Raw genomic sequence first — 72,089 nt, forward strand, 5'->3', positions numbered from 1 at the left:
ATACATCAATTATACCTGAATAATAAAAAACGTAAAGTGGAATTATTGAATTCAGCTGTGGCACTAAGGAGTTTGTAAATCTTTTTGGTTATGTTAGTTTTATCTCTGTCAGCCAATTGTTCTTTGAGACTCCTATGCCAACTTATGGTGACTATAAAAATAATACTTTCACATATGTCTTCAAGGGCTTGCCATCCTTTATGAAATGAGCTGAGATCGTGACAATCTTTTTTTTTTTTTTTTTAGATCGTGACAATCTAAAATGGAGTGATAATCTGGAGTGTAAGACCTAAGCATCCAGAAACAAAGGAGAAAGCATTCAGGATTAGAGTCATTAGAAGAGACTCTGGGATGGAGAAATCTCGTTCTTAAAAATATTGTGGCAACATATACATAATGAAATTTATCATCCCAACCATTTTTAAGTATACAGTTCAATAGCATTTAGAATATTCACAATATTGTGCAACCTTTCTCCAGAACTCTTTTCGTTCTGCAAAGTGAAGCTCTATACCATTAAGCAACAACTCCCCATCCTTCTCTCCCGCCACTCCCCTGCACCTGCCAACCACCATTCTAATTTCTGCCTCAATTAATTTGACTACTTTGGGTAACTCACATAAGTAGAATCCTTATCTTTTTTGCATTTGGCTTATTTCACTGAGCATAATGTCCTCAAGGGTCATGGGATGGGGGAGTCTTGGACAAAACCTGTAAGAACTTTTAGAACTGGGGGATACAAAAAAGGGGATTTCAAGTAGGGAAATACAGAAATTCAAAATACTTTGAAATATTTAGGCTTTATATGGTAAACCTAGCTATGAGAAAGAATAAGCGTATTTTTAAAAATTCTTATCACCTGTTGTGAAGGAATCATTACAATAACAAAGAAGAAAAACAGTGTACAAAACACAAATTTAAAAACTGGAAAAAAACTAACAAAGTTACTCTTAGAGGTAAAGAGTTTAAGGAATCTGTTTCAGTCAGTCATTGTGTATTAAAGAGGCAGAAGTGAAATAATTCTGTAAATAATTGGAATACTATAAATGATGCCTACATGTAATCTCCAGCTGTGAGCCCTGTAACTAACTAACTTATATGTTATTTTCATTACCTTCAAAAATATTGGTAACCAAGGAAAGTGTAAAACATTTTTAAAAAATAACTTAACTTGATTGCCACATTGGGAATAGATCAATTAGTCATTTCCAGTTTCCAGACAGTGCTATGAAAAGAAACAAACAAAAAAAATAAGTCAGAAGTCCTGCTTCTGATTAGCTGTAGATCATTGTGCAAAGCACTTTTTTTTTCCTTTGCTTCATCTGCTTATCCATGAACTGGGAAGAAAGATATGTAGGGTTTTTTTCAAGTCCAGAATTCTGTGACATTATCCACATAATTTTCATTCAGATAAAGGGAAACCAAATGTTAATATTTATTTGGCAAGTTATAATTGATGGTGTGTCCAAGGAAGGTCCTATACTAGTTGGTGAGAATGAGAATAGACATGTGAAGAAGGTATAAACTGGAGACCACCACCTATATTTGGAATGTTTAAAGGAAACTTTATAGGAGAAAACATTTGAACTGGATCTTGAAAAAAACACATAATATATGCAGATAATAAATAAATATATCCATGACTTTTTTCCCCAATGAGTAATTTATGATCCTCAAATACATTGCCCAACTCTCTTTCATGCTACTAGGTTCCTCTGATGATTTTAGACCTAGAGAAAGAAAGCAAGTTATTTCATCTGAAAAACCACCCCACTGGGCCAAAGCATATAAAATACAGTTTGATGTTATAAAGGAAGATAGGAGTGCAAGAAAACGGGAATCAAGCAGAAACTGAAAATTTTGAAAAAATCAACTGGAGTTAAAAGAAAGATAAAAAGAGGAAACATAGTAGTGATGGCTTTGAAGGTTAGTCATTGATAACTCAATCCTTGCTGTTCCTAATGGGTCCTTACAGGCACACCAAGGGCGGGTGGTAGAGATGGATGGTAAAGAATGCTTAAACTCTAATAAAGGCCAGTTTCATCTTATCAGAAAGGACAATAATTTCCATTTCAATAAGAACTAGAAAATGCATTTTTATTCCATAAATAAGCATCTAGGATATTATCCAGTTCTAACTAGGGAAATAAACCTAAAGAACGTCTTAAGAAATTCTGGAGAGTTCTTGGCTATATACAATATGGGCTTTCACCCAGAAAAATACGAAATCAATTCCAAACCCTGTGACTTAATAGCTGAGAGACCTTGACAAGTCAATCGTTTTTTCTGAGCCTCAGTGTCCTTAGAGGCAAAATGACACCAATATTAGTATTTGCAACAAAGAGAGGCTATGAAGATTAAATGAGATGAGGATGAAACACCCAGCCCAGGGTCTTATATAGAACAGATGGCCAGTAAATGCTATTTCCCTCCTCCCTCTGGAGTAGTGCCTAGCTTGCACCAACCTGGCTCTACCACTTAGGGTCCAATCAGGATATAGAGACCACACAGTGCTTTTAATAAGTTTAAGAGAAAGCATATTAACAATAACAGGAAATTGGAGGAATAAGGAAATAGATGGTAAGATGTAAAGAGAATTCTAAACAATATAGGAATGGCAGATAGAAGGAGTAGTCACTGATAGAGCACTCAAGTAAGAGTACCCAGCATCCCTCACCCCTGCGGCTAAGTTCAGGTACTGTTGAAGAGATTGAAGGTGTTGGTCACCACTGCTGTTCACCAACTGTACACTGCAGGAGGAGCAAGTCGTTGGAGAAGACCTTCTGGGCTCCAGAATCCTGTGGCTGGAGAAACCACAGTGCTGCAGGACCTGGGTGCTGGAGGAGCTAATAGAGTGGAACACACTGGAACCAGAGAAAAGATCCTCTTCCTCCTTTATTGATTGTCTCTCCAGAACTCTCTATTCACAAAACTTAACACTGTCACCTATGGCAAAGAAGAAATAATCAAAGAGCCCATCTCTGTTTCACAGATCATGCAGTGGAAAGCAGATTTGTACCTGAGAGGCAATACAATGATAAATGGCACACTGGTTAATCTAGTTTCCTCTTTGGAGTGCATCAGTGTGTACTCATTCCCTGTGAATTTATCCAGAGGACCCGGTAGGTATGAATGGCCAGAGACAGGCTGGCTAGCTTCTGGGAATGGCCATCTAAGGGATGCTGGGGAGGATATTTTAGGTTTTTTTTTAATTATTATTCTATATGTATCTTACTTCCCTCATGTTCCCATGAAAAAAATTGCTAATCTTATCAAATTCTGAGCCATCGATTCATCCACACTTGTGGGAACACTGTGCGGTAAATATCACAACACTACACTTTTTCACTTTTTGGTGCTCTTGGGAGAAACTCTTTATTATTATTATTATTATTTTTTTTTTTTTCACAAAACCACTTGAATATCCTTGTCATGTGTCAAGTCCTTCATACCTTGTGGCTGGCCAGTAGGTGGTGATATTCCAAGATTTGAAGTTAGGGTAGGTGCAAACAAAGAGCTACAGTCCTCCAACTCAGCTTTTCATCATTTTGTGTTAGGAGTAATTTGGTACTTACCCAAGTAATAATAAAATAATATTTGTTTCCCCCTGGCTTTGTTCTTGTGTCCATCTCCCTACAGAATTTTCAGAGATGAGTTGTGATTTGCAAAACAGGATTCAGGTATTCCTATGTTTTTGCAAGCACCTTCAAAAGTCCACCTTGAGGGCAGCCCAGGTGGCTCAGCGGTCTGGTGCCGCCTTCAGCCCAGGGCGTGATCCTGGAGACCCAGGATTGAGTCCCACATGGGGTTCCCTGCAGGGAGCCTGTGTCTCCCTCTGCCTATGTCTCTCTCTCTCTCTCTCTCTCTCTCTCTCTCTCTCTGTCTCTCATGAATGAATAAATAAAATCTTTAAAAAAAGTCCACCTTAATTTCTAACAACTGTCATCTTGTTTTTGCAGCCAAGTAACTAAAGTGATTGGCATTTAAAAAAATTCTTCTTTTATAACAATCGTAAAACAGAAATATTTAAATGGCAATTTATATTTTCAACAGAAATATATATATAGCAACTTTATAAACAACTGTTAACATATTAAATAATCCTCACAATTTCTGTGAGACTATTATTCTCACTCCCATTATACACCTAAGAAAACTGAAGTTGAGAGGTTAAACACATTTTCCAGAGTCACATAATTTTAAAAGGCAGAGTTGGGATCTAGGTACAGGTGTGTTCTGATTCTTAATCCTATGTTCTTTCAAATAAATAAATATAATTTTAAAATTCCTGGAACATAGTAGGTATTTCATAAATGTTGATTATATAGGTCCCTGCCCTCTACTTGTACCTGCTGCTTTCTTTGTGCAGGAAGTAGATCTGTTAAGGCAGCATATTTTCGCTTCCCATTGCTATGATAGTGCTAATTATTTAACATCTTGTTCCAAGGGCCAAGATGCCAACAGAGATCATACATGGGGTTCCTGCTGTAATGAGCACAGCTTCTGGTTGTGGAAAGGAATACATTTTGACCCTTTTCTACAGTATTACAAAGTTGATTTGCCATTTGTAACTTTTATTTATTGGGAAACAAGATAAATTCACCACAGTGGAGCTTAAACCCCCACATTTGTCTTTAAAGTTCTTCAGAAATGTTTTAACTCTCAAAATGGCATGTAGAACAGCAGGGTCAACTGTTAAGGATAAAGATAGTGGAAAAACAGAGAGCATCCAACGCTTTTAAAGGGAGATTTCCCTAATATACTTGCTGTTGGGGATTAAGAGCTTTTTTTTTGGATTAAGAGCTTTTGAACAATTAAGTTCACCCCCTAATGTTGCCAGACCACATTTAAACAGTCCTCTATTCATTCACAGGATATGGTCCACACAGATGCACTTTACTGGCAATGTAGGAAGCTTGCATTAGTGTTCTATAGAGAAATAAAAAATGAGGGAGCAAGATGCTTTTTTTTTTTAATCTTCTATGTTACTAGGTTTTCTCTATCAGAGGTTCCAGAACTTGCTGTACAACATCCCCAGAAGTGAATGTGCTCTTGGATTCTGGTGACAACACTTCTCTTTTGTTTCCCAACCATGAGGGAGGTATCTGCTTTCTGTATATATTAATCTCTGGGCAACATTCCCTCCTCCAAGACCCTTCCTCATTTTTGCTCTTTCAGCTTTACAATATTAGTGTAACGAATTCTTTCTGTTAAAAGTCTGAAAAGGATTTCTATTTTCCTGATTGAAACTCATTGATAGAGGAAACAAATCAATGTGTTGATTTTAAAATGTGTCAAGTGCTTTGAAGGAGATAAAAGGGTAAAATGGGGTTCTTTAGATATTGTTATCAAAGCCTTCTCAAAAGTGAAGTTATTTGAGCTACTGTCTGAAGTATGAGAAGGAGATAATAGCAAGGAGATCTGAAGGAAGTGTGTTTCAGCCAGAGGACTTCTTTGGATAATAATTATTGGTAGTTTGGATTAAAGGGATGGCAGTGGAGATGAAATGCATGGATTCGAGATGTGTTTTCTTAGACCAAATGCCAGTATGGAGGAATTCATCCCAAATTAAAGAACAAGATAAAGTCACGGCCAGAGATCTAAGCAAAACAGATATAAGTAACATGCCTGATAGATAACTTAAAGCAACAATCATGAGGATACTCAATTAAAATAAAAAAAAGAATTACTTATGAAAAATACATGTTGTAAGAGAGGAGCAATAAAAGATGATGCAGGTGTGATTAAGTTAAGGATCTTGAGATGGGGAGGATTATCCTGGGTTGTCTGGGTAGGACCTAAATCACATGTGTCCCTATCAGAAGGCTATCTGACACAGAAGAGAAGGAAACCATGTGACCAAAGCAAGGGGAAGCAGAATCAGTGGGAGAAGATGCTATATACACTGGCTTTGAAGATGGAGGACAGGATCACAAGCCAAAGAATAACAGAAATTACTAGAAGCTAGAAAAGGCAAGGAAACCGATTCTCCCCTAAAGCCTCTGGAGGAAGTATAGGCTTGATGACTCCTTGATTGTGGACCAGTGAAATCCGTGTTAGACTCTGGCTCTAGAACTGTAAGAAAATGAATTAGTGTTCTTTTACGCTGGCAAGTTTGTGGTAACTTGTCACAGCAGTCATAGAAAACCAATACAGATGACTTCCAGAATTTCATTATGAGCAATGGGGTAAGTGTGATATCATTTACTAAAGTGAGAAATAGTGGCAAATGAGCAAGCAGGGTTGAAGGGTAAGAAATAGCAAGAGATCATTTTTGAACTTGGTAGTCTTAAGATCTTGGAGTAACCCAAATTGAAATGATTGCTTGACTGTGGATATACCCTACTTGGAACTGGCTGAACTTCTTGGGTCTACGGGTTGCTGTTTTTCATCACATTTAGGTAATATTTACCCATTACCTCTTCAAATATTTATTCTGCTCCATTATCTGTGTCCTGTTTCTCTGGGACTCCCATTACAAATATGCTAGATTTCTTGATATCATTCCACAAGTTATTGAGGCTCTGCGTTTTGTCTGTATGTGTGTGTGTGTTTTTTTCATTTTCTTATCTGTGTGAGTTTGGAAGTTTTGATTTGTTTTTAATGTCACTGAGAGTTCCGAAAGCCCCTCTTATTTTAATTGCAGATATTTTTCAGTTCTGGGACAGCCATTTGGTTCATTTTCAGTTTCTATATATTTTCTGAAATTTCCTTTGTCTCCTGAAATTCCCAATGATTATATCCATTTTTCCTATTAACTCTTTATCATAAGTCACTCTAAATTTCTTGTTTGCTAATTCCAATATTGGGTATGTCTGCGTGTGCTTTTAATGACTGATTTTTCTTTTGAAAATAGATCATGATGTCCCGATTCTTCACATGTTTAGTAATTTTATTATACATTGAATAACATTTTGTAGAGACTTTGGATTCTATAACCTTTCTCAGTAAAACGTTAATTTTGTTCCCAAGCTAGTAAATTTCTCAGTGACCCACTGCATCCTGGCAGAGGTTTTGCTTTTAGTTTTCTTAGAGTTGCTATAATTTAATCTTTCTCTCAGGGGACATAGACATTCATCCTGAGAAATGTCCCTACTACTAGAAGATGTGACTCTTCTGGACAAACCCTAGATTTAAGTCCTTTAATGAGGCAGGAGTTGAGAGTCCAAACTGTGTTTTCCCAACACCAGGCAGCTACAAAATGCCTGCTCAGTATTTTACCCTTTCAACTGTTTTCTGCTGAGTTCATTAGTCTGTCTCTACACATGTGCAGCCGAACTCTGGGAAAGTTCACATGTAGATTTTGGGAGGCGTGATTAATTAAGTTAAGGCAGGTGGTTTCATCCTTTCATGCACTTACCTATCCTCACATATTTCTAGCAGCTCTGATCTCAGACTTCTGTTTTCTGCTTCATCTCTGCCTCCAATGCATGGAACAAACTGGGAAGTGCCAGTGAAATGTGCATCTCATCCAGAGTGCTTCCATTCTTGAAAGTAAAAAAAGCAGGTCCAATGTCTGCTCGCTTTTGGTTGACATATAGAGACATATTATTTGTTTGTCCAGGCTTTATAATTGTTTTTGGCAAGAGCCTTAGTTCAATGTAGACTATTCAGCCTTCACCACAATTCTGGCAATTGGATAAGTGAGTTTGGATTTCAGGAAATCATTCTGGAGCAGAAATATAAAAATTGATCTTTATCAATAAACAATCTATACAAAACAATCTATAAGTGCTTCCCATTATTGGTTTCACGTTAGAATCAACTAACAATTCTTAATGTATTTGCCCAGACTGCCCAAATCAACTAAATTGGACTCTCTGGGTGTTGGATCAAGCTCCCAAGCATTGTTAAAGCTCCACTGGTAACTAACACCTGCACTCAAAGCTGAGAACCACTGATCTCGAAAGATGTTGAAGGATAAGAGAAGTGGATTCAGATTTGAGTTCTAGGATTATTCAGCAAAGGAAATTGAGAAGGAACAACTATAGGAAGGTAGTACTATGACAACCAAGAGTGGAGAGTGTTTCTCTAAGCAGGAAAAGATGATTATCAAATGTTTATATGCTGCTCAGACTTCAAATAATTTGAGGACTGGAAAGCAAGAATATTTTTGCAACATGGTATTTGTTAGTGACTGCCACACCAAAATCAATGCAAGAATTTTCAATATTGTGATCAATAGATGAATAGAGCTGGTATATACATACTATGTTTCGGATGTGGATGAAAGAAGATTTTATTTCTGTAACTGCTCTCACTCAGCTCTTGTCATCTATTCTTACATAGTCATAGAAGAAAAAAGTTAAATTGCCCATTACAACTCTGTCCCAGTTTGAAAAGTGAAGTTAGCCTCTGAGATACTTAGTCATGACTATAAGCTGAATCAATTGTCTTTTTCTGTGTGTATATGGTAGGGGCTGGGGAGACCTAAGTTCCTTGGTAGCATGTATACTATTTGGAGTGTTAGGGTTAAGGAATGGTGGATGTCCTATGAGTCATCACTAGTTCATTATATGTATCTATTGCCCACCAATCACTGGCTAAGATCCTAGGCTTGTCAGATTTCTTGTTCTTACACATCCTGGTGAAATCTGCAATCATAGCTAGGGTCCCTGCACTTGAGGTTCACCACATTTATAGTCCCTGAACCCCAAACTCCAAGCCTCTATTGCTTTACCATTTCCTCATCATTAATTCCTCATTTTATACCTAATCCAAGCTTATATTTTAAAATAAGGACTTACTAAAAGTAAAATTTTAGTAATGATAAAAGGGGTTATAGCAAGTAACATGTAAGTAGTTAGCTCATAGAAAAACTATTAAGGCATATTTGCATTAGAAGTCCAAATTCAAGAGATCAAGTCTTAGATATCCAATAGAAGTTATGCCTCTTACCTAAATTCTGTCTTGATAATTCAGCATTTCCTATTATCTTCCTTGTCCCTTATCTTAGAAGCTGCCTGTTCCAAAGATAACGGACTCTGATATTATCTTAGCCTTTTAAGAAGATCATTCCTTCATACGATATATCAAAATATAGTAATTCCAATACCCACTAAAAAAGATGAACACAAAATATGTGGCTCATTTTTAATTTTCAGATAGCAAAATATAAAAATATATAAAATGTTAAATTAATACATGAGTGAAAACAAAGTGATAGACATGAAAAATTTAAATATGTAAATATGCTTAGCAGTATATTTTTGTTGGAAATCCAGGTAAAATGAGAGACACATAAATAATTTGAATAGTATAATTAGTAAGTCTGAAAACACAAACATTTATTCAGGAATTCAGAGACTTTATAAAAATTAGATGTCTTGCTTCGAAAGGAAGCACATATAGAAACTGGTACTCAAACTAATTGATTTGTCTCAGTATTCACTATGGCCGTCTTCTTTGTTTGTGAGGACTCTATTTGCTGGTAAGTCTTCACAAGGCTCATAGATGTGGGAGCTCCAAGTGCTAACTAGGGAGCTGAGACAAATGGAATACAAGCTTTAGTTCAGTAGATGGCTCAAAGTCTATACCTAAGATATATATTCTTCTCCCCTAGAAGAAGGGGAGAAGTGAATGGCTGTAATAAGAGGATAAAAAAAAATCAAGGATTACAGAAGAGCAAGTTCAAACAAATATAATGAATTAAAAGGATCTAGAAACTTACTACTAAAAATGTGCTCTGTAGACCAGCATCATCAACATTATCTAGCAGAATGTTAGAAATGCTCAGGCTCAGATTCCATCACAGGTCTATTGAATTAGAATCTGTATTTTAATAAGAACTCCTGATTTGAAAGCATTTCATTTTATTTTTTTACTTTTTTTATTTGAAAGCATTTTAAAGTTCAACAACTGCTCTAGGATATAGCTGGAAACAAAGCAAAGCTTTCCAAATGACATAGAGTCTAGGGTTATAATTCAATTCTTCATTATTGCAAAGCTAACTTGGATAGTATATGATGTCAAGGAGTGGGAAATAAAGCAGTAGAGGAATATTCCTCTTATCCATATTTTGAATATGAAAAGACTAATGCAATAATTTGGCCTCACTATGACAAGTAGTGATGGAAGGTCAGAGGCAGTGGATGGTACGTGTTTATTGGGGGATGCAAGTCATATAGTCATATACTAACTTGCATTGGCATTAATTCCAGTTATGAAATATTTGATCCGAAATACCTTTCCTCTGATGAGTCAATGCTTCTCTTTGGTTAAGCTGGAGGGAAATGAAACCCATTTTTAATTGAGTTGCGAAGGCCCAGAAATAGCAGTGATAGCTCAAAATAAACATTAAATGCTAATTCAAATATTTGTAGGTAACAGATTGAAATTGAAAGTGCACTTCGTTAATTAGCAGGATCTTAAATCCTCACTTTTATCACACCTAATAAATGAGACTTGATGAGTTGAAAGCCTGCTATGACAGCTCCTAAAATCATATTTTGAAACAATAGTCAATGTTAACATCAAGGAGGTTAAATTGAGGTTTGGGGTTGCTCCTTCCCACGTCGCTTTTCATAGTCTGACAACTTCCTTCCAATGAATTGGCCTTGGTAAAAACTTATTTGCTCATAATTATGGCTTCTTGATTTCCATTTGTTCTTTCATTAAACATTTATTAAACACCTTTTATGTACCAGATAATCTAGGTTCTGGGCATACAGAACCTAGTAAGTGCTGCTCCTGACCTGCGGGGAAGCATCTATTATGTATCATTAGGGGGAAAAATCTGTAATAGTAGCATAAACAAGGAATTATAGAGAAGAGAAGGGACTGATGGAAGGCTGGAGGAGCAGAAAATGTAAAATATACTGAAAAGATGTTTAATATGCATTACCTTTATCAATGAGAAAGTTAACCTGAAAATTTCATCTGATCATTTCAGGAACCATGTGAAACATATTAATCGGCTTTTGCAAATGAAGAATCTGAGCCTGAAGGAAGATTAAAGACTGACTCTGGATTTTACAGGCAAGTGATGGGACCCGAATGAGGAACCAGGTTTTCTAACACTAGAATTCCAGGTCTCCCACCTTCTGCCCACAACCCATGGCTATTCTAGGTAATAACATATCCAGGAATAACATTTTTAGGATCCTCATCCATGTAACAATGAATGTGGTCCTGCTGAGGGATATATCACCTGACTGATTGACTGCTTGGATGTATTTGGGTGATATAAGAATTTAGACAGGTCCTCTTACTCTCTTGCTGTTTTTAGCCTATCCCTCTGAAAGCTGCCACTTGTTAAAAAATGTCCACATTCCCGTCCTTAGTTAAAGATGGCTGTGTGTTGGGCTCCGCTGCTAGAATCTTAAAATATGTTCATTATTTCACTTAGTGACTATATATAGGGCATGAACCTACTAGGTACAAAACATTATACTGAAGCTGGCTGGAAGAACAACATTTTAAATAACTTAGTTGCCCAGGAGTATCCCAAATCAACTAAATCAGAATCCCTGGTAGTTGGACCCAAGCATTAGTAGTTGTTTGACCTATGCAGGTGATTTCAATGGGCACTTAGAAGTGTGCTAAGTCCTTTAACTGGATCATCTCCTTTTTATCTTCACAACAACCCAAGGAGGAGAGTGTTGTTGTTACCTATTATCTCCATTTTTTCACAGGAGAGAAATGAGGCTTTTTCGGAGGTCAGCGGTGAACCCCAAATTTCTGACTACAGATTTCACATTCTAACCACTAGATCTTACTGCCTCCCTACAATAAAGCTAAATAGTTTTTGAGGGCTATTTTCTAAAAGTTAAATTTGCAAGATAATTGGGGTAAATCTGTACAATATTCAAGTAGATGATTCTTTGTCCAGTAAAGAAAAGAGTGAATAGAGAAAGATGAAAAATTAGCTGTATTATCTCCTTTGAAATTGAGAAAAGTGTTTTGATGTAGACCTATTGATTAAAAAATACGCCTAAGCAGCCCTGAGGACAGTCTGGCCCATAGCTATTTTCTAAGTTGAAGGAGGGCCCCTGTAGCAGATCCTAAGGGAGATACATAGGAGAGGCACCAGGGACAACATCATGTAGAGGCAGGGAGAGAATGCATCACTTGAACATTTTCTTTGAAAAATATCAGAAAATTCAGGGAAAATTATGTAATTGTAGATACTACAACTGGTCAAGAGCACAGGTGCTGAAATCACATGACCATCAAATGATTAGCTTTGTGACCGTGAACAATTACTTGATGTCTCTGAACTTCAATTCTACCATCTTCAGATTGGGAATGATAATAGCATTAAATAATTTAGGATTGGGCAGCCTGGGTGGCTTAGTGGTTTAGCGCTGCCTTCGGCCTGGGATGTGATTTCTGGAGACCTGGGATCGAGTCCCATGTCAGGCTCCCTGCATGGAGCCTGCTTCTCCCTCTGCCTGTGTCTCTGCCTCTCTCTCTTTCTCTCTCTCTCTCTCTCTCTCTCTCTCTCTCTCTCTCTCTCTCTCTCGCTATGTGTGTGTCTCTAATGAATAAATAAAACCTTTACAATAAATAAATAACTTAAGATTAATTGTGTTAATATTTGTAAAACTCTTAAAACAGTGTTATATATGGTAAATGTGATTTAAGAGTGTACTGAATACAATAAATCTAACATAGAGGTACCATCTTGGCAGTATGCTTCAAGGGAAGCATTAATTCTGATTAATTCTGCCCAGGTGATTCAGGGAACAGTTCTTGATCAAAGTGGTATTTTAGGTGGTGTTGTACACTATTACTATATGGATTTTTCCTCATACTCTAATATTTGGTTAGTTGAGATGGATGTCTTCGGATGATTCCTATTGTCTATACTGGATCTTGTCTCTATGATAAAAAGTCCAGGGTTAAATAAATACATGATGGAAATTAACATAAGCCAACTAGAAGTCATTTGCCATAATTACTGGAGCAGAGAGTGTCTACCTTCCCCTGTCAACCATGCTTATGTCACTAACTCAGGCTCTCTCAGGATAGGAAAACTTGGCATTCTTACTCCTTCAACTTCCTGGAAGGAAAGGAAATAGCAAGAGATTCAGAATCTCATGGCTCTAGCACGGTGCCTAATGTATATCCTTGAACCTAACTTATTCTTGGGGAACCAATAACAATGGGGTATGGAGGGGAACCAGAACAGTCTTCAGAGGTCAACTTCCCTTTACTTATGATTCTTTTATTAATCTTATAACTTCCTTTTTTTAAGCTTAATTACAGTCATCTGGAGACATTGTTGAACCACTTAGGAAACAGATCCGTCGATTATCAGAAACCATTTCCTTATAACTTCATATGGCCCCTTTATTGATTTTTAACAAATAATATGCAGTCACCTCATTTGAATGTCTGGGCACCTCCCTTAGGCAATTAGAATGCAGTGATGAGGGTAAAACTGACATGGGTTCTGTTGTCAGGGAGCAACTGAGTAAATTAGACTTTATACCGTTCTGGGGTCAAATCGGTCAGGGAAGACTGGGGGAAAAAATAATGCTGTAGGAGACCAACACTGTCTCAGTCTAAAAAGAGATTTCACCACAGAATAAATAAATATGAATTAATGAAAACAAGATGAGCAAGATCATTTACCAAGTGAGAGAGGAAGTTCAAATTTTAATGCAAATATATAATTTAAGTGAACAAATATAACCTATCAGACATGCTTGACAAAATTGTTTAAACTCTTACATTTGGAAGATGTGTAGTCAGGCTTTCATCCTTCACAGAAAGTCTTATATTGTTGTACTAATTACTGATAAATATAGAAAAAGGCCTCTTAATCAACATTGACAAGAAACAAAGCATGCACAATTTCATCTTTCAAAAAGCCATTTTCCATCTGGCTAGCATCTTCATTTATATTCCTGTGGTTAGAAGATGTATATATTCTTGCTCCTTCCATTTTTTTTGTCTTGCTGAGAAGGAAATTTTCAACAGAGTATTTGCATTTTTCAAGTACATATGTCCATAAATACGATTTAACCCAATTTTTATAACTAAAGTATGTCAACATAATTAAAATTTCCTAATTTTGATTTCCACAGAACTTATAGTCTAACAGGGACCAATTAAACTTGCAGACCATCCCCTTAGGCCATCATGAAAATCTTTTTTAATATTGTCCCCAAAAGCCTTAAAATGGGTCAGTACAGGAATTAATTGAGTGACCCCAAGGGCATACTATACATTAGGATAAATTATCCAAGTCCCTATTTTTCCTTCTCCTATCTATTCACCAGACACACTTATACAAGAACGTACCAGCTAACAGCAGAGCCCAAATAACACAAGGCTAGCAATTGAAAATGCCCCACATTTTGAACTAAGCCTATACATTTTAACAATATTAACCATTCATGTTATTATATAAACCTTTTTTTACCACAGGGAAATTTAATAGCTGAAATGAAATCTCATCTCCCTTTTTACAGATAAAATAAAACCCTAGATTATGTCTAAAATCATTTTTTCTGCATTTTCTTCCTATTTGACTGAGTCTCAGTAAAAAAGAGCTCGTTTCTTGATAGAGAAATGGGGGCTACCTCTTCATCAGTAGTGACCTGATAAAGGGCTATATCCTTTCATTGGACATAGTAGAGCTTTTTAGCTGTTCATACTGCTGTATGAACTTTTTTTTTTTAAGATTATTTATGAGAGAGAGAGAGAGAGGTAGAGGTAGAGACATGGGCAGTGGGAGAAGCAGGCTCATGGAAGGATCCCGATGTGGGACTCGATTCTGGGCCTCTGGGATCATGCCCTGAGCCAAAGGCAGACCTTCAACCACTGAGTCACCCAGGCATCCCGCTGAATGAACTTTGAACTAGAAGACTCTTAGATGTTCTTGTATGGTTCCAGAGGAACCATAAGACATAAGATCACAGCACCAGCCCCACACTTTTTCCACCCTCAGGATCCATGTGACACTCACAGCCCTGAAATCTAAGCATATTCCATAAACAAAAGCATTTTCCAAGTAAAAATGATGTCCCTAAAATAGAAAAGATGTTACAAGATACATCTTGTTAACAAAATAGATAACTTCATAGACCTTGTAATAACTAGCAGAAGAACTGAGGAGGAAAAATGAGTTTAAGAGAAAATGTTTTCTTCATTTAGTTTTCTTCAGAATGTCCATCAATCTCCTGAGGCTAGTGCCTCGAATTTAACCCTCAGATGCAAGAAACCTCTCACTCAGAGGTAATTGTGACACACTCTGTTTCTTGTATTCTAAGGGGAACAGTAAAACAAAAGAGAAAAATTATAACAAAAAACATTGGCCTACACGCATAAATTAGGAGAAGTTCATTAAAATATTCTTATCTTCTTAAAATAATAAATATAAGGCAATAGTAGAGCATTGCCCTTTATTAATCCTACCTTTTCTCCTTTATGTCCTAGTTAGTCCACTGATGTTCATTAGAACAGAGTTCCAGGAATCCCAATTTTGAATTGAGTGTGGTGTCTGACTGGGACTAGAATTTCCACTCTCTGGTGAGCTGAGGATCTCAGACTTATGGCAAGGGCTAGCACAGCTTATGGCTCATAGTTCCTACTCTCCCAAATTCTTCTCTCTCTAGAGTTTTCCATCTCTGAAAGAACCACCCTATTCCTTAGCCATTTGCTAATGTTTCCATTCCTCTCTAACAAATAGCTGTAACACCAGCCCCCAGCTCCTGAATTCCTTATAGCTTGGATTCTCCCCACCAGGAAAGATTTCTTCAGGAGTTCACATTTGTCCCTGCTGGAGAATAAACTTAGTGAATTAGAGATGGAATGTTTTACTTTCCAAATCTGTGCCTTTGGGCCCAGTGCAAACATGTGCTTATATTCCTCTCTCAAACGCTTTTTTCCTTCAATTCCCTTATCGCAAGAAAGCTTTTCTAGTTGCAGCAAAAATACTGTTTGCATCTTTAATTTTTTTTTTATCTGTAGAATGAAATCGGACTATACTGACTCTTGAAATCTTTTTTTTTTTTACTTTAGTGTCTCCATACACCTTTGAAAAGGCCAGTTGAGATTTTAACACTTCGATGTTCTTAATTTGATCCATTTCTCCTTGACTGCATATAAAACTAATGTATTCGGTGTTTGAATGTCTTCCTTCCTTTCTTTTACTGTTTCCCACAGCTCATGTTTTCACTACTAGATCAAAACCTTTTATAAGTGGATTTCCTTACTCCTGAGTTTCTGCTAGTTTTCTTATAAAATGCAAACAGCACTTTTCTGTTGCCAGCCTTCTTACCTGCCGATTGTAGTTATCCCTTTGCTCATTAACAATTCTGATATTAGAGTCACTGTGTTGTTTCCTTCTTAGCAATTGGATTTTTGAAGAATACATTTAGTATTTCTCACCTCAGTGCAAGGCGATGGTCCAACTTTTATAGGCTGGTGATTCCCATTTTTCTTTATCTTTGTTGGTGAACTCCAGAAAAGAACTGTGCTGAAATTCATACTCTGGGATCTATGTCCTCCCAAATCCACACTATTATCAATATTTAGTCATAAACAGGTCCCACACTACTTGGCTGGGGACAGAGGCAAAAAGGGCAAAAAGATCCTGGTATAAATGTATCATTTTGAAAGTCTTGGCAATTTTGAAGTGACTTTTCCATGATCTTGGAAATGAATATGAACACCTGAGCCACAATAAGCAGAATTGTGGTAGAGTGTTCGCGAAAATCCATTTTTTTTTCTCCTCTTGGGCTCATAATTAGACTCATTTTCTAGCTTCCTCTTCAGCCACTGATGTCTGACCCTTGGAATAGGAGTGAAAGTGATGTGTGCCAAATCCAGGCCTGGCTAATAAGAGCCCCAGTGTGATCCTCCATGTGTGCTTGTCTCTCTTCACTATCTGCCAAAAACAGAGGATTCAGCTGAGGATGCCAAGGTCCTAGGGAACAGTGGGACCACAGCACAGGAGGACCTGGGTCCTTGAGAAACTCTGTGGAAGTCACTCATCCTTCTCCCCCATCGTATTGGATTTTGCATGAGTGAAAAAGTTCTAATTTATTACAAACTGATATTTTGGAATTATTTCAGCAGATAGCCCACCCTAAATAATATAATAAAATACAGACAGACATATGAACTTTTTTTTCCCTCTGTGTCAAGGAGGATTTATTCAAGATTGGGGGATATTTTCTGACTCACAAGTCCAGTAGCAGTGTCCTGAAATCAAAACCACTCTAAGGTAAAGCAAGATTCCACATTCCTTTTTTTTTTTTTTTTTTTTTTTAGAGAGAGAGAGGAAGAGGGTGGGGGAGGGTGAAGTGGAAGGAGCAGAGGGAGAGGAGAGAGAGAATCTTAAGCAGGCTCTATGTTCAGCAGAGAGCCTGACACAGAGCTTGATCTCACAACCCTGAGATCAGTACCTGAGTGGAAATCAAGAGTTAAACATTCAACTGACTGAACCACGCAGACACCTCTCCATAATTCCTTTTAGTATCTCTTTAAAAAACTACCTAGTGGTAGCTCGCAATTGTTTTTTCTTGGACTATTTGTCTTTACCCTTTTCCTAGTTTACTGCATATGATTTCTCTCGTTTGAAATTTTTTTCTATGTTGATGCTGCATGTGTAGTAATGATTCAAGCAACATTCGAGATTTAAAATTAAGTTCCATAAAATGTTGAGAGCTCAAAAGCTGAAAATACAAATAAAACTCCCCAACCCAAGCGAACATCTCAAGAAGCTAATAGTTAAACTCAATGTTCAAGTTTACTTTTGTCTCTTGATAATGTTCAAAGCAGCCACTGTCAAATTGGTAGGGAGATTGTGGTGTTGCCAAAAAGGCACTGAATTGGAAAATTATTACCTAATATTGCAATAGGAAAGGGATCTTTTTCATGGATAGGTCTTGTTCAAAAGACCCGCTTTGAACCAGGCCAAAGATGACCTAGCTCCCAAGGCTTAGAGTCATAAAAACACAATAAAACTTTGTTTTTATTTTGGTACTTTGCATCTCAACATTTTACCCTTTATTTAATGGATATTCTTACCTGTTCATCAAAACACATCAAATGTAAATTGAGTCTTTCAGGATGCCACGGAGAAATAGTAGACATACAAGTTTTTACTGCCTGCCTATTAGCAAAAGTTTGAAGAAAGCAATATATGAATGGATAACAAGACTATGAGAAAGAAGATTTTATTGCCTGGGACTTTGTCCTTAAGCTCCAATATGGAGCCTAAGTCATAGTGGGGGGTAGATGGTACAGTACTCTGAAGACAGGGACTGAAATAGTCTCTTTTTCAGTAAGCTTTACACTCTTTTCAACATGTATCTCAATGAGGCCGAAGGGGTGGATTCAGGAGGGACCTATTCTCTTCTGCGCTGTGACTTAACACAGCCTCCACATGCATAAAGAACTAAAGTGGAACCTGCCATGGCTCAGCTCAGAGGCTAAATTCTTTCCCTCCTTAGCTCCAAAGGGCCACCCTCTAATACTGTAATCTAGTTAAAGAGAACTTAATAGCCCCTTAGAACTACTTCTTCTTAGGAATACAATGAAGGAAAAACTAATAGCTTCCAAATTAATTTGTTTTGAATCTAATAGACAGGATTCCTGTAACTGTTGGAATCTTTTAATCAAGTATATTATCTGGCTTTTGAGAAGATAGGCAATTGTTAAGAGGCAAAAATGACTTAAATGTTTTGATTTAATTTCCCCAAATGAAAAACCATTCTAAGTAATATTTTAATACTTTTTAAAACGTTTTTATGTAAATTCAAGTTAATTAACATACAGTATAGTATTAGTGTCAAGTATAGAATTCAGTGGTTCATCACTTACATACAACACCCAGTGCTCATCACAAGTGCCCTACCTAACGTCCATCACCCATGTAGCCCATCCCCCACTCCCCCACCCACCTTCCTTGTAGCAAACTCCGTTTGTTCTCTGTAGTTAAGAGACTGTTTTATGATTTGCCTCTCTTTTCCCCATGTTCATTTGTTTTGTTTTTTAAATTCCACATATGAGGAAATCATATGGTATTTGTTTTCTCTGATTTATTTTGCTTAGCATAATAGTCTCTAGCTCTATCCACATTGTTGCAAATGGCAAACTTTCATTCTTTTTGAAGGTTAAGTGATATTCCATTCTATGTATATACCACATGTGCTTTATCCATTCATCTGTCAATGGACATTTGGGCTCTTTCCATAATTTGACTATTGTAAATAATGCGGCTATAAACATTGGGGTCCATGTATCCCTTTGAATTCTTTTTTTTTATTTTATTTTTTATTTCGTGGGTAAATACCTAGTAGTGCAATTGCTGGGTCTTAAGTTAGTTCTATTTTTGACTTTTTGAGGAAACTGCATACTGTTTTCCACAGTGGCTGCACCAGTTTGCATTCCCAGGGCTCCCCTTTCTCTGCATCTTGCCATCAAGAGATGTTGCCAGCATCAAGGAAGAGATGCTTCCTGTGTTAATTTTAGCTCTTCTTCCAGTTGTGAGGTGGTATCTCATCATTGTTTTGATTTGTATTTCCCAGATGATGAGTGATGTTGAACATCTTTCCATGTGTCTGTTAGCCACCTAGATATCTTCTTTGGAAAATTGTCTATTCATGTCTTCTGCTGATTTCTTAGCTGGGTTATTTTTTGGGGGAGGGAGGTATTAAGTTTGATAAGTTCTTTATATAATTTGGATGCTAACCCCTTCTCAGATATTTCCCCGCAAATATCTTCTCCCATTCTGTAGATTGCCTTTTAGTTTTGTTGATTGCACTGTGCAGATGTTTTTTTTTATCTTGATGAAATCCCAATAGTTCATGTTTGCCTTTGTTTCCCCTGCTTCTGGAGATGAATCTAGTAAGAAATTGAACAATTGATATTAAAGAGGTTGCTGCTCATGTTCTCCTTTAGGAATCTGATGGTTTCCTGTTTCATATTTAGGACTGCCATCCATTTTGAATTTATTTTTGCATATGGTGTAAGAAAGTAGTCCAGTTTCTTTTTCTTTTTTTTTTTCATGTTGCTATCCAGTTTTACCAACACCATTTGTTAAAGAGACTTCTTTTTTCCATTTGATATTCTTTCCTGCTTCGTCAAAGATTAATTGGCCATATAGTTGTGGGACCATTTCTGGGTTTTCTGTTCTATTGTTCTATGTGTCTGTTTTTATGCCAGTACCATATTGCTTTGATTACTATAGCTTTGTACTACATCTTGAAATCTGGTATTATAATACCCTCAGCTTTTTGTTCTTTCTCAAGATTTCTTTGGCTATCCAGGGTCTTTAATGGTTCCATAAAAATTTTAGAATTATTTGTTCTAGTTGTGTGAAAAATGTCGTTGGTATTCTGATAGGGCTTGGATTAAATGTGTAGATTGCTTTAGATGGTATAGACATTTTAACAATGTGTTCTTCTAACCCATTTGTTTGTGTCATCTTCAAGTTCTTTCATTAATATTTTATAGTTTTCAGATTCTAGGCCTTTCACCTTCTTACTTATGTTTAATCCTAGGTATTTTATTCTTTTTGGTGCAATTGTAAATGAGATTATTTTCTTAATTTCTCTTTCTGCTGCATCATTGTTGGTGTATACACTGTAATGAATTTCTGTATATAAGTTTTGTATACTACAGCTTTACTGAATTCATTTATCAGTTGTAGAAGTTTTTTTGGTGGAGTCTTTATGGTATCATGTCATCTACAAATGATGAAAGTTTTACTTTTTACCATATTGGATGCCTTTTATTTCTTTTTCGTTATCTGATTGCTGTGACTAGGACTTCCAGTACTATGCTGAATAAAAGTGGTAAGAATGGACATCCTTTTCTTGGTATTGATCTTAGAGGAAAGCTCTCAGTTTTTCATCTTTAAGTATGCTAGCTGCGGGGTTTACATATATGGTCTCTATTATATTGAGGTATGTCCCCTCCAAATCTACTTTGTTGAGAGTTTTATCATGAATAAATGTTGCACTGTGTCAAATGAATTTTCTGCATCTATTGAGACAATCCTATGCTTTTTATTCTTTCCCTTGATACTAACTGTGATGTATCAGTTTGATTGATTTGTGAATATTGAACTGTGCTTGCATCCCTTAAATAAATCCCATTTGACCATGGTGGATAATTTTTTAATGTATTGTTGAATTCAGTTTGCTAATATTTTGTTGAGGATTTTTACATTTATGTTCCTCTGAGATAATGACATATAGGTTTTTGTTTTTGTTTTGTGTGTGTGTCTTTATTTGGTTTCAGTATCAGCATAATGCTGGCTTCATGGAATGAATTTGGAAGCTTTCCTTCCTTTTCTATGTTTTGGAATAGTTGAAAAATAGATATTGACCTGTCTTTTTTAATAGAATTCACCTGTGAAGCCGTCTGATCCTGGACTTTTGTTGGGAGTTTTTGATTACTGATTCAATTTCATTGCTTGTAATCAGTCTGTCCAAATTTTCTATTTCTTCCTGATTCAGTTTTGGAAGGGGAGATGTTTCTAGGAATTTATCAATTTCTTCTAGGTGTTCCAATTTGTCAGCATATAATTTTTCATAATGTCTCATAATTTTTTGCATGTCTTTAGTGTCAGTTGTTACTTCTCTCCCTTCATTTCTCATTTTATTTATAGGAGTCATCTCTCTTTTTTCTTCATGAGTCTGGGTGAAGTTTTATCAATTTTGTTGATCTTTTGAAAGAACCAGCTTCAGGTTTCACTGATCCTTTAGATTTTTTTGTCTCGATTGTATTTATTTCTGCTCTCATCTTTATTGCTTCCTTCATTTTACTGGCCTTTGGTTTCATTTGGTCTTTGTTTCCCAGGTCTGTTAAATGTAAGGTTAGGTTGAGATTTTTCTTGTTTCTTGAGGTAGGCCTGTATTACTCTAAACTTCCCTCTTAAAACAGCTTTTGCTGCATCCCAAAGATTTTAGACCATGTGTTTTCATTTTTATTTGCCTCCATATATTTTTTATTTCCCCTTTGATTTCTTAGTTTATCCATTTATTGTTGCATATTACTTAGCCCCCGTATATTCATGTTCTTTCCAGATTTTTTCTTGTGATTTATTTCTACTTTCATACAGTTATCGTCGGAAAAGACATAATGATAGGATTTCAGTCTTTTTGAATTCATTGAGACTTGTTGTGTGGTCTAATATGTGATATGTTCTGGAGAATGTTCCAGTGCTCTTGAAAATAATGTATATTCCACTGTTTTGGGATGGAATGTTCTGCATATATCTATTAGGTCTATCTGATCCTATGTGTCACTCAAAGCCATTGTTTCCTTGTTGATTTTCTACCTGGCTAATCTATCCATTGATTTAAAAGGGGTGTTAAAAGTTCCCAAATATTATTGGGTTACTGTTAATTTCTTCTTTTATGTCTGTTAATAATACTTTTATGTATTTAGGCGCTCTGTGTTGGGTGTATAGATATTTATAATTGTTATAACCTGTTATTGGATTGTTCCCCTCATCATTACGTAGTGTCTTTTTTCTCTTGTTACAGTTTTTGTTTGAAAGTTTATTTTGTCTGATAAAAATATTGCTACCCAGCTTTCTTTTCACTTCCATTTGCATGATTAATATTTTCCATCCTTTTGCTTTCAGTCTGCTTCAGATCTGAAGCAAGTCTCTTGTAGGCAGCACAGAGATCAGTCTTGTTTTTTTATCCTTCAGTCACAGTATGTCTTTTGATTGGAACATTTAGTTCATTTACATTCAAAGAAATTATTGATAGTTATGTACCTATTGTCATTTTGTTACCTTTTTATGATTGTTTTTATAGTTTCTCTGTTCCTTCATTCTTCTTACTCTCTTCTCTTGTGGTTTTCTGTCTTTCTTTCATGAAATACTTGGATTTTTTTTGTTTGTTTTTCAAGGAACATTTAATAAGGTAGATAACATATATTTATCTAGCATTGTACTTTTACATCACTGAAGCTAAAGCAAAACATCTGGTTCACTGCGTAAACATGGCCTACTTAATGTGTGTACACTGCAGTGCAATTTAAAAAAATACTGTAATTTTAATTTCAGAACTTCAGAATTTAAGTGTCAGTATTCTCTTTTTTTCATATGGGAAAACAAATGCTTTTGAAAAATTACTTGAAGCTTGGACAAAATTTCCATAGCTATATCCTTAAGATCTCTCAATAGTCTTCATGATTCAGAGGACACAAAGGAAACTTCAAATTCAACCTGTCAAAGACATTCCAGCTCACATGATCTCCTCAACCAGGAGGATGTTGGTGGCAATCACAGTGCAGGAGTGAAAGAGCTATTTCTTTACACAGTAGTTATCCCATATGCCTACTTTGGCTGCTACCATTGGCTCACCTGTGCTCAAGTCTACACCCACAAGTTGACCCGATTCTAAATGTTCTGCTTGAACTTTAACTAGTGTTTCATGAAGGTCAAAGCCAGAGTTCTGAGCAAGAACCTTTGGAATAATGAGCAATGTGATGCATTGGATTGTTTCCTTCATCATTAAGTGTTTCCTTCAAATGCTTGAAGTCCTGGGCCCTCCCCTTTACTCTGGGCTCATAGTTAATCAAGGCTTCTGCCATTGCCACTGCGACTGCACCCACACCCGGAACTACACAGCCATCATCAATAGCATTTTTAACAGCCCTCAAGCCATCTATTATTGCATCTTTGATTTGAATGAGCGTGTGCTTATTTGGTCCTTTGATCAATAATGTGATGCAGCGAAGATTGTTACATTTCTCAATAAAAGTGAATTTCTCTTCTCCCAATGTATACTCATAGACAAGTCCTGCATGCCCCAAACAATCAGAATTTAGGTCATCGATAGAATTTAGAGCTACTCCACCACAATCAAGAGTCAGCTTTTCCATATTTCTCCTTGTAGCTCTATGCAGAGCTACTAAGCCTTCTTTTGCAAGAGCATCTAAGGAAAAGGGGTCAAGTCCCTTTTGATGAATAACAATGAATCCTTTATCTGATTCACCACAGACTTTCTTTTTCAGTTCTCTTATTTTTTTAACTCTATCTTCAATGAATTTTCTTTCAGCTTTTACAAGTTTCTCTCTCTCTTCTTCACTCTTGTAAAACAAATCCAGAATTTACTTCTGTTTTTTCATACTCTAACTACACATTGCATGTGAGGATGTATGCATCTTCTACCCTTTTTTTTTCATAACAGATGCCTTGCCCCGTGGTCCAAAACAAGACCTCTGATTAAGCTTGTATCAGTTTCAGATTTATGTTTCATCTCCATGATCTCAACCATGAAGAGATTGATAGGTTCATCTTGTTTTTTAATGGTCAAAATTGAGTCCACTATAGCCTCTGTTAAGACATCAGCAAGTTCAGCATGCACTTTAGTAAGTAGAGATGTTCTGACCACATCTACCATTTCTTTGCCATTTCTTTGCTTACTTTGACTTGTTCCAAAAACTGAAGTGCCTTTTCCTTTGCAACTTCAAATCCTTCTGTTATTATTCTGGGATGAAGAACTTCAGAAATGTAGAGATCCGCCTGTTTCAGTAGCTCTCCAATGATTAGGACATTGGGAGTGGTACCATCACCAGTTATGTCATCCTGGGCTGTTACTACTTTTGCTCTTAGGGAGGCTATTGGGTGCTGAATTTGCATTTCATGAAGAAGCACATTGCCATCTTTAGTAAGCTTGATGTCTGCAGCACCAGAAACGAGCCTGTTCAATGGGCACAAATCAGTGTGACTTTCTCATCGGAGACCTAGTCCATAGTCCCACTGCAGTTGGGCTTCACCCAGATCCTTGGGAGCTGGGGCCCCATGGCTGGCTGCTTCTCTGCACCCAGCAGGCAACAGGAATGGTGCAGCACCCTGCCCTCCCTTAAGAGAAACAGCCCCCGAGCCCTTGGGGTCTCCAGGGTGCTGGGGGTGAGCCCCGCATGCAGACTGCTTTGTTCTCTGCAGAGATGGTATCGGTTAGAAGGGACATGGCCTTAGGACCCAGCAATTGCACTACTGGGGATTTACCCCAAAGATACAGATGCAGTGAAACAGCAGGACACCTGCACCCCGATGTTTATAGCAGCAATGTCCACAATAGCCAAACTGTGGAAGGAGCCTCGGTGTTCATCGAAAGATGAATGAATCAAGAAGCTGTGGCCTATGTATACAATGGAATATTACTCAACCATTAGAAACGGCAAATCCCCACCATATGCTTCAACGTGATGGAACTGGAGGGTATTATGCTGAGTGAAGCAAGTCAATTGGAGTAGGACAAGCATTATATGGTCTCATTCATTTGGAGAATATAAAAATTAGTGAAAGGGAATAAGAGGGAAAGGAGAGAAAATGAGTGGGAAATATCAGTGAGAGTGACAGGACATGAGAGACACCTCACTCTGGGAAACGAGCAAGGGGTGGTGGAAGGGGAGGTGGGCAGGGCGTTGAGGTGACTGGGTGATGGGCACTGAGGGGGGCACTTGGCGGGATGAGCACTGGGTGATATGTTATATGTTGGCAAATCGAACTCCAATAAAAAAATTAACAAACAAAAAAAAAAGAGAGAGAGGGAAGGGAAATGGCCTGAGCAGGATGCGGGGCCACCCAGGGGAGTGTGGCCGGCGAGTGCAGAGGCCCTGGCCTGTGGTGGCCACCTGGTCCGTTCCCCCTCCGCCCAACCTACTCCCACTTCTGACCCCACCCCCGCATACTTGGATTAATTCTCTTTATGTTTTGTGTATATATCATAGATTTTGTATTTGTGGTTACCATTAGTTTTATATATAACATCTTATGTATATAGCAGTCTATATCAAGTTGATGGTCGCTTAAGTTGGAACCCATCCTAAAAGCACTATATTTTTACTCCCCCCATTTTATGTATATAATGTCATACTCTACTTTTTTTTTGTGAATCCCTTGACAGATTTTTTAGATATAATTGGTTTTACTACGTTAGTGTTTTAGCCTCCAAACTGGTTTTATAAGTGATTAATGTACTACATATATTATATGTTTGCAATTACCTGTGAAAATTTTCCTCTCATAATTTTCATATTCCTGTTTATGGTCTTTTATTTCCACTCAAAGAATTTCCTTTAACATTTTTTATAAGTCTAATTTGGTAGTAATAAACTCCCTTAACTTTTGTTTCTCTGGGAAACTACTTAAATCTCTCCTTTTATTCTGAATGGTAATTTTGCCAGGTAGACTCTTCTTGGTTACCAGATTTGTTGTTGTTATTGTTGTTGTTGTTTTTCCTCTTAGCACTTTGATTATATCGTGCCACTTTACTCTGGCCTGCAAAGTTTTTGCTGAAAAATTAGCTGATAGCCTTATGGGGTTTCCTTGTATATAACTAAATTTTCTTTTCTCTTGCTGCTTTTAAAATTCTCTCTTTATCACTACTTTTTCCATTTAATTATTATGTGTTGTGTCGACCTCCTTGAGCTAATTTGGGGGGCAGGGTTCTCTGTACTTCTGGAATCCGGTTGTCTATTTTCTTCTCCAGATTAGGAAAGTGTTCAGCTATACTGAAAATAGCTTTTCTACTCCTTCTCTCTCTTATTCTTCTGAGATCCCCATAATGTGGCTGTTATTATGTTTGATGATGTTTCTGAATTGCCTTAACCCATTCTCATTTTTAAATTATTCTTTTTTCTTTCTCCTATTCAGTTTGGTTGCTTTCCATTACCCTGTGTTCTAGGTTGCTGATTCATTCTTCAGTCCACTTTGCCTGTTGTGGCAGGATTTGATCCCTGTGGTTAGGTGTTAAGGGAAATACCTGAGGCCATCACAGGCTTATGATTGGGTGGTATCAACAGTCAGATCAGGTGCCTGTCCTTAGTTTGTCTACTGGGGCTCAGTTACACCAAACTGCAAGGCACTCTCTCTGCACTGTGAACTATAATGTTTGGCCGCTGGAACTGCAGGCACACTGATATATATGGTTATCTTCCACTTCCCCACTGCAAGAGTCACTTTGGAGTGGTGCTGGTCCCTGCCAGGCTTGCTTGCAGACTGTGTCTGGGCAAGAGTGGCTTTGGAGGGACATCTGCCAAATGGGGCAAGTTGGAAGGAAAGGACCTGGAAGGGAACACAGGGGCAAGGGTAGGATGCAGTGCCAGCAAGATAGTGAAGCGTTACTCTTAACAGGACAATTTCCCCTACGTTTTTCTTTGAGGATCAAAACGTTCACACTAGTTAATCCTGACAGCAAGAAAAGTAATAGCAAAAGTTATAATTCTTATTTCACTGAAGTCAGATAAAGATACAGAGAATGTACTGGGGAGAGTCCATCCTATGTCAAATGAGGCTTCACAATTTTCTTTAGTAAATTTGGTAACAATTTCTTTGGTAAATCTCTCTCTTTTTAAAATTATTTTTAAATATTTATTTATTTATTTTGATAGAGAGAGGGAGAAAGAGTGGGAAGAGGGGCAAAGGTAGAAAGAGTCTTAAGCAGACTACAGGCTGAGCATGAAGCCTGACATATGGCTCTATCTCATGACCCTGAGATCATGACCTGAGCTGAAACCAAGAGTTGGACATTTAACTGACTATGCCACCCAGGTGCCCAAGTAAATCTCTTTCTAATATATATTAAAAAGCTTATTATAAGGCATTGGCTCATGCGATTTCAGAGATGGGCAAATTCCAAGATCTGCTAAGTGAGTCAACAAGCTGAAGACCCAGAAAAGCCAAAGGTTTAGTTCCAGTCCAAGTCTGAAGGTCTAAGAACCAGAGGGCAAATGGTGTAATTTCTATCCAAAGGCTAACAGGCTCAAGACCCCCAAACAGCCCATTTTTCAATTTGAGTTTGAAGGCAAGAAAAAAGTTGGAGTCCCAGCTTGAAGGGAGTCAGGCAGAAATGCTCTCCTCTCAGTCGGAAGAAGGCTGGACTTTATGTTTTGGTCAGGCCTTCAAGTGATAGAATGAGATCTATCCACGTAAGGGGGCACAATCTGTTTAATAGTCTTCCAGTTTAAATGTTGATATCTTCCAATCAAAACGCCCTCACTGAAACACTTAGAATAACATTTTTGTTTTAGAATAACATTTGACCAAATACGTAAGTACTCTGGTCCAGTCAAGTTGACACCTAAATTAACCATCACAGCCAGGCACCTAATGTAATTCTTTTCTGTGTACTTCAGGTGTGCACTTGCCTCTGTCTTCAGCAGAGTCAGCATTTTATAAATTCTATAATAAAAGGTGAATGTAGCTATTAAGTATGGCATAGAAAACATTCTTTTACAGGATTAGCTGGATCATAAAGCCCAGCCAATATTTTGAAATTAATGCTGGCAATAAATACATTTTTGCCATTGAATGTTATCAGATTGTTGGGCTAGTTTTATAATGCAAATAGATTTCAAGGCACAAGCTGTTTTGAGAGTTGATATATCTTAAATATGACAGCCACACTATACTGGATTGAATAATCACCTATGATTGGTATGCTGTGTCTTAGTAGCACTTAAGGAACACAGAAACAAAGAGTTGAGCATCTAACTACCAGACACCAAAATTAAAAACAAGACACTTCATCCTACACCTATGACTTTTACCTGATTAGATCTTGCCTTTTATCTTTGCATTTTATTACTACACATTAAAAAGTCTTTCAATTAGTGGAGATGGTGTGTGTTGATTTGTTCCTTTTAATTATTCTGAAGGCAGAATCACTAGAGGGTAGATTAGGCCCATACTAAATGTAAAATTAAGGATTACATATGTTTTTAAAATGTCAAGGCACAGACAAGTAGGACTTATCAGAGATATAGGAAAAATAATTCTCCTCTTTTTCCTATTACCTATCCAAACTCTCTCTGAGATTAATTCTGCCTTTTTCCCTTGATTAAATCCCACATTGGCTCCATAGGTTTTTTTATCTCTCATTTAGTAAAAAGAATATCCTCCAGTGTCAGTTCAACAATGACATATCCAATCTGGGGAAATAATCAAGACTTTGAATTTCTAGATTATTAGCTCACATTTCCCTCTCTCTCACTCTCTCACACACACACACACACACACACATACACACACAAATTTAAATGCATGAGTTCTAATTGTTAAGACAACAAAACAAATGTGGTGAGATAGCCTCCAAAATACCACCCATTCATGATCCTATTTCAGTATGGAATTGTTGCTAAATGGAGACAATCAGCCAGGGATTATATTTCCCAGGCTTCCTTATCTCAAGGTAGTGCCATGGGAATGAATTCTGATCCATGAAATGTGTGCAAAACTTATATTTCTACTTCCAGTACTAGTCCATAAAACCCACCAAGATATTCTCCCTTCTCTTCTTCTCCATCGGCTGACTGAATGTCAAGCCTTAGGGTAATCTTAGAAGCCACCTGTTGAATCTAATTGATAGGTATTTGGATGTTCATTGTAATATTTTCAAAACTTCTTAATTTTGTTTTATTTGCTTTCACCTCTCCAGCCAGGCCTTATTTGGGAAGGCTATTTTCAGTCGAGCAAGCAGTCATGCTTGAGTCATGCTCCTTCTCAATTTCCCTAACTTATTTTTGTATCCCTTCTCTCCCATATTGCTAACAATGGTTTCTGACACGACCAAGGTTCATGTGGAGAGGAAGATGCACAAGGGAGATATAAAATAACAGACTATTTATCTCTTGGCTAGTGTTATTCTAAGCTGTAATTAAATCCTCTAGAGGAGCACCTGGGTGGCTCAGTGGTTAAGCATCTGCTTTTGGCTCAGGTTGTGATCTTGGGGTCCTGGGATCGAGTCCTGCATCAGGCTCCCTGTGGGAAACCTGCTTCTCCCTCTGCCTGTGTCTCTGCCTTTCTGTATCTCTCATGAATAAATAAATAAAATCTTTTTTAAAATTCTCTAGATGGCAGGAGAATAAGGACTACTTTTTCTTTTTTGAAGTGCTGTGTGTGGTCTTTGGTTAGCACATCAATATCTGACACCTCCTGCATATAGTTTCCTTTCATACAAAGTCTCATTTTTCCTCCAACTAGTTTGGGGCTGTTTCTAAGACAAACATAAGGCAGTGCTCACTCTCATAATTGATGTCTGGTCTGATGAAACCAGGCCCTTAGATCTGATTAATATCAGCAGGAGTACACCTGCTTCCTAACTGAATCCTCCCTTTCTGATACTATGGTAACTTCAGGAAGCCTCTGTATTTCTCAACTGGGAGTCATATACTAGTCCTCCAAATTGCTGGGGTCGTATATAAATCTCCATCAGTGCTCACTTGAAGCTGCTAGCCCTAGGCTTCAGTTGAAGTGTGAGCACCTACCACTTTTTCTCCATAAAAGTAAGGACTCAGGGTGCACAGTGGGAAATTAACTCCACTCAAAATTTTTGTCCAAATACAGCTTGCCTTTGTTCCTTCAACTCCTTTTCCCTTTTTAGTGCCTTCGCGCATGTGAAGGGAGAAATATAAGGATATGTTTAACTTGTGTTATATGTGTAGTGAAATACTGTCTGCTGAGAGTGGGAACCAAACCTATGAATTTAAGGAAAAAATAGTGAAGTAATTTGGTAATTAATGCTTGGAAAAGTGGCTATCCATACATTTTTAAAGATCTCTTCATAAAGTAAAAATAATTTCCAGATGATAAAATATGCAAGATTAAATTTTAAAACTTTTAGATGGAAACATAGAAAATGTCTTCATGACACTAGAGTAGGGAGGGATTTCTTAAATGATTCAAAAGGATAAACAAATACATTTAAACATACCACTATTAAAAACTTCTAACAACCCATAGCACTGGGAGAGGCCATCTATATGCATGTAACTAATAAAGGGGTGGAATGGACACATACACTAATATGTATCTTAGAAATTCAATAAGACCTATAGAATAAAACGTTATTTAAAAAGAAGCGCCACCTTCGGCCCAGGGCCTGATCCCGGAGACCCGGGATCAAGTCCCACGTTGGGCTCCCTGCATGGAGCCTGCTTCTCCCTCTGTCTCTCTCTCATGAATAAATAAATAAAACCTTTAAAAATATATATATTTTTTAAAATATTGTATTTATTTATTCATGAGACACAGAGAGAGAGAGAGGCAGAGACATAGGCAGAGAGAGAAGCAGGCTCCATGCAGGGAGCCTGATGTGGGACTCAGTCCCGGGACTCCAGGACCACGCCCTGGGCTGAAGGGAGGCACTAAACCGCTGAGCCACCCAGGGATCCCCTATTGGTGAGAATATTAATTGAAACCATCTTTTTCAGAAATAAAGTTGGCAATGTGCATATTGCATGACTCACTAATTCCCCATTTAGGTATATATATGGGCTCTTTGAAGTCTTGTTTATTGTAGCTAAGATAGGCCTCATCTTAATTATTTACTGATGGAGGTGGAATAATAAATTATTATGAACTCACATAATGGAGTCCCACACAACAAAGTGAATTAACTGAATATAAGTTAAGAAGGATCATTCCCAAAAACTAAAAAGATATTTATGAAGAAGAAAAAGAGACATTTCCTTCTTTTCAGTCAATGTATGGCATGTGTTCTGGAGCTTCTCTGCCACATTACCCGTATTCTCTCTCTTATGATAGGATTTAGATATGTTTCAAAGAGCATATTTTCTGGATTTAACCATACGTGGATGGTTATTTTGAATACAGAGATGCTAAAGTATTTGAATCTCTGAAATTATCTTCTAAGATACTGACTTTAATTTGTTCACCAAAGGTATCTGTCCATTGAGCTTTCTGGGCACATCACAGCTTTTTGTCTTAATAACTTGACTCTGCCAAATTATCTCTACTCCTTTGTTTAGGAATGGTATCATTTCTCCAGCCAAAATTTGAGAGATAGCCTCTGCTTTTCCACCTTTTTATCCTACTGGACATACTTGTTTTTAATCAGCAAGCCTCTTGTGATTTTTTTATTCCATAATGAATTTGAGGGGTAACTATCTCCTGAACTCTTAAAATTATGTTAAGCTTCTTCTTTGGGAATTATTTTGAGTCCTGTGCCCTGAAGGCTGAAAACAGAATAAAAAGAAATATCCATTCTGTTGGCTGAGTAATTTTAGTTGCTTCTAACAGTTCTCACACTGGATTATCCCTATCCTTGAGAAGCAAGATTCGGTCATCTTTCACAAACATAAATCAGACATGTTGTCTCTCAGCTGGTAAACTAATCTGCATTCAGATGAGAAGAAATGTGAGTTATTTTATATCTTACAATTATTCAGAAGACATGCTTGGAAAAATGCATAATAAGCTATTTCTGGAGATTTTAAACATGCCTTTATAGTCACTGGAAAAATTTGTTCAGATTTTGCATTTCTGAATGTATTCACCAAAGAGTAGAAGTTTTTTGATTTCTAAGAACTCATTTTGCAATTTGAGAAATTTTCTTCTAGATTGCCCTGATTTGAGCTAAAGATTTCCCTGAACCTCTAAATCCAGTTAAACCAGGTGAGAGGAGGCATTACAACCTCATCTGATGAAGTTAATGAAACTAGACAATCAACCTGACTCTAAATGACAAAAAAAAAAAATTAGAAATACTCTTTCTTTAGTTAGAGTATGCTTTCTTCCTGATTTTTGAATGATGTATTTTCCCAAATAAGACGTCTTAATGTTCAAAAAAATTGAAAATGTCCACCAAAGATCCAAGTATTTGGTCTGCATCACTGCCAAACATACAGTATTTGGGGAACATCTGGACAATCTGGACAGCTTGTTTCAGGGTATCCTCTGTTACTATCCTCCTAAATCAACAACTGTCCATTTATATACATTTTTGTTAAAGATTTTGTTTCCCTGTCTGGGTTTTTTTTTCAGTGAATCCCTTTGATAGATGACTGACAGTGTCCATATCCAGATATTCTTTTTGAGAACATGAGACACTACAATGGTTGAGCCCATTTTCCCCCAGGAATCTGGACAAATAAACATAATGGCATGGGGCATAAGACAGTCCCTCTTTTCCTAAGCCATCAGGCTATGCAATATTAATTATAAAAGCAGATATTTTAACCTGAATCTTTAAGAACACATAGCTACCCATGGCATCAGAATTTTTTAAAAAAAATCTTTGAGAAAAGATAACAACTATTTTAAATCTATCATGATTATTTAATACCAGCAGGTACAATAGTTAACAAGGAATGAATGATCTTTTATTAGTAATTGCAATGGAGTTGTTGGGAACATGGTGAAGCATGAGAATGTATTATTTACTTACATATATTCTATCTTGTTAATTATTGTGTTTTGAGATGAGAATGTTTAGAAACAAGCCAATACGAGAAATAATCTATTGAATAAGCATACTTTTTCAGGACTTGCTAATAGAAGTGCCTTCTTGCAATCTACAGCTTCATTATTTTTTCATTTCATCCCTCACAGTTAAGAATCATCTATTTTGCTCCTTAGTTTAAAAGCCTTCAGTGAGTCCTCACAAACTTCTGTATCTAGGAGAGAAAATCCATCTCCTAGACTGACATACAAAGCATTTTGTATCAGTCAGTTTAAGTGGTGCTATACGACAGAGACAAACGGCTCCCAAATCTCAATGCCTTAAAGTAACAAAGATTTTTTAATGTATATTTTTATTGGTGTTTGATTTGCCAACATATAACATCCAGTGCTCATCCCATCAAGTGCCCCCCTCAGTGCCCATCACCCAGTCACCCCATCCCCCTGCCCACCTCCTCTTCCACTACCCCTTGTTCATTTCCCAGAGTTGGGAGTCTCTCATGTTCTGTCTCCCTTTCTGATATTTCCCACTCATTTTTTCTCCTTTCCCATTTATTCCCTTTCACTATTTTTTATATTCCCCATATGAGTGAAACCATATAATGATTGTCCTTCTCTAATTGACTTACTTCACTCAGCATAACACCCTCCAGTTCCATCCATGTTGAAGCAAATGGTGGGTATTCATTGTTTCTAATGGCTGAGGAATATTCCATTGTATACATAGACCACAGCTTCTTTATCCATTCATCTTTCGATGAGCACAGAGGCTCCTTCCACAGTTCCATCCACATCGAAGCAAATGGTGGGTATTCGTTGAAAGTAACAAAGATTCATTTCTTGTTCATGATATATGTCATTGCATGTTGACTTCAGTTCCCCTCCAAATTATTTTTATTTTGGAAACCATTTGAATAAAATTCAATCTAGGCAGGCAATGAAGAAAAAATGTATATAGTAGACTGTACACTGATTTAAAAAAAAAAAACTTTGGCAGAAGTGACAATCATGTTTGCTTTTATTTTATTGGTTAAAGGAAATGACATAGACAAGGATAATATCAATGGAGTATGAAATAAAGTCCTCCTGCAGGAAAATATGCTGAAGGAAGAAGCAAAAATCTGATCCATCACACTCTTTAAGAGCTTATTTTTATGTCTGTCAACTAAAAGTACTATTATCTTTCACTTCTGTTTCCTTGTTGTGTTTGTGCATATTTCTGAAAATTTAAATCTGCAGAATCCCTTGATTGTTTCTTCCTCACAATTTCCTACTCAAATTTTAGGAACTGTAAGATATATAAAGGTCCTATTAGCTTCAAGAATCTATGTGGCATATTTAGAATTATGTTTCCTGGGAAATTTCTGTTATGTGCATAACCCTCTTTCATTATAGCCTTCCCCATAGCCACAGCAGTGAACGTCAGTCTGGTGCTCATGCAGTCTGTTTCACAGCTTCCAAAGCTGAAGGCTCATAATTTGGAAACAATATCATGTTTGTTTTATTATAAGGTGGTGCAGGCCAATTAAATGGAAGACTAATAGATAACTGTGGTTCTGTTTGAAGGCAGCTATATTTATTTGTTGAGTTCCCTGATATGGGGGACAAACCTACCACTACACTTCTTGAAGCAGATTTTCTTGCAGGTCATGTGGGCTCAGTATCAAAATATCACTATAAAATTAATATATTTTGGTATATTAATGTAATATTTGGTACATTAATATAACATGTTGCTCTGTATATTATTAGGCCTATTACTCTTTTTCTCACATGTAGTAACTGTTGAGTGGTTATTCTGTCTTCCTTAAAGTACCAGCTGCCCCTTATGTCCATTTTTGGTTCAGCAGCCTTGTTCTTCCATGAGAACAGTTTAGTGGTCTCCAAATTATCCTTCATCCTGTGGAAGAGAAACCATTGTGATTGTAATCATTAAAATTCTACTGTTACAGAAGAACATAGGGGCAAAGACTTGGAGATAGATAGAAATGCTAACAGTATAAGATTGGAACACTCTTGCTCGTCTCCCATATTAGTGGGAATTTCTCAGCCTTTCCATCTCTGAAGGATTTAGTTGGCTCTGGAATTTCATAAACCTGAGGATATCTGAGGTTTATGAGGTTCTCATAGTCTCCTATATTTTAAGGAGAGATGAGAACTAGAAGAACTGCCAGATGCTAGTAAAAACCAGTAGGTTTGCTGAATACATGATGAATGTCTTAAAAGATGAAATTTGAGAGCCTAAAGGAACTCTAGAAATGATCCAATCTAGAGGATCTTAAACATAACTGCAAATCTGAATCACCTTGGCAGATTTTAAAATTACAGATGTTGCAGTCAAAACTGGAGAGATGCTGATTTTGCAGATCTGGAGTTGGGGCACAGAAGACTTAGTCGTTGAATCCAAGCTACTCTTTACACTCTACCAATCTCTTCTGTTATCTCCCACAGTATCCAATTCAGAAATCTAGAGAGAGCAGAAGCATAATACATGTGACTGAATGACATCTAGTATAACTTCAGAATACATTTTTTTTACTGACAGTATATCCCATGCTTGTCTCGTAAGAGGATAGACAACTAGCATATCCTTTCAGTATGTAACATTTAAGTCAGCTTCTTTGATTTTGATGGATATTCTGGTTCTTACCCAGTGGTTCCCAATTAGATTCCAGAGTTGTAGGGTAACCTGAGTCACAGCCCAATACCACTACCAAAAAAAAAAAACAAAAAACAAACAAACAAACAAACAAAAAACCCAAAAAACAAAAAACCTGAGGGGAACTTCTATTTAATGTACTAAACCAAAAAAAAAAAAAAAAAGTCATGATTATCCTGGGGTATCTTTCAACTTCCCATCTCAATAAAAAAAATCAACCTTCCAATTCAATGTAATAGTTTGATCACTATATATGCCAGATACTCTGCTAGGTGATGGATTATGTGACCTTAGTTACTCTGATGAAGAGCATGCAATATTACAACAGAAGACTGAGTTAGTTATCATCCTATCAACACCCTTGCTCCTCACTTCCGGCTTAAGTATGTACCCCTAACATGTTCAGGGATGCAATTCCAATGCCTAGATGTTCTTTACTTCCAGTGCCTTTATCTTTTTCAAGATTGCATTGAACAAACATATATCTCTTTTTACTCTGTCTTCAGGTTTATCCTTCTTTTCTTTCCCAAGAACCCAGTGTACTTTTTCTCCTTCAATTCTGCTTATGAAATCTAACATGCTTTATCTGGTTTCTGGATTTCTTATCTTTTGAAAGTACTTGCATTTAACTCTTAAACACTTGCTTAGATGAGAACACTACCATCTACCTTTTTAAAAAGAATCTGAATTAAGTTGAAAGTTTCTGCTACACAGATTCAAGTAGTCATGTTGCAGATAACACCAACTATCCAAAAGTAGTTTAGTTAATTATTAGGTGCTATATTGACTGGTTCCAGGACAAATTTGTTTTTGTTCTGTACTCTTGCCATTGAATGTGTCTTGCCATCACTGTTGGCCAAGCGGCATCAATACATAATTGTTATCATCTGATCTTAACTGAATTTGGTAGATGCTATTCACATTGTCATCACATAAACTGAATTATGTTTGTAGTTGGTACCACTCATGTTGAATTTTACTGATTTTCACAATGTCTTCAGTTTGCCACTGAAATAAAAAAATGTATGTGTGTACAATGTCCTGGACACAGAACAATATGATCTATGATAATACTCTAGGTGTAAAGAAAAATCTAAAGGTATTCAGTGATTATCAAATAAATGTTCTAAGTGGAAAGAAAATCATGTCATTGTTTCACTGGCAGGAATTTCCACCCCCCCCTTTTTAAGAGTATATAAAATGATGCATTTTTATGACACCCAATTCTGTTGGAGGTGACACTGTGCCAAGCAAAGGCCATTCTCCAACTTTGCCTACTGTTCACATGACCACATAACTTCGTTGTACACATAGAGATATAAACAGAAGTTATTTGGTTGACATTTTGAAAAAACTTTTAAATAGGCAAAATTAGGTGACAGTGTCTTTCTTTCTCCTTGTTTTGAAATGGGGATTTGATGCTGGACTTTGAGTATCCTTCCTAAGACCATGTGACTGTGAATACATAAGAATGACTGAGGAAGCAGCCTCAGTATTTTATGACCGTATGGGGCCAAGAAACCAACCCTAGTCTTCTTTTATTTTTTCCATCCCTAGATTTCTTACCTGCAAATACCCTGGTACATTAGAAAAATAAAATCCTTAAGTTTTAGTATTTTTCAGGTATCTATAAATCACAACTAATGACAAATCTTGACTCTACACTTAGAATCAAATGCATAGCATGAAATTCATAAACCTTTGATAGCTCCCTAATGAAATTATTTCCAGATGACCCAGTAAGAATTATTCTCCAGGATATTTTACTCTTTTTTAATTTATATAACTAGTATGTCACCATTGTATTAGGATACATATGTGTGAACATTAATAACATAAATTATAAGAACCACATTATCTTTTCAATAGAGGCAGAAAAATCATTTGACAAAATAGAACATCCATTCTGGATAAAAACCCTCCAAAAAGGGATAGAGGGAACATACCTCAAATCATGAAGGCTGTATATGAAAAACCCATAGCTAATATCCTCAATGAGGAAAAACTGACAGTTTTGCACAGTGAAGGAAACAAAACTGAGCTATTGGGACTTCACCAAGATTTCTGCACAGCGAAGGAAACAATCAACAAAATTCAAAGACAGTCTACAGGATGGAAGAAATTTGCAAATGACATAACTGATAAAAGGCCTGTATCCAAAATCTATAAGGAACTTATGAAACTCCACACACCTCCAAAAATTATCCAGTTAAGAAATGGGCAGAAGACGTGAACAGATACTTTTCCAAAGAAGACATCTAGATGGCCAAAAAAGAAAACAACGGATGTTGGCGAGGATGCGGAGAAAGAGGAGCACTCTTTCATTGTTGGTGGGAATGCAAACTGGTGTAGCCCCTGTGGAAAACAGTATGGAGGTTCATCAAAATGTTAAAATAGAACTAACCTATAACCCAGCAATTGTACTCTGGAACTGTAAGACAATAACTTTCTATTGTGTAAGCAACACAGTTTGTGGTACTCTGCAAGTGCCAGGAAACTAATACATGAAACAATCACCGTAATCAGGTGAAAGCAATATACTGGCCAGGCTTGAGTCATAAGCAGGCCCACCATACCAGGAATAGAATGACAGCACTGGAATAGACTGAAGGAAGGAGGGGTTTTCAGGAGTTAAGTGAGATCTGGAAGATGAATGGAACCTGGTTAGAAAAAACTCAGCTGTCAACCATATAGTTCTTTATCTTCTCTCAATTTTAGGGGCATCAAGGTTCACTTTTCAATTTATCCATGTAATAAATTTTTGTCCTCTTTCAGTCCTTCAACTTCTGTACAAGGCCAAGTATTACTCAGGCCCCTAGAAACCCTGGAAATTCCCTTGATTTCTTTCCCATATTGAAAGTGTTGATGAAAGTAATGTTAATGTAAGATCTTGGTAAATCAAATGATATCCTAGTAATTAATGTATTTGATGAAAATGTTCTATTTTTTTGTCCATTTGTATGAGGCAATTTTGCTATACATGAAATATACCAAGTAGTAGGATGAATATAGTAGAAATTCTACAAAAAGCTAAACTTTGAAATAGCGTGTAAAATACCAAAAAGAAAAGTGGTTTTGAGGTTGAAACAAATTTTGTGTAGTACTGATATGTGAGAAGCATGAAAGTGTGCTTACTTCAGAGGAGAGGTGAAGTCACTGGTGATATTATTAATGTATATGTTGAGATAATAAAGGTTGAGCCATTGGTATATATATTCATGAAATGGGCTATTAACATTCTGTTTGTTTTATATTTAATTCTGTAGGGTCTACTAATTTACAATTAAATTAAAAAATCCACTAGGACTAATGAGCTAATAATTGCAAAGAACTCTGAGCATGGATAAAAGGCACCAAGGGAGGACAAACTTCTATTTGTGAAAATCGAAACATCTGAGACTTTAATTACATCCCTTGCTAGAACTGACTTGTAATCAGCTATGAGGACTAGCTCATTAATACTCTACTATGGGATTCCTAAACAACATATTGAGAGCCATTTCACTTATCAAATTTGAATATACTTAAAAAGCAGGCATTTTCTGATAATTCTGTCTCAGTACAGCAGTTTTCTCTTTTTTCATTGAAATTCAAAGGATTCCAATTAGTCCTATAGTATAACTCACTTCCGCATTTTCAGGATTTTCATTTTAGTTTTTCAAATGGGTAGCATGTTTGAGAGATGTTATTTCTAAGATGGGGAAAAGGAATAACTAGAGTTTCTTCAAACATCTGTGTGGAGATAGTTGTGGGACAAGGCTCAACAAAATGCAGACTAAGATATTTAGTTTCCAGTGTGGGAATCCTGAGCTTGCCCAAAGCAAGCAGATGTGATATGTATACACACATGCACACACACACGCGCGCACACACACACACAATGGAATATTACTTAGCCTTCAAAAAGAATGAAATCTTGCCATTTGCAACAATGTGGATAGAGCTAGAGACTATTATGCTAAGCAAAGTCAGTCAGAGAAAGACAGATACTGTATGATTTCACTCATATGTAGAATTTAAGAAAAGAATGAACAAAAAAGAAAGAAAATAATGATAATGGAAAAAAGACAAATCATAAAACAGACTCTTAACTATAGAGAACAAACTGAGTTTGCTGGAAGGGATGTGGGTGGGGAGATGGGCTAAATGGGTGATGGGCATTAGGTAGGGCACTTGTGATGAGCACTGGTTGTTGTATGTAAGTGATGAATCACTGAATTCTACACCTGAAATTAATATTATACTGTATGTTAAATAACTAGAATCTACATACAAACTCGAAACTAAAAAGAATTAAAATGTTACTTAGAATGGTTTTTCATTTGGAGAAATTAAGTCAAGGAAATATATATAAAATTCAGTCTTCAAAAGGATGAAATCTTGCCATCCACAATGATGTGGTTGGAGGTAAAGTGAATTATGCTAAATGAAATAAGCCAGAAAAAGACAACATATGCTTTCATTCATATGTTGGGAAAAAAAAGAAACAAAGCAGATGAACATGGGAGAAGGGAAAAAAGAGAGACAATGATAGAGAACAAACTGAGGGTTGATGGGGGGTGGGTAGGGAGGATGGGTTCAATGGGCCATGGGTATTAAAGAGGGCACTTGTGATAAGCATTGGGTGTTCTATGTAAGTGATGAATCACTAAATTCTATACCTGAAACCAATTTTACTATGTGTTAACTAACTAGAAATTAAATTTTAAAAATTGAAATCAAAAGCTAGAAATGAATGTATAGGTGAGTTAATTGAAAATACCATCTACATTCCCTCTCAAAGATTACTAATTAACATGCTCTAATATAAATATTAAATGCAAACATAAAAAAAGTTAAAAATAGAACTACCCTACAACCCAGCAATTGTGCCACTAGGTTTTTACCCACAGAATAAAAAAATACAGATTTGAAGGAATACATGCACCCCAGTGTTTATAGCAGCATTATAACAATATCCAAACAATGGGAAAAGCCCAAATGCCCACTGAGTGATGAATGGATAAACATCTGCTTTCCAGGTCCAAAATCAAGGCGTCAACAGAGTTAGTTCCTTCTGGAAGCTATGAAAGAGAATCTGTTCCATGTCATTCTCTTAGCTTCTGCTGGTTTGCAGGCAATCTATGGCATTTCTTGGGTTTTGCTGCATCACCCCAATCTCTACCTTCATTTTCACAAGTGTTCTCCTTGTGTGCCTGTTTCTAAATGTTCCCTTTTTATAAGGACAAAGTCATATTGGATTAAAGACTCATACCACTCCCATAAGACCTAATCTAACTACTTACATCTGCAATGACCCTGTTCAAATAAGGTAACATTCACAGATACTGGGCATTAGGACTTTAACATATGAATTTGAAGGGTACACAATTCAATCTGTAACAGTCCAATATAAATGAATAAGCCATTAAGATTCAGTGAGGCTCAATAAAAAAATTCATTGGGAATCCTCAAATATATTCCCAATTCATTTTTTTTTACCACATAGGAGTATGCAGGGACTGATACTACTGTAGTCATCTTACAATCACTGGGTAGGAGTGGGGGGTTTGCAGAAAATGAATAAAATGTTATCGAAGTAGAACCAAGGAATGATGATAGAAATGTCTATTTCCTTTTTACGGAATGCTGAGTGAAACCATAACTGAAGTCAGTTACTCCCTTAATTGTTCAGTGATATGAGCTAGAATGCACCCTCCCCTTAAGCCTGTCTTAGTATCACTTTCTGCTCATTGCCAAAAAAAAAATACAGTCATAAAGGATATGATTAAACAGTGGGATTAGGGATGGGGTATCCATAGGAACTGCAAAAAAAAAAGGTGATAGAATGAATAATTCCTGCTTTTGTATTATTTTAGATCAGACTCAATTTGATGAGTTCCTCCATAGGAATATGTAATACCTCAAAAGTGTAAAGAATCTAATCATTCAGTTCTATGAAATATTGAATCCCTTCACACAACAGGAATACACAAAGGCACAGTTTCCTGTAACAACAAATCTCCCTGCAAATGAGCAAGCTATATGGATGCAGGGCCTGCATCTTGTTGAGAATAAAGAGACAAGCAAAGAGCAAAAGGTTTAGCACAGGGCTAACAGGTTCAGAGGTCAAATGCAGACATTGGGGCACCTGGGTAGCTCAGTTGGTTAGGCATCTGCCTTCGGCTCAGGTCATGATCTCAGGGTCCTGGGATCAAGTCCTACATCAGGCTCCCTGCTCCGTGGGGAGCCTGCTTCTCCCTCTGCCTCTCTCTCTCATCTTTCATGAAAAATAAATCTTTAAAACAAGTAAACAAACAAAACCCCAAATGCCGACACTGCCGGTGACCATAGAAAAGTGGTCTTCAATCAGAGCCAGTATCTAAACAGTGGCATTAGAAATGCAGGTTAATTCAAAGAGAAAATTGTTCTTGGGTTTGGGATGGGAACTTGATTTTCGAAATGCATAGTGGTGATGATGGTATGTAAGGTGAAGTAGGTTTATTTTTGAGAAATATTTGAGAGCAGAGATGAAGAGGAGCAAGGGCTATCTTCCAGAAACATGGCAGATAGTAACAAATAAGACAAATGTGTTGTGGCAGATTCTCTGCAAGTGTCATTGACCTGAACCTTCAGAATAGTGTTGGCACTCCATCACTTTACTTGTATGCCTTAGGAATCCAAGGAGCCCAGTGTAAGAGCACCAGATAATTTTATTATCTCTAGTGGTGTTTGATAGAGTAGTGATACTAGTCATCAAGGAGAATTATACCCCAAATCATCATTGAGGTGCCTGATACCCCTACTATAATTTCTATATCTTGTTAATTTGCTAAATGTATATCATGGAATTGGGGATTAATTAGCTTCTCACTGGTCACAGGTGAAGTATAAAAGTCACTCAGTAGAAACAGAAGTGAAAAGCCTTGGATGGGGATAAGAAATTGACAGTATGGGAGGAAGGGAGCTGCCATGGTACAGACTCACAATGTACAGTATGTAAGGAGCATAACTTCATGTTATTTTTGGTAATTTAGAGAACTATGGGAATATTTCAACACATAAGTAAGAGTATTCAACCTTGGGAATCTCACATCTCTAAACTGCAGCCTCACTACAGTACAGAATAACAGCCTCCTTGATACATGCATGACTGTATTGGACAACTTTTATGCCTTGTCTGTGGTCTTCTTGGCCCACCTTTTAATCTAGCCATCATGCTAAACCAGCTTCATACAAATATGTATTCTGAGAGCACCTCACTTTTGCCTGCTGGACACCTTCTGTTTTGTGCTCTAGGTCTTTGATATTGCAGTGCAGGATGCTTGTGGGAACTGGGAAGCACTCACACATGAACATACTGGAGTGTGTCCAGTGTGTCCAAAGAATAAACATCTGATGAGGCAACCCTTGACTGGTTGGAAGCAGGGCGGGCTTGTGCGCAAATGTTTTCCTCTTCTTTCCTTCCAGTGAACAATTTTGAGGCATGTTCTATATTGCTTCTCAGAAGATCCATCATAATCTAACTCCAGGGCCCACAACAGTGACCAAGTTGAGAACACATCCTTGTACTAGCTTTTCTTCCTTCCATGTCTCACTCCCTGACTTCTGTTCCCTGGGATTACTTCCCCCCAAAATTATCTGCTCTCAAGCCCTCTCCAACTCTAATTTCTGGAGGGAGCCCAGACTATCAAAATAACTTCCTAGGTTCCCTTTACATTTTATAGCTAAAATCCCATTATCGTTCAAGGTACTTCCTTATCACTTATAAATCCCTCCATCTTTTTTACAGTAGAGGGCACTAAAAAGAGCTGCTGATGTGTGAGAAGCAACAGACCACAATCAAAGCTGGCAACTGAAAATATCAAGCCTTGTGATTTGCACTTATAAATTTAAAATGTTACTGTTTACTTTCTCTGTAATGGATGTCCTGATCAGAAGCCACAGAGTTCTGAACTGGTACCATGGTTGCAATAGATATGGATGATGAAAGATACTATGATTGGATTGCCCACGGGGTGCTCCAGATTTTTGTATGCCCTTTGTGGACCAAATATTAAGTCAGACCAATTTAAAGTCTAAGTTTTATAACTGGCTTAATTCTTATGTAGATTCACCTTTTGGAGTATGTGGAGAAATTAATGAGGATAGCCCATGATGTTTAGGAGATACTTATCTAAAATCTTCTATCCTCAAATTTGGTTATACATCAGAATCATGTGATGAAATAAATTTTTTAATATGGATTTTTTTTTTTGGCATGCCTGTATGGTTCATTGGTTAAGTGTCCATCTCTATTTCTCGACACAGGTCTTGATCTCCGGGTCATGAATTCAAGCTCCACATTGGGCTCCACATTGGGCTCCACAATGGGTGTGGAAAGTACTTTAAAAAAAGATTCTTGAGTTTTATCCCCAAAGGCTCTGGTTCCATAGATCTAGGCAGAGATCCTGAGATACATATTCTTAAAATCTCCCTAGGAGATTCTGATGCACAGCCAAATTAAGGAAACAGTGATCTAAATAATTCATGTGTCTTTTTAAAGATTTTATTTATTTGACAGAGAGAGAGAACACAAACAGGGGAATGCAAGGCAGAGGGAGAGAAAGAAGGAAGCCCCCTGCCTAGCAGGAAGCCCAATGTGGGGCTTGATCTCAGGACCCTAGGATCATGACCTGAGCAGAAGGCAGATGCTTAACCAACTGAGCCACTCAGGGGCTCCAATAATTCATGTATTTTAAGAGACTTTGTTACCTAAAACTATAAGTTTTTCTACCATAGATTTGGAATTTGTAAGATCACATCTTATTTTCATGTGAGAAAAAGCTTTAATTTCTTGATTTGGAAAGGGAAGTTTAGAATTAAATTTGCAAAATAAAAGGTTTAATTTCATATATTTTGATATTTCTGAAAATTAACACTAGAGATAATTTTTTACATATTTTCATTTATAGGCATCTATAGGCAGGCTTAGTTTAAAAGAAACCTCTAGGTGTAGTAGTAAATAATAGAAAGTATATGTGATTAATTATAAATATTTCATTGACTAGCATTAATTAACTGTATAATTAAGACTTTGATGACAAAGGTAATTAAGTTGATTCTCCTTCCCAAATATACATGTTCCAAAGTGCTCATTAACTATTTCAACCAGTTTATATTTCCTAATAGACTTTCAGATGTAGGTATGGTATTTGTTCTTCTTTTTAGAAACTATCTTAACAAATGAGTGATACTTTATGTCCAGGTGATTCCACAGCTGCTCTAGAGATTGCTGAAAAAACAGAAAGACTTAGTTAGCAAAAGAGTATGGGACATTCCCTTTGTTTTTGTTTGTTTTGTTCTTTAATTTGTATTTAAATTCTAGTTAATATACAGTGCAATATTGGTTTCAAGAAGAGAAGTCAGCGATTCATCACTTACATATAACACCAGTGCTCATCACAAGTGCCCTCCTTAATACCCATCACTCATCTAGCCCATCCCCACCTCCCTCCCTCCAACAACCCTCAGTTATTCTCCATATTTAAGACTCATATACTTTGTTTCTCTTTTTTCCCCTTCCCATATGTTCATCTGTTTTGTTTCTTAAATTCCAAATATTAGTGAGATCATAGGGTATTTGTCTTTCTCTAGTTTATTTCACCTAGCATATTATACTTTAGCTTCATCCACATCACTGCAAATGGCAAGATTTCATTCTTTTTGATGGCTGAGTAATATAGGTAATATATAAATATGTGTAATATAATGGCTTATATATGTGTGTGTATATATATAATATACATATATATGTAATTTTCTTAATATACTACTTCTTTATTCATTAGTCAATGGGCATTTGGACTCTCCAGTTTAGCCATTGTTGATGCTGCTGCTATAAACATTAGGGTGCCTGTACCCCTTTGAATCTGTAATTTTGTATCCTTTGGGTAAATACCTAATAGTACAATTGCTGGGTCATAGGGTAGTTCTATTTTTGACTTTTTGAGGAACCTCCATACTGTTTTCCACAGGGGCTGCACCAGTTTGCATTCCCACCCACTAAGAGTGCAAGAGAGTTCCCATTTCTCCACATCCTCACCAAAACCCATTGTTCTCGTGTTGTTAATTTTATCCATTCTGACAGGTGTTGAGGTGGTATCTCATCATGCTTTTGATTTGTATTTCCCTGATGATAAGTGATGTTGAACATCTTTCCATGTGTCTGTTAGCCATCTAGGTGTCTTCTTTGGAAAAGTATCTATTCATGTCTGCTGCGCATTTCTTAACTGGATTATTCATTTTTTGGGTGTTGAGTTTAATAAATTCTTTATAGATTTTGGGTATAGGTCCTTTATCAAATATGTAATTTGCAAATTACATCTTCTTCCATTCTGTAGGCTGCCTTTGACTTTTGTTGATTGATTCCTTCACTGTGCAGAAACTTTTTATCTTGATGAAGTCCCAATAGCTCATTTTTGCTTTTGTTTCCTTTGCCTCAGGGGGACATGTCTAGTAAGAAGCTGCTCTGGCTGAGGTCAAAAAGGTTGCTGCTTGTGTTCTCCTCCAGGATTTTGATAGCTTCCTGTTTCATTTAACAGAAAATCAGTTTTTAGTCGTTGTTTGTTTGTTTATTTTGACCGTGCTTTTGTGAATGGGGAAAAAAGGTGAAGGAAATAAATAATAAAAATTTTAATAAGCAAGATTATAAATATAAATTGGTCTCTTGATATAATTTTTGTCACATATATTCCTTAGCTAGGGGATTTTCTGACATGACTAGCTTAATTTAGATGAGATTTTTATGAAAACAGAGTTAATTTGTAGAATTGTAAAACATAAGTTGTAACTATGGAGTTCCTTTAGTTCTCTGTTGCAGAAGTATATAGTTACCATGGAAAATAAAAAAGTAAACTACAACCATTGGTGGATTCAATCAAATTGAATGCAAACTATTTTAAAAAAAATAGTAAAGCTGCTAATCTGAAATTTCCATTTATTAACTCATTCAGTCTACATGTATTTATTGAGTACCCACTCTCCCAAGTACTGTCCTAAACAGTAGGAATGGTGTTAGTGAATAAAATAAAATAGAACAAAATCCTTGCCTGACTGGGGACTTAAATTTTATATTTTCTGCTTCTGCTTTTTATTAGAAAAATCTCTGTGATATTACAAAGGGTAACTGAGAATTACTCATTGTTGCTTGTCTGGATATAATGTCAAAACAGAAATGCACCTGAAATATGGTGCAAACTACAAATTACAGTACCTGTGTTTCACCTTCACCTTATTTTTGTTGTGATTCATGGTAACACCAACAACACTTGGAAGTATACTGGACTTATGGAAATTGTTCTGTGTCTTGAGTCTACAGAGTGTATGCTGCACCATAGATGGAATTTATGAAACCATCTCATCTGAACTGCCTGTATGAGAAATTTTGACATCTCATTTGGATATATATCAGATATTCAGAAAGTCTCAATAGAGTATATTTTAAATGATGTATTTGTCTAGTATTAAACTGATATAAACTGTAATAAGGGTCTTTTAGAAATTAGAGGCAAGCTAGCAGTTTAATAAGAAATTTAATTTTCTGAAAGACAACTTCATAATGAGTCTGATCTAAGCCCTTGGCTCTCTCCAAAAGCAATGATTCAACTTCAATCTCTTTTGTCTAATGTTGTTTGACTGTGACTGATTTTTTTTTACATCTGAGAATCCCTTATTTGTGTCATTGAATCACAGAAAAAGAACATTATGACTCATTAATGGAGTAGGTCCCTCAAAGGAGTGGACAGTCTTGATTGTGAAGGGCAGCAGCAAAGCATGATCCAGAATATTCCTGTACTGATAACAGAGCATGTTGTAGAGTATTCTAATATTGGTATTTTTAAAAAAGAAGGAAGGAAAAGGAAAATACACAGTAAAAGTGCCTCTGAAACAAAGGATACATAATGACTGTGCGTTTTGGCCACTATGAAAAGGTAGGATTTTTGACAAGCCCTTTTTTCATCCTCATTTTTTCTTCCTTTTCCTTCTTTTCTCTTTTGCCATCTCCTCTCCTTCCTCCTGTTCATTCTTCATCTTTGTCCTCTTTTTTCTTCTTTGAGTTAAAGGACGAAGAAAGTTTAATTTATTCTTTGGGTCACTTTGGAATGTTCCTATATGGGGAACTGGGCTCTCATTTTTCTTTGCAAGTAGTTTATGCTGTTGTGTCTAGGCTCTACATCATACTGCCAGTGAGAGCCAATGAAGGATATCTACATTAAGATCAGGGCTGTGAAGCACATGATTATCAGACTCTTCTCATGCTTTAGCTATATATGGAGCTCTATGGACAGTGGTGGTCTGGTCACACAAGCCTGATGGGGCTAAAGGTGAGGGTTCTGACTTAAGGTGTTTGTTGATTTCTGGTTTACAGTAATCACTGTGGCTGCCTTCAAGATACCAACATGATATAACTGAATTCAGAGTTAGGAAAAGAGCCACCTTGCATTCTTCATGTTTTGTGAATGAATTTTTTCTAAAGCCCCAAATGAACTACTTGGTAATTGATGTAGGGCAATTTAAGTTTAAATGTAAAGAGCATGTATCACTATAGGAAAGAAAAAGGAAATTCTAATATGCAAACTCTTTAGGGAATTTTTTCAAGGGCTTTAACTGAAATTGGGGGAACTGTAATCTCCCTACTGAAAGATCAGAGGAACAGGAACTAGACTCTGACCTTTGTTGGGACCAAAAAAAATTCCTGGTAATATTATTTCTGGTTTCCAATATTAGGCACTAATAGAGCCTTCTGTTATCCAGTGTTTTCTTATGTGGTATCAGCAGTTACCTGCTATGTCATTTATCTAAGAATATCTTGCCTTTCTTTTTCTTCAAGTGTAGGACTTATCTGGCTTTGGATGCCATCTGATTTATTGAGAAATAAATAGGGAAGACTCAGGTGATACATCAATACCCAGATACTCAGAGTCCAGATCCATCTGGAAATATCAATGCTTAAGTCAATAAAAGTTTCCTAAAATTCTCCAAAGTCAGTGGCTGTTTTTTTCTACATTGTATAAGACTTAAAGGGGCTGTAGCTTCTAAAGTAGGACAGAGGAGTGGGAATAATCCTCATATTAGTACTTTCACAAAAATTTGGTCAAATTCATGTGTTATCACAAAGTAAATTTCCTATTTAAGAAGTTGATATTAATTATTTAGTCATAAGCTTTTTTATTTGAATCTCCATCCATGAGATATATACCTTGATGAGGACTGAAAGGAGGTTTTTTCACTTGAATTTATGCTGCCCCTTATCACTGTTTCACCTAGGTATGATTAATTATATAATAGGGCAATAGAAAATAAAATGAATATCCTCCTGACTATCCAAATATATCATGATACCAAAAGCCTATTTTAAGTACTTTGAAAGTAGATTCGTAATCTGAACAAAACAGATCAGTTCTATGTTGATTTTAGTGTCAGGAATCATTTGGTTCATTGATGTTTCTAAAATCTACTCAGTGACCTGAGAAATATGTACATTAAAATACCATAAAAATTATAAGAATACAAATTATGTGTAGTCTGTGATTACAGTCCTATGTATAAACTGTAGAAAACATGCTATAATGTTAATGTATAGTAGCACTATGGGTAATTAATTTTTTATTTTTTAAATTGTGTATAATAGTATATTACATAAAATGTTTAAAAAATCACTTGGTTCATAATAAAAAGTGTCAAAAGCAAATCACAGTCTTCTAACATTTTAGCTTTACCTCTACTTGAGAATATATGAATTTCTTTTTATCCTCATCAACTTTTAAATCCCAGATTAAAAATTTCAAGCCTGCCTTTAAATTTCTCATAAAGAAGATTTACAGGATTTTAGAAGTGAACAAATATTACTCCTCATGATTTCTCTTCATCCCCAAATCGAAACCTTCCAAACCTTTCGTGTTCCTGAGTCAGAGTTTCTGATGACTTAATTTTTCAGGAAAAGTAGGGCAAAAGTTGATGATCAAAGGACATTTTTAGAAATCAAATGAGGTCAGAGATCACTGAGCATATCCATACCATCTGGGAGGCCAGAGCCAACAAAAACTGTTAAATTTCGAAAAAAATCTATCAAGGACTTTGAAAGTTCTCTGAGGGTCACTTATAGCTTTATGCATTTCAATTTTGATTTTATTTCAGGTTAAGTGAAATTGTTATTTTTTAAAAAAGATTTTATTTATTTATCCATGAGAGACACAGAAAGAGAGAAAGAGAGGCAGAGACACAGGCAGAGAGAGAAGCAGGCTCCATGCAGGGAGCCTGACATGATACTCGATCCTGGGTCTCCAGGATCACACCCCAGGCTAAAGGCAGCGCTAAACCACTAAGCCACCAGGGCTGCAGGAAATTGTTATGTTTAATTATAAAACATGTACACATATGTTATAGGACACAAACTATGGGAAAAGAGAAAAATGAATAAAATCAACAGTCTATCCTATGGAGGTAAAAATGACTAACATTTTGCTGGATTTCCTTTCAGTGTTTTTCCATTAATTTTTTTAAAGATTTTATTTATGTATTCATAAGAGACATAGAGAGAGAGGCAGAGACATGGGCAGAGGGAGAAGCAGGCTCCCTGCAGAGAGCCTGATGCAGACTCCATCCCAGGACCCCAGGATCACAACTTGAGCTGAAGGCAGACGCTCAATCACTAAACCACCCAGGTGCCCCCCATGAATATTTTTTCTCACAGATAATATCAAAGTATCACATTATACATAACTTAAATTCCTACTTTGCTTCTTAGCAACATAAGAGTTTCTCCATGTTATTTATAGAAATACTAAATCAGTTTAGATTGTTGGGCCAGAAAAGGAAAATTACACAATGGAGTGGAAACCCCACCCCAGCTGGGAGTTGAGAGCCTTAATTTCAGTCCCCACTGCGTCCCTGTTTGGAACTACAAGTGTGGATACCACTTTCTTTGGATGCAGGTGGACAAGGATGAGAATCACCTGATAAGGGAGTTAAAATAGAGATCTGGACTCTAACTCCAGATATTCTGATTCAGCACCCTGAGGTAAGACCCAAAGAGTGGTATTTTTAATGAGGACCCTGGGTCTCTCACGTTGTAAGAGATTATGGGAGCACTTACTGAAAAGCAATGGAGTAGAGCAGTCTTAGTATTCAGAAATTGTTATAGAGGATTTGGAAAAGTCCACAGACAGTAGAGGAGGTGCAAGAGAGATACCAAAGTTGTCAGCACTGCTTCTCTTCAGCCAGAAAACCCAGGATAAGTACCGCCACAGGGAAAGCATAGCTGGCAAAGGGCAACAGCCACACCCTTCAAGGCCCTCAGCCTCCCGGCACCCCCCCACCCTTGTTTTGTGTCAAGCATTCTTTCATAGGACCTTTGCTTTATCCTGTCTTTTCCCTTCATTTCTGATTCCCCTCACCTTTCAAGTCAAACATTTAGATAATAGCAGAGTTCATACAGGAAGCTAGGTCCCTTGCCCCTTTCCCAAGGTCTTCCTGCTGCGCCATCCTTCTAATCCAGATTTTCCAGGTTCCCAAACAATATATCTTTCAAGAAGCCTTTCCCAGTTCTCCAGTCTTTTCTGTGTTTCTACAGTCACTTCCCCCACCCCCGTATGCTTGCTTCTTTCATCATGTTTATAATACACTTAATTCCCTTACCATCATTCCCTACTACACTGAGGTGCCCTGTGCCTAGCACAGTTGCTGGAACAGAACATACATGCAATAATAATTTATGAATTAACAAACAAATATACAATCTCTTCTTAAGGCATTTATGTTTAAAAGGATATAACATAGTACACCTGTGTAGTATGGATTCCCCGCCCCCCCCCCTTGGTTAAGCTCTGTTTTTTTTTTTTTTTTTTTTTTTCCAGATTACAATATTTTGAAGTTTCATCTCTGGTTTAGGAAGCATTCATAGTAATTCATCTTTTCTGAAACAGCAGGAGTATATCATTTCACACTATTACACATACAGCTTGAGGTAGGATTTCTTTTTAAATTCATTTCAATCAGTTGGCCTGATTTCCATCAGAGACTTCATTTTAAGTTGTTATTTTATCCTCTGATCAGAATAACTACTCCGTAAAGGAAACGAATAAAAATGTTCAAAGAAGATAGTTACGTCTATTGACATTGTGTTAAAATGCAAATGCAATGCAAACTGGAAGAAGTCAAACTGCCAAATAATCTGGATCATTTCTGAGTTCGGGAGAAAAATTCAAATTACTCATTTTCTCTATAGCAAGCCTCTGTCTGCATATTCTTTGAAAGAAAAACAGAAGTGAACTGGAGGATATTCATTTTTCACGCTTCGTTACACCGTGAGAACACCCACTGACATTTTCTAACATATTTTCAAAAACAAACTTGCATTTAAAAAGGTATGTACCATGTATAATTATTTCAGAACCAATTGGTGTTTCAAGGCAACCCCAACCCCAGCTTCTTAGCCCCAAGCTGCCACCATAGGTCTTTCATACCTGTCAATTAACCTCAACTATTTACCCTGTTTTGTTCACCTATTGGTAGGTTTTGCCCTTGGGATGCCTTTCCCCTTAAACTAAATGAGAAGTTGTATAGAATCCCTGTAGCTCTTTGCTTTCTGGTTTAAGTCATATATAAGTTTTCATAATTTAAGAATTTCCTGGATAACCCTCATCTCAGTATGTTCCTTGACCCCAAGTTGCCTCTGATTTTATCTCCCACATTCTTCCTTTGCCTTACTTTACTCCAGGTTCTTTGATTTCCTTGCTGCTCCTTAGCCACTAAGCACACTCCTGACTCAGGACCACTAGCCTTACCTTCATCTCTGCCTACGCGGTCCTCTTTTCCCCTGAAAGTCAGCATAGCCCATTTGCTCACTTCCTTGAGGTCTTTATTCAAATGTCAGCTAATCAAAGAGGTTACATCCTCTATTTCTTCACTCTACTTTTTTTTTTCTTGGCATTCATCACCCACTGACACATGATTATATTTGATTGCTTTATGTCTAGTACTGTGAATCTGAATACATAGGAACGTGAAAGCAATGACTTTTTCTGTTTTCTTCACTGCTCCTATATTAGCACCTAAAATAGTGCCTGGCACATACTAGGTGCTCAAAAATATATGTTAAATAAAGGAATGATTACTATGGGGGAAATAGGCAGTTTCTGTAAAGGGTAAATGACAAAAGTTCTGAGGTTTTAAATAGCATTTAAAATATAGTTCTTGACCTTTATTCCCTAACTCCTCTGGAGACAGCTATTAGAACCAGTGGCATTTAAAGATTCAGCTTTCACTTCTGAGAAGAATCCCACCATTACTATCTCCTCTTCACACCCTTGACTTTAAAACTCCATTCTCTGCAGAAATGCAGATTTGTGACAAAAAACTATGTATAAAAATGGCATCATGTTACATAAGACTAATAAAATAGTATACTTCTCTGTTAAAAAAAAATAGCCTTCCTAGTATAGCTTTGAATGATGAAATAATTTCCTTGGTAAATCTGCAATGATTAGACATTTGTGTCCAAGTTTTTTAGTTTTCTAAACTATACTGAGGGGATGCCTGGGTGGCTCAGCGGTTGAGTGTCTGCCTTTGGCTCAGGGTGTGATTCCAGTTCAGGGATCGATCCCCACATCAAGCTCCCTGTGAGGAGCCTGCTTCTCCCTCTGCCTGCGTCTCTGGCTCTCTCTCGGTCTCTCATGAATAAATAAATAAAATCTTAAAAAAAAAACTATAGTGAGTTGTCTGTTCATGTGGAGAAATCCATAAATTCATCCATAGATACTAATGTTGGATAACTTCCTAGGTGTGGAATTATGTCAAAAAGCATGACTTTATTTTTAAATTCCCTTCCAGAAAGGTGGTAGCAATTTACCGTCAGTGCAATAAAATGACTATTTATGGTGTCTATATTAGAGTTCTCCAGAGTAATAGAAACAATAGGATATAAAAGGAGATTTATTATGAGGGATTAGCTTACACAATTATGGAGACTAAGAAGTCTCACAGTCTGCCATCTTCCAGCCAGAGACCCTGCAGAACCGGTGATATAATTTGATCTGAATCTAAGGTTTGAGAATCAATGATGTAAATTCTAGTCTGAGGGCAGGAGAAGGGATGAAATATCTCAGCACCAACAATGAGGCAGAAAAAGGGGCAAATTCTTTTTCTGCCTTTTATTCTATGTAGGCCCTCACCCGATTAGATGATGCCCATTGGGGAGGACGATCTACTGCATCCAAAATTCAAATGCTAATCTCTCCTTTTTTATAAACATTTATTTATTCATGAAAGATACATAGAGAGAGAGAGAGAGAGAGAGAGAGAGAGAGATACAGGCATAGGGAGAAACAGTCTCCACACAGGAGCCCAGTGCAGGACTGGATCCCGGATCCTGGGATCACGACCTGAGCCAAAGGCAGATGCCCAACCACTGATCCACCCAGGCATCCCTCAAACACTAATCTCATCCAGAAACACCCTCACAGTCATACCCGGAAATAATGTTTAATCAAATATCTGGGATCCCCTGATCCAGCCAAGTTGACACTTAAATTTAACTATCATGGGGCGCCTGGTTGCCTCAGTCAGAGGACCACACAGCTTTCTTCTTGGGGTTGTGATTTCAGGTCTCATGTTGGGTGTAGAGATTACTTAATTTTTTTTTAATTTACACTTACCTATCACAAATCCATGTCTTGTCAATTTGGCATTCATATCCCTCTCATTAGACTATGCTTAATTTCCAAATAAAAACAGTAATGTGATTATAATTTCACCTAACATGATATAACTATCCTGCCTACAGCTGAGAACCCACTAACTCTTTCCCTAAAATTGAACACAAAGTCCTTGGGTGATGCTTATCTCCTTGATACTATGTAACTCAAATACTACGATGTAAAATTAGCAATACTTAAATACTGTGATATAAAGTCAACACATCTATCTTATGTTACATGATACGAGAACGATAAGAAAACAAAATACCTGATACACAAAAATTGTGTTTTTTCTAACAAAATAAGGAGGACTATTCGTGATTTGTCTAGTTCTCTTTTCTGTAACTGGTCACTTGGCTGTAGCTAATGTATAGCTAGCTACCTTCTTTCCTACCATTCTGTATTCCCTTGTATGGCTGGTTCAGCTGGCCATGGTTTTCTTCCTGGTGTGGTGTAACTGAATGTTTGTATCCCTCACCCAAATTTATGTGTTGGAACCTAATCCCCAGTGTGATGGTAGTTGGAGGTGAGCCTTTGGGAGGTGATTAGGTCATGAGAATAAAACCCTCATGAATGAGATAGTCTCATATAACGGAGACCCCAGAGAGCTCCCTTGTCCCTTCTGACCTGTAAAGACACAGTAAGAAGATGCCCATGTAAAAATCAAGTCCTCCGGTCAGTGGGTCCTTACCAGTCACTGAATCGGCCAGCAATCTGATCCTGGATTTCCTAGCCTCTAGAGTTCTGACAAATAAATGTTTGTGGTTGAAGCCACCCAGTCTATGGTATTTTGTTGTAGTAGCCTGAGCAGACTAGGATGATGATGTCCATGAAAACTCGAGCTGTACTTATTCCTTAAAATTCTTGTTCCATTTGATAGGTGAAACCTTGTTTATTTGCATTTGTTTTGTTCCTACAGTCGTTGAAGTTATTATATCTCCTGACCATTTGTGTATCTTCTTTGTGTTTTTTTTCTTTTTCTTGTTGAATTGTAGGAAATTTTTTACACATTTTGACTATTAAATCTTTGTTACATCTATACAAAGATTTTCTCCCTTTTTTTGACCATTTATGTACCTTTTTTTGTGATATTCTCATTCCTTTTTTTAATATATATTTCTCTTATGGGATTTCAGGAAACTTTTATATATATTATGACTATTATAAAAAAAATTCCCTCTTTTTCTTTTTCATTAAATTGATTCTGGCTGTTTTTTTCCCCAATCAAATCTGTCACCTCTTTTTATTGCTTCTGAATTTTGTGACATATTTGCTAATAAAGTTCTTCCCAAAACACTTTTTGTGGGTTTTTAAAGAAATATCAGGATCTTTCAGCAGTCTAGACATTATTTTGGTGCAGTGATTAGTCTGACATTTCTTAGTCATTTAATCTTTCTCTACAGATCTCAAGTGACACCTTTTTAATATTCTAAATTACTTATATTTACATAGGTATTTTTCTTGATGTTCTTTCCGTTGTCTCTTTCTCCCTAATCTCATGTCATACTACACTAATTACTACTACTTTATACAAAACCTTGTTCTAATTGTGCAGAGCCATACTCCTCTGTTTCATCTTTTCAACATTTTCTTCATTAGTTTCAAACAATTGTTCTCTCAGGTGAACTATAGGATCATTCTGATAATATGCCAAAAGGCCCACTGGAATTGCCTTGAACCAAATCATCCTACTTTCAAAAAAACTTAACATGTCAATAACATTTCATTTTCTGATATATAAAATAAAAGCAATAGTAATAAAAAACATGAGGCCCTATCCCACTCATTGCATTGCCAGATGGATGCACTGGGTGCTCAGAGAGCTCCCTGGTATGCATGCACTTCTGGCACCAGGGTGGTATGACCCTATCTCCAGGTCTCCCCAAGCAACATTTTGCTGCAATTATTTATATTTGGTTGTTGGTATTTTTTTTAAAAAAAGCCAGAATACTCTTCCAATAAAATGATAACTTTGAATGATCTGAAAAAAAATTTATTAAAATAAAATTTGGGGGCTCCTGAGTGACTCAGTCGGTTAAGTGTCTGACTCTTGATTTCAGCTCAGGTCATGATCTCAGGATTGTGAGATTGAGACCTACACAGGCTTCAGACTCAGTGGGGAATCTGCTGGAGATTCTCTCTTCCTCTGCCCCTCCCCCATGCATATGTGCACATTCCCACATGCTCTGTCAAAATAAATCTTTTAAAAGTGAAATAAAATGAAAATTTTCTACAGAAGTCAAGGAGGTCACATTGAAATGAGATAGAATTATGGTCATCTTGGACCCCATAAAGTAAGATGTTTACATGCACACAAAATCCCTATCAGTGTCGTGTCTTTGAATCCTGCTATAACCCTGCTTAATCCTTTATGTCTTGTATGGTGAATCAAGAAAGTAGCAATACTTTCTTGGCCTTTTGGGCATGCAAATGAGTCATGTGCAGCTTGTGGACAGGGTGAGCACCAAGAAGCTGCCCATGGACATTCCCACACAGAAGGACACTCTGAGAAAGGGAATCATAAGAATATTTGCTACTTCATCAAGGCATTGGATCCAACAACCATGAAAAGGATCACAAGCAGCAAACATTTAATTCATTTGCTTCAGTCAGGATGCTTCCCTCATCTGTGTATCTAGTGACTATGGCACGGTCCACATTTTTGCTGCCAAAGATCCAAAGAAGGAAGAAACAGTTTGGTGTCAGCAGTTTTCTTCCAAAATACTTCAGTTCTAAATAGAGTTTTCCCAAATTTCAGGTTCCCTCAGGCTCTCCATGCATTTGTGCTTTTGAAACAGAGTCAAATGTTATCATTTCAATTTATGCAGAAGGCAGCTACTATATGCATTCCTATTCAACTTCAAGGAGGAGTGCATCCGGATGCTTATGTGCAATTTCTAGAAATGAGCAATGACAAGCTGTGATTCTTCACAAGTGTGTGCCATCAACACCTACAGTGACAACCCCCACTGAAGTGCCAGACCCACCCAATAAGGCCAAGAGCTTTGTGGTATCATTGACAGGAGTAGCCAATCTTCCCATGGGGCAGGAAAATGAGATTCATTTTATTCAGGGTTAAAACTATATTTCTCTGTTATACTTAAGGAACAAAGTAATGCATAGACTTTAAAAATTAGTCATCTAATTTAGAATCTATGAAAGGAAATACTCAACATCTCTGTCAACAAGGTGATATTCGAGAGGGAATGTCCTCTGGTGATTTCTGTCAACATTGAGCTTAATGCTTTATAGAATGCTTCAGTGTGTTATTTCTACTTACCTTTCTTCCCATCTTTTTCTCTCTTCCACATTTTTAAAACTATTTATTTATTCATGAGACACACAGAGAGTGAGGAAGAGACATAGGCAGAGGGAAAAGCAGGCTCCTCACAGGGAGCCCAATGTGGGACTCAATCCCAGACCCCGAGATCACACCCTGGGCCAAAGGCAGACGTTCAACCATTGAGACACCTAGGCATCCCTCTCCCACATTTTTAAGATTAGCTATAAACCAATATTTTGGAAATGAAAGGCACATCCATTTTTTAAAAACATTGAGTAAGTACCATAAGTTATGGGCTCTTTATTGTTAAGTACTGTTTGACATATCTACTTTTTAAAAATTCCTAATAAAGAGACTTAATTTTGTGTTTTTGATTTCAACATTTAAAATCAAAAGAGCAGCAAATGCTCCATTTTGCAATGAATATGACAAAGAGACTAAAGAGGCTAACATATGAACAGAATATAATTATGAACTGTGTGGTCTTGATCTTAACCCAGGTGTCCTTAACGAGCTCCCATGGGCAACAGGAACTAGAGTCCAGACTCAAGAGTTCAACCAGTTTGCAAAGTAAAAAGAAAGCCCAAATTCCTCCACTGGGGTGTTTCTGAGCATCCCAAAGTATCTATTATACAAAGAAAGTTCTTTTCCTTCCTTTATTCAAAAGAGGAAGATGAAGACCAATACCCCAATAGAAAATTGATAATAAGACACGAAGAGACAAATCACAGAAAATAGTTGTCCAATAAGCACTATGAAGCATCTCCACTTCACATTTAATAAGGAAAAGTAACGATGAGTTGCATACCATGTTTTGCCTGGAAATATGCACTCCCAGTGCAACCGCATATTAATAACACTTGCCCAAAAAGTGATTGGACAATAACTGGCAAAAGCTTTAAAAGTATAATTTACACTTTAACCTAACAATATTAGTTCTAGGATTCTACTCTTAAAAAGTCACCAATGATATGGGAAGAATGATTCATGTATGGGAATGAGCGTTACAGAGTTAAATATAGAAAATTAAAATATAGAAAATTAGAAGCAACTTAAATGCCCAATTGTAAGTTAATAGTTGCATAATTTATAGAATAGCCTTATGGTACAATATTACACCACTATTAAAATATTGTTTTCAAATAACATTGAATATTACAGGAAAATATTCGTTGCATAATTTAAATGAATAGAAATAGGTGATAAATATATAATATTATATATGTGTGTGCATGGAAAGGAGTGTGAAATATTTACAATAGTTATTTCTGAGGGAGACAGAACATGAAAGACTCCTAACTCTGGGAAACGAACTAGGGGTGGTGGAAGGGGAGGTGGGCAGGGGGTGGGGTGACTGGGGGCAGGCACTGAGGTGGGCACTTGATGGGATGAGCACTGGGTGTTATTCTATATGTTGGCAAATTGAACACCAATAAAAAATAAATTTATAAAAAATAGTTATTTCTGGTTCCTGACTTTATGAGTAATTTTATTTTCTCCTTTACTTAATTGTCAGGGTTTTAATATAAACATGTGATCACTTTTAAGAGAAAAGCACTAAATTTTATTTTAATACCTACTAACTTTAGAGAAAAATAATCTGTGAAACATGGCACATTTCACTTCCAAAATGTAGTGCATCCTCATAAGTTTTTGTTTCATTTCTAATTCCAAACTTGTGCTTTAAATTTACCTTTGTGAAATAAAATTCTCAGCTTTAGGAAGTGACATTTAGCACTTGTTACTCTGTTGGGAAATTTTACCAGACTAACCCTCAGCTCAAACTAGTAGAGATTGATGGGCACATATGTTGAGTAATACACACTGATTTTTCACAGGAATGGAAACATTTGTGGAGATTGATAGAGCAGTTCTTTTCAGACAATATACATTTTGCTTTTCCAGCCATTCACACTAAAAAAAGAAAAAAAAACAGTTTTCTTAGCTTGATCTATTTCTCTATTTGTTTTGGGCTAAAAAAGCAGTCTTCTGAACGTGCATGTCTGTAAAATAGTGCTCTAGATGAAGCAAACATAAAATATAAATAAACAGAAAATTCGTTAATAAAAGTTCCTTGATCATATGGACAACCCTGAAGAATGCATTTAATTACATTATACTTAGCATTTTACATTTTAAAAATTAAATATTTGTGTTATCACTGTGGTTTTAAATTTTGCATCTCAAAAAGGCTTCACTTCCTCTTTATGTCCAGGAGGCTTTACCATAGTCCTGCCCTCTTTCATCCATGTAACACCACCAAGATTTTCTAAACCACAAATTTAGTTGTTTCTCTTCTTAGAAGTCTTCAAAGGCCCTTCCTTCAGAATAGTGGTAAAGAGGTAAACACTGATTTGAAGGTTTTACAACCCACTTCCTCTGCCTAAATGTCTATCTTTCCTTACTTTTCTTCCCTACTACTCCCCAAGCTATGTTCTGGCTGTCAAGATTTTGAAAACCGGCTGGGCTATTTCCAGACTATTTACCTCTGTTAGCTCTTCCTTCTGCCTCAAATGCATTTCCTTATCTTCTTTGCTTAGCAAGAAAAACTTCATCCTGTAAGATTCATCACAAATGTAATTGTCTTGATGAAACTCTGTCTGCTTGTCCCAGGGTAAATTTGTTCTTCTTTTCTCTTCACTCCCATCCCATCCTTAAGTCTATTCTATACCATTTATTGTGCTTTTATGTGTGCATGTAGTTGTAAATTTATGGCAGTGCTTTCCAGTAGACTGTGGGCTCTGTGAGGATGGGAATGGTGTGAGTTTCCCATTGCTCCAAATATTCAAGTCTTTTTTTTTTTAAGATTTTATTTATTTATTCATTAGAGACAGAGAGAGAGGCAGAGACACAGGCAGAGAAGCAGGCTTCTTGCAGGGAGCCCAAAGCCGGACTGGATCCTGAGACCCCGGGATCACACCTTGAGCCAAAGGCAGACACTCAACCTCCTGAGCCACCAGGTGTCCCTAGATATTCAAGTCTAATGACAGAACCAAAGGCTGAGGCAGGCTGTAGTAGGAACCCAACCTTAGATGGATGGTTTTCCAAGATGACTAAAGGTGCCCCTTTCAGGTCTAAGCAAACGGGATTCCCCTGCCCATCTTGCCATTCTGACTGGGGAAGGGGGAGGAGAGTTGGTCCTTGGGGCTGGAACAGGGGTGAAGTCCCTGGTAGCAGTGCATCTTTTCCAACTTTAATCAACAAATTTCATGAATACATTCCTTTCTCCTCACTGTTTCTTGAGATTCCAGGGCTCTGATAAATGAAAAGTAGCGCTCCTTACTATAAAACATTTGAGGAAACTGCTAAGCTAATAATAACTAGCGTTATTAAACATTTACTGTGTGCTAGGCATTCTTCGAAGGGCTTTCCATATATTAATGCACTTTATCCTCATGGTAACTCCATGAGACAGGTATCATTAGTGTAGATGAGAAAAATGCAAACATAGTTCATAAAACTTGTTTAAATATATGTTGCAGGGCAGCCCTGGTGGCTCAGTGGTTTAGCGCTGCCTTCAGCCCAGGGCCTGATCCTGGAGACCCGGGATCAAGTCCCATATTGGGCTCCCTGCATGGAGCCTGCTTCTCCCTCTGCCTGTGTCTCTGCCTCTCTCTCTCTCTCTCTCTCTCTCTCTCTCTGTGTGTGTGTGTGTGTCTGTCTCTCATGAATAAATAAAATCTTAAAAAAATACTTTAAAAAAATAAATATACATTGCAAATAAGTGGCAGAACTGAGATTTCAACACAGGCAATAGGATCCAGGTTTCTACAGCCATGATCAAGGGGACATGGTCTTCAGAACTATTGCCTCCGTCTCCAATTGTTAGCCTCTGAACGGTTATGGAGTTCAAGGTCAGGACTAACTGAACATAATTGTTCTCTAAAGTTGTTTTCTTTCATTCCTGTTTACACACCCAGCTATTTTACCTTACAATACACAAATCACGTTACTCCCCACCAAGACAGTCTTCCAATATCCCCCCAACTGCTTTGGAGAGAATGTCTCAACACTTGAATATAAAATAAAAAGCCTTGCATGAGACAGGCTCTCTATTCTAGCATCAGATCTGGGCTTGGTAAAAGCTAGAAACAAAGTAGGTAATTAGGCCAAAAGGAAACTCCTAGTGCAGCTGCAGGATCTAAGGTTCACCGTAACATCTGTGCCCTAAATGCCCCAGAACTCCAAATACATTCTCCCATGCATTACACATGTTGTTCCCTGCATGACCTCTCCCCCTCTTCCTGAGAAATTCTTATTTATCCCAAAGTGTTGAGCTAAGCCAGACTGCAAAATAATCCACTTTCAGCCTTCAGCAGGAATGCTGCTGGCAGCTGGAGTGCTTGGGTCCTAAAGGGGTCCTAAAGTGCTTTGGGTGGTGTATTACTGTATCCATTCAACCTACTACTCTTTATGGCCTGTAACTGTGCCACAGTTGTTGATTTGGGGGCTTTATTTCCTATTGCATCATGAAGGCTTCTACCATCCTGGCCATTGCCTGCCACAAGGGTACAATTAAAACATCCCTGTGTCTGTAAACATTCCTGTATCTTGCTTTTCTCCACCTTTCTCCTATGCGAAATTATTCTTACTCTTTTCTGTGTTCCCATGTTATTTTGTTCATGCTTCTTCTAGTACTTACTCTCCTTGTGTAATGATTCATATTCCCATGTTTGTCTTCCCTTCCTAGACTATTAGCACCTTAAGGGTAGGGTACCTGTTTGTTCCTATTTGTAACCATCTTAGTATCTGGCAGATAGGTGCTCATAAATGTTTAATGAATGAACTAATAAATGTAGCTTAAAGCAGCAACTCTGTCTCTTCATCAGTTGGTGGAGCAACAGAACAGCCAACTGCATCAACAAAAGCCATCAAGCATGTCCAACAAAAGTGACTGAGTGTGTATCAGGAGGCAGTAAAGTAAACAATATCTCAAGGGTCACAGCTGTTTCACTCTGCCTTTCAGCCAAGAAATGCCATGATTTACTTTCTGTTCTTGCCAAGGATGAAGAAACAAAGTCATAAACAAAAAGTGAAGGAGTGAGGAATTACTCAGTTTGGATGGACAGGTCAATCTGCTTGCCCACCTGTGGCCAAGCAAGCACGATCAAAGAATAATATACTTTCCCCGTCGGTCCCCATTTCACAGTCTCTATTCTTTCACAAAAATGAACAGATCTTCAGTCAGAGAGGTAGTCCCAAACTTGATATCACTATCAAAGTTGGTTTTAAAGACAGATGAAAAAAAAAAGACAGATGATATTGGGTATCCCCAACATCATAGGAACCATTTCAAAATCTCTGCCCCCAGTATACCCCTTCTTGCTTCAGGTTGCTAAATTCTAAGAGTACTCCTGTGTAATACTTATTTCACAGGGATATTAGGAGGATTTAACAGATTGAGAATTGACAAGTGTAGAAACTCCTAGGGTAGTACACATGATATGGCCTAATAAATGTTTTTATTTTATTTATTTTCATATAAGAGTTTAAGTTCAAATAACAAATTATTTGTGTGTATGGAAGGTTTGGAGGAACAAGGTCTATATGGCATTTTATATGTATTTTGGAAAGGTTGCATTTATTAAAGTAATATGTTAAATAGGTAAAAGTTCAAACGGTAAAGAAGCAATATTAAATGTCCTTCTTTCCCCAAATCTGTTCTTAGTGTGGTTATTCTAAATAATATGCTGAAATCTGAATTTTTTTCCAATGTACCAGTTTTAAATACTGATTATAAATTTGCCTGTGAAAAATGAGTAACTTTTATTGACATATTTATGAGATTACTTAATTCTTCTTTTGGCTTCATTTTTAGCTCTTAGTAATATGTACCTACATATACATACATATAATATACACCTATTACTATTTTGTCAATAAATAGATTATTCTTTGATACCTACCATTTAAATAATTAAATTATAAATTTGCAGAACCTCATACTCAATGGTTTTCAGGTAAACTGACTCATGGTGAGGGAGGAAGCTGATTTGTAGCATTTGCCTATTTTGGTGGCTATTTTCAAGTTACCAACCTAACTGTACCTTCCCTTTTATAATTACAATCATATTCAATATTTTTCCTATGGTTTGACTTTTTAAAAAAATCAATAAGCTACATTTGTAATATTATGATTATGCAAATGCGATTTAATATAGAACCAAATGTTATGACTTCTCTATGAGAAATCAAATTCTGATGGGAAATAAAGTAGATAATCAAATAAAATAGAATTTTCAAGTTCCAACAGTATTTTAGAAATAATTAAATCTATCATCCTGAAGGAGAACATGATTCTTTCAAAATTCAAAAAAGAAAATACAAGGTAGGAGGAACAACAGATAACAGAAAATGTGTGCTTTTACATAGTTTTAATTACAGAAGCATGCTGTTTTGTAAAGCACTTGGGAAGACTTCCAGAAGTCTTACCATTATTTAAGTTTACCACCAAAAAGAGAATGGAGACAGAAAATTATTTTCTAGTCATATTAAAATGATGCCACAAAGGAAGCAACCAGAAATATGGGCCTAGATTCTTAGCAGGAATTTGAGTAGTGTGAAACAAATGCAAAATCACACCTTTTTGCCTGAGAAATTATTGGGAATTGCAGACTTGTTGCTTCTCCAAGTACATGTAAGTACTAAGATGCAAAATTGCCTATCTTGTTTGACTCACTTTCTCTACTGTTTTCCATCATTTGTTAAGAACAATGGGAATTTCTGTGATGATTAAGATGTTTACTTTCTTCACTGTTCAATTTTATTCACTCATTCATTCATTCATTCATTCAATAGTAGTCACTAGCCACATGTGGTTCCTAGGCACTTGAAACGTAGATACTACAACTAGGAAAGAAACATTTAACTTATATAATTTTAATTGCATTTATGTTTAAAAGCCACATGTGGCTAGTTGACTATGTACTCGCATTGCAGTTCTTCAAAAAGCTATAGACTAAGAAAAGACAGAGATGCCTCCACTGGGGGCTCTACAATTTGGCCTGGGAATGAAACAATCTGCTCAGCTACTACTTAGAAAGTCCTCCTTGCCCTTGAGGTCTGGGTCACACAGGAAGAAATGAGAGTCAGCAATTTGGTGACATTAAATCTGAGCTACTAGAGCCTGAATGTTCTAGCATGAAAATAAAATACAGTCTCTTTCCTTTCATTCTTTTAATTGCTCGGAAGCATGATAACACTTTGTTTTTGTTCCTACTTGGGTTATGATGTTCTTGCATGTATCTCTTTGTTATTTCTGGGTACTCTAAATGCTTTTGCTTTGCCTGGTGGGCAGAAAAGCCATATGCCTTCAAACTATTAAGAACTTCTAATTGCTTTTTTAATGCTCTATGTTTGTTTGTGTTAATGCTATATGTTTAATGGACTCCACGTTTCATGAAGACCCTATTCTCAGGACCCTGTGAAATTCCTACACTCTTGCTTTAGGCCTCTTGCTTTCTTTACCTGCTCGACAGCTGATGTCTTGGGTTTTCTTGTCATATTCTTGAGTTCATTCATTCATACATTCAATAAATATTTGTTGAACGCCTACTAAATGCCAGTTACTCTCATAAACACTGGAAAACCAGTGGTGAATACAATCAAGTCTCTGAAATCCTGAAGTTTATATTTCAGTAGGGAAAGCCACTGGGTAAACAAAAATAAAATGTCAGGCAGTGAAAATAAAGCAGAGTAAGGGAGATAGAGAATGCTGTGAACAGAGAAAGATATGTAAGCATTTTAAGGGTTGGTCATGAAAGGCTTTAAGATGGTATTTAGAGGCCTAAAAGGAAGGAAGAAGAAAGCCATGTGAATATTAGGTAAAGAACATGCCAACTAGAGGAAACAGCAACTGCAAATGTTTCCAGGTGAGACCACTTGGGGTGATGAGTTGAGCTCTTTGACCACAGACAGGGTTTGTCAACCTGTCCTAATCTGTGCGAATGGGATAACACAGGCAGGTTGCTCTAAAGAAGGTTTTAACTTTAGAGCAGAAACACCTTTGTTTAGTTTTACCTTGACAGAATGCCAGAAAGCTTTGAGAAGGAAGATCATGACTGCAGCCCAATTCTGTGTGTGTGTGTGTGTGTGTGTGTGTGTGTGGTGCATGGCTAACTGGCAACAGTTCTCTAATTACTTGGATATTTCCATCATGACCCAGTTGAGTTCTGGGTTCACAGTCTCAACTACAGGGTTGCGTGTGTGTGTGTGTGTGTGTGTGTGTGTGTGTATGCGTGTGTTCTAGATTATGTTTCTCTATTCTGACTTATCAAACAAAAGAATTCATATTGCTTTTCATTATTATTTTAAAAATGCCTTGGTATTTGTGACCGCTGGTGTCTCCATTCTCAGATTGGAGCTATATGTAGATCATTCTCTCTAACATTTTAAGACCACTCCCTTGCACCATACACAAAGATAAACTCAAAATGGATGAAAGATCTAAATGTGAGACAAGATTCCATCAAAATCCTAGAGGACAACACAGGCAATACCCTTTTTGAACTCGGCCACAGTAACTTCTTGCAAGATACATCCACGAAGGCAAAAGAAACAAAAGCAAAAATGAACTATTGGGACTTCATCAAGATAAGAAGCTTTTGAACAGCAAAGGATACAATCAACAAAACTCAAAGACAACCTACAGAATGGGAGAAGATATTTGCAAATGACATATCAGATAAAGGGCCAGTTTCCAAGATCTATAAAGAACTTATTAAACTCAGCACCAAAGAAACAAACAATCCAATCATGAAATGGGCAAAAGACATGAACAGAAATCTCACAGAGGAAGACATAGACATGGCCAACAAGCACATGAGAAAATGCTCTGCATCACTGGCCATCAGGGAAATACAAATCAAAACCACAATGAGATATCACCTCACACCAGTGAGAATGGGGAAAATTAACAAGGCAGGAAACCACAAATGTTGGAGAGGATGCGGAGAAAAGGGAACCCTCTTACACTGTTGGTGGGAATGTGAACTGGTGCAGCCACTCTGGAAAACTGTGTGGAGGTTCCTCAAAGAGTTAAAAATAGACCTGCCCTATGACCCAGCAATTGCACTGCTGGGGATTTACCTCAAAGATGCAGATGCAATGAAATGCAGGGACACCTGCACCCCGATGTTTCTAGCAGCAATGTCCACAATAGCCAAACTGTGGAAAGAGCCTCGGTGTCCATCAAAAGATGAGCGGATAAAGAAGATGTGGTCTATGTATACAATGGAATATTCCTCAGCCATTAGAAATGACAAATACCCACCATTTGCTTCGACATGGATGGAACTGGAGGGTATTATGCTGAGTGAAATGAGTCAATCGGAGAAGGACAATCATTATATGGTCTCATTCATTTGGGGAATATAAATAATAGTGAAAGGGAATAGAAGGGAAGGGAGAAGAAATGGGTAGGAAATATCAGAAAGGGAGACAGAACATGAAGACTCCTAACTCTGGGAAACAAACTAGGGGTGGTGGAAGGGGAGGAGGGCGGGGGGTGGGGGTGAATGGGTGACGAGCACTGAGGGGGGCATTTGACGGGATGAGCACTGGGTGTTATTCTGTATGTTGGTAAATTGAACACCAATAAAAAATAAATTTATTGTTAAAAAAAAGATGCAAAAGACCATGGTCCTAACCTAATGATGAAATCTTTCTTTTTCTTTCTTTTTTTAAGAGGATGTTATTTACAATTAATCTGTACACCCAACGTGGGGCTTGAACACATGACCTGAGATCAAGAGTCACATGCTCCACCTTCTAAGCCAGCCAGGTGTTCCCCGAATCTTTTTATTATCAATATGCGAAAGATGTTTCCCAATACTTAATTGAGCCATGTACCTAAATAACAATGCTGTGCCAGGAATGATATTTTAAAAGTTTTACTGTGGTGCCTGTCTGGCTCAAGCTGATGGAGCAAGCCATTCCTGATCTTATGGTTGTGGGTTCAGGCCCCACAGTGGATATAGAAATTACTTAAAAATAAAACCTTTAAAAATAAAAAAAAATAGGATTTTGGAAGGAAAGTAAATTTACGTACCTTGAACTTGAAATCAGTATTCTTATGGGCTGATGTGACTGGAGCCCAAGACAGAGCAGACTGTATGGGATAGTCCTGAGTGGACTATTGCAGGAGGAAAATATTAGAGATCAGCCTTTACCTCTATGTTCGGAGAGCCTTACTGTGTGAAGATGACAGACACTGGGCTGTTATGGTTTTGTTATATGTGGTTTGCTAAAATTTGACCTTGTAATACTATAAATCAGAGTCCTCACAGACTGAGTGACTTGTGGAAGGCCCAATGGAAAGTAAGATAATAGATAGGTTTGGGGATACAGACATCAGTAACAGTGGTTTTGGGTTATCAACATCAAAATGAAATTGTATTTCCCTCAAAATATAAAGACATCTCAAATGAGAGAGCATGTTCTCAAGAGGCCTGGGTGTATAGTTTAATAAGATTATGTCTAAAAAGGGGGGATCTGGAGGAGAGCTAGCCTATTCAAAAGTGAAGATGCCAGAGTAGCTTTTGGGGGCTTGAAATCTGTCAGTTAAATATGACAGCATGTTAAAAAAAGCAGTAGCCTGTAGACCTAAAAGACTAGGAGACAGAAAAGTGGCTGAATGAAATGAATATGTACTGATTATCATTGTGTAGCAGACCCACCACTTGTTCCTGGAGCCAGAGAGACAGGAAATGCATTTTTCTCTGTATAGGGAGTTTATAGCTGGATAAGGAGATGGAAATGATTACTGCTATCTAAAATTTCTAGGCCAAAAAACAAAATAAAATAAAGTAAAATAAAATAAAATAAAAAATTTCTAGGCCAAATCCCAGAAAAAATATGATGTCAAAAATCATACAAGTTAATCATTAGGATATGAACTATCTTCTATGTATATTAAACAGTTTTCAAATCACATAGCAGAAGCTATGTAGCTTAGGAAAGTGCTAGCACACAGTAGGAATCTAAATGGAACTGGACTGAAATGCAAGAAACTATTAACAGAATTATTAACAGATTTGATAACACAGAGTGAAAATATCCTAAACACTAAAAGAAGGGAGGTAATTTAGAGGATTCCCATTTACTTTACAAATAAAGAAACCGTAACCTGGGCATTTATCTGGGGAAGACCTAGAATTTAAGGTCAGATGCAAACATTCCATCAGAAGTTCTTTTCCACTGTAGTTGCAGATTAAAAATCTCAGATAAGGCTCCCATAGCACACACAAAGGTGCAGAAATCAATTTTATTACATCATGATACGTGTTGCACTAGGAAGTTCTACTTCTATTCCCTTCTTTCATTTTAACCAAGTATGCATTCATTCAAAAATATGAAGACAAGTATTTATTCCTGACCCTATACTAAATGCTGGTGATACAGTTCTTTCCCTCATGGCATTTATGGCCCAGTAGGGAACAAAGTTAACAACAGTATAGTAATAATATGTGATTATAATATATTAAATATAATTGTTATAACATAATTTTACAGTTGTATACACACATAACTATATATGTTACAAATAATAAATATAATTGCCAGGTAACTATAAAAAAAAGAAATGATTACATGTAAAAGCAGTAACAGAATCATGGGAAACAGAACAGAGGGTAACTGTGTAGTCAGGAAAGGTTGTAAAGATGGCCCGTGATTATGATGCTATGAGTAGGATCCTTTAGGGGGACCTGGGGGGTAACTAATCCAGGTGGATGTGCCTCCCTTCAGATGTTTGGGTAAGCTTATCTCAGCATAAAGAGATTCAGGGGTCCAATTTTGCCACATCCTGGGTTCCATTTGCTGTTCTCCTCCACTAAGACCCTTGCTCTTGACTTGAACACCTGAAACACTTCCTCAGCTCTACCTTTGCTTTTACATTGGCTGAAAAGTGTTGAGGGGGGCAGATTTACTTATCTGCATCATTGCTATTTTTATCTATTTAGATTTTTTTCTGCTCACTAGGAATTGGTGGTGGTAGATAGAAAGCCAATGAAACTTTACTAAGAATATGCTGAGGAGAATTGACCATATTATTTTGCTGTTAAAAAGGGGCAGGAGAACTGGAAGGGGTTCAGCCTTCTGGGATGGCTTATAAATAAAATTTCCAATGCAAACATCCCCACTCTCCTTTTTCAGGAGTGAAACCTGAATGGAAGACATGATCTCAGTTACAAGTTCACTTGAAACTATAAAATTTGCCTGTTGCAATAAACTTAGACTACTCAGAACTGGAGAGTGATTATTTTGGAAGACAGAGAAGGGAGAATTTCATTTGAAAATGAGTATTGATTTCTTTTATTATTAGAACAAAACATGCACATTGTGGACAATACAGAAAATTACAAAGAAGAAAGCAAAATTACCTAACAATCCCATCTTCCCGAGTTAGTTACATAGATAACATTGTGGAATATTTCCTTAATGTCTTTCTCTAATTATATGACATTATATTTGGAGGCGAAAATAAACCACTTGACGTACTGCAGTTTTTTAATAGAATCCAATTCTAATAGTCAAAGCTTTGTTATACTTCCTATTTCATATGCTCAAATTATCTGCCCTTCTTTGGATTTTCTGAGCAGTAAGCAGAAACTACTTCCTCTCTTTCCAATGTACTTCTGTCATTATTTTTCAAGCTCCTTTCTCCCTCCTCCTTTCCCTCCTGAGTCTGTGATCATCATATTATTCTGCATCTTTCAGGCTTCTGACTTTATCTTCCATGATACATCAGTTGGGTTGAAACTCTCCCTTACTAGAAGGTTTTTTCATAAAGCAATATTAATAATAAGATAGAGAATTGATATTTGAACTTGACCCAGTCGATCTCTTCTCAGAATAATACAATTATGAGAAAAAGGACATATAGGCTTTTAGACCACAATATTACACAGAGATATGTAGTACCAATTATTTAAATCTGGGATAACCTTGCATTTTTAGTTTAAAGGATAGGCGAATATTTAGCTCTACCTCAGTGGGATACCATCTTAAGAGGAGATCAAAGTAGAAAAGGAAAAATAGAAAGGACTTAGAAATACAGATATACATAAAATAGAATTCCAGGAAAGCTGAAACTGCTTCAAATAAAAAGTCATCATTAAGTTACTGAGTAAACATTATTCATGCTATTGTGATTAGGGTAACCTTAAGTTTAGCACTCCTCAGAGAACTTATCTTTAATAAAACCATAATGGTGAGGTTGTTTTCAACTAGAAATTATATTCTTTATTTCTGAGTTTGGCAAATCAGTGCCTGGGCCATGCTTCTAAAACAATGATTAACAAATTGTTGAACAAATGATGAACAAATGGATGAATACTAGGATTGATCGTGGAAGTATTTGATCAGTTGTAAGATTGAGTCTGTAGGGGCCAGAATTAATACCAGGCATTGAAGTTTGCTATATGTATCAGTAACAAGACAACCCTCACTGTCACTTAAAATCAAGGGAACAAAAGTCAGGGCAGTACTAAATGAGTGGCCAGGATGTGGGAGGGAGAAGTAGAGCCAATTTCTGTAGGATCCATAATGTTGAGGACATCAAATGGACCTACTGTGTGCATCTAGCCAAGCACAATGCCAGGTGCAGAGTAGCTGCTCAGTAAATAAGATTTGCTAAGTGGGTGAATATTGAATTCTAACCTAGAAGTGTGGGTGGGCACGCACGTACGAATGTATGTGTATGTGGGTATATGCTCAGAAATATCAGTCACAAGGCAGCAAGGAACAATTATCTATACCTAATGAGTAATTGTTATAGCAGTTTTCATAAGTTTAGTTACACATACAACAGATATCACCCTGGACTATCTCGAATGGCCCATATATCTTCTCACAGAAGCTGATAGAATTGCTTCTGATCACTTAGAGAATATTGATAGACTTCACCTCAAAGCAGAAACTGTGCATGGCCTATTTCTTAAGACAATTTCACCTTGTAAAAGTTCAAGGTTTAAGAAGGAAAAAGTGCTATAAGTATTTGTGGGTTTTTTTCCTTTTTATTTTCTCTTACCTCTGTAGCATTGAGCTGTAGGCTCAAGGGATAATACAAATTGGTATTACTTTCACTTTATTAGTTGGTCTTTATAAAAATCTATCTGGTCAGTATTACATCCCATTTCTTAGTTGGAAAAATGGTGTTCACTGGGTTCATTCAATGTTTTTCAAACTTTATGAGCATGAGAATCAGAAAACCTTGTTAAAATGCAGATTCTGATTCAGCAGTCCTTGGAGGGGCCTAGGTGTATATTTCTAAGAGACTCTCAATGTGACGCTTTGCAGCTA

At 36.9% G+C, this 72,089-nt stretch overlaps 2 pseudogenes; one reads left to right on the top strand and one right to left on the bottom strand.

Annotated features, from left to right (window-relative positions):
- Positions 1 to 23,141: 23,141 nt before the first annotated feature.
- On the bottom strand, positions 23,142 to 43,734 carry LOC129494556 (T-complex protein 1 subunit zeta-like; annotated as a pseudogene).
- A 12,537-nt stretch (positions 43,735 to 56,271) lies between these two features.
- On the top strand, positions 56,272 to 57,429 carry LOC129494557 (WD repeat domain phosphoinositide-interacting protein 3-like; annotated as a pseudogene).
- The last annotated feature ends 14,660 nt before the right edge of the window (positions 57,430 to 72,089 follow it).

The sequence above is a fragment of the Nyctereutes procyonoides genome, unplaced genomic scaffold, assembly GCF_905146905.1.
Source record: "Nyctereutes procyonoides isolate TBG_1078 unplaced genomic scaffold, NYPRO_anot_genome, whole genome shotgun sequence".
NCBI classification, from domain to species: domain Eukaryota; kingdom Metazoa; phylum Chordata; class Mammalia; order Carnivora; family Canidae; genus Nyctereutes; species Nyctereutes procyonoides.